General features: G+C 45.3%; 1 protein-coding gene across 1 annotated transcript; it reads right to left on the minus strand.

Annotated features, from left to right (window-relative positions):
- Positions 1-4,004: 4,004 nt before the first annotated feature.
- On the minus strand, positions 4,005-59,672 carry LOC147463987 (protein EXPORTIN 1A-like). The gene is made up of 33 exons (XM_086498011.1): positions 59,618-59,672; positions 59,186-59,247; positions 58,971-59,135; positions 58,798-58,890; positions 58,620-58,691; positions 57,810-57,917; positions 57,569-57,651; positions 57,280-57,418; positions 57,134-57,202; positions 56,587-56,664; positions 56,306-56,368; positions 56,163-56,207; positions 55,971-56,078; positions 55,776-55,871; positions 55,211-55,408; positions 55,067-55,126; positions 54,858-54,968; positions 54,529-54,626; positions 48,374-48,482; positions 48,227-48,292; positions 47,937-48,035; positions 47,718-47,798; positions 9,305-9,394; positions 9,135-9,220; positions 8,918-8,998; positions 8,654-8,836; positions 8,389-8,455; positions 8,196-8,306; positions 7,999-8,106; positions 5,665-5,802; positions 5,451-5,591; positions 5,222-5,326; positions 4,005-5,141 (listed from the first exon to the last, which is right to left on the minus strand). Exons 1-33 carry the CDS (start codon positions 59,670-59,672, stop codon positions 5,019-5,021), a joined length of 3,291 nt encoding a protein of 1,096 aa, XP_086354137.1. The 3' UTR covers positions 4,005-5,018.
- Positions 59,673-72,089: the final 12,417 nt, after the last annotated feature.

Here is a 72,089-nt window from a genome sequence, read left to right on the forward strand (position 1 = left end):
TCCTACCAACCCTCATGTCACTCTCTCGCCTCCAACGGGCTCGTTGCCCACCCTTTTCAATCTCCCTCTAGCTTTGCTTAGATCTTACTAAAAGAATCAATCCAAAATTGTATGCACATATTTTAGGTCACTCTCTTGTGACATCCCACTTAGATTCTTACTAAAAGAATCAACCCAAAATTGTATGTACATATTTCTATCATTTATTCTCTAAAGTCTTTCTTAAGCATGCCCAAATAGTGAATGTAGGATTTACAGAATAGCATTTGAAAGGCTAAGACTTTTAAAGCTCTTAGAGACACTTGTATAACAACCTTTACCCTTGGGGTGCTAAGGCCTTAAGGAGGCCAAAAATTGGAGAGGTTTCAATACTAATGGCTTCAACATAAATAGATTCACTAGTTACATAGTGCAAGGACACTCTAAAGAGCACAAATGCCAGAGAAAAATTAAGCAAAGAAAAACACAAATGTACAAATGTGCACTCCATCGTCTCATTTATATAAACACAAAAAGTCTTTTGACTTCCATCGTCTCATTTATATAAACACAAAAAGTCTTTTGACTTCCACTTCCATGAGTTTTTTTTCATTTCCTATACTCACCCTTCACTTATTCCCTTTTGATGCTTTAAAAGTTTTTATTGTTTTAAGAGATTGGGGAGACCTAATAGCACCATGTTCATAGCTCCAACATGGTTAGCGTAGTGATGTCCTGCTTGAGAGGTTGGGGGTTCAGATCCACTCCAAGCAATGGTGTTTTCAATGCCTCGCCTCGATAGTACATAAGATCACAAGGGTATCTATTGAGATTTTGTGTAATAAATTGAAGAACCTGATTTTGTTTGGGGGGGGGGGGGGGGGATCAAAAAAATTTGTGGCAAATGTAAGTAAAGACCTACTCCAAGATTGATAGAAAGTTTCTATACAAGCCAAAAAAGAAAAAATCAAAGTTTTTTTTGAGATCTACGAATGAGATCACACGGTACATGCAAGATATGCCCATTTTACAAAACATCTGATAACGCCAACATCCTTGTTTTGATGATCTAGTACCAATAAGAGGCAGAAAATAGGACCGTCATTGATGAGCAAACTATTGATTTTTGTGAAAGTAAGACAACAAGCATCATTATCAAAGCCCTATATCATAAAATTCCTCATAGGAACCTTCAAGAATTCAATCCCCCGCCCCCCCGCCCCCCCCCCCCCAAGGTAAGCTACCACCTTTATCTTGAGAAACATATTGAAGTTTATGTACGAATGTAGTCTTGTTTGATGGAAGAATATCCCCAAGGACCTAAAAAGCCACTCTTGGGTAACAATAAAAATGCAATTTTATTTTTTAGCCAAACTCACAATTGTGAGTGAATTATATTTAAACAACCCAAAAAATTACAAGGTCTCGTCATGCTCTTGTTGAGCCATGACATCATCCAACGACTATAATTACATCGGCTACTATCAGGCAGCCACCCCCTCAATACACAAGGTCCAAAAACTTGACCTTATGAAATTTTATTTTAAGACTTTGTATCACCTCATCTAAACTCAAGGAAGAGATTTTTATTTAAAATTTTTGAAAAGATAGAATGCTTTTAAGTAATAGATATTACTTGTCAATGTTTTGTCACCTTTTAAACAGATAAAGGAAATGTAGTTCAGGGCTTCTAAGAGTGGTGACTCGAGGTTTAAGCGACCAGGTTCTCATAACAATAATCCATATGTTTGTGTGGTTGGTTAAGAAATGAAAAAGAAAGACCCAACCATAACTAATGCTAATACTCTGGCTTGCAATACCATCTAAAGGAAAATTTAGATGAATCTCGTAGGGTCAACATCGGACGAAAGTACATATCCTTGAGCAAGCATTCAACTAGGAAACATTGTACATATCTCCAGGCCACAGAGATCTAGGAAGGGTCAACAATTCCCTAAGAGAGAACAACGCCCTTGATCAACTTCCAAGTGTTCAATTTATTTCAAACTTCACTAGGATCTCAATCATGGTATCACCTACATGATTGGTATCACTCTTACTAAAGTGCCATTTCACCAAAAGAGCCAAAAGAATCTGTTCATAGAAAAGAAGTCGTCAAGTATTACCGCAAATCCAAGAACAAAATAATTATTCCCTTAAAGATAGTAGATAGTTGTTCTATACAGAGGCTTTTATCTAGCTACAAAATTAAGAAGCAAAAAAAGGAAACAGAAAAAAGATAAGAGTAACATTAGTTAACCGGCTCAATTGAGATATTTGCTAATCCTAGATTCCCTAATCTCCAGTTCACTCGCTTTGGATCCTCAATAAACTTAGGCCAAAACAAGCAATTTTCAGTTTTGTATACCACTACATATTGTTTTCACAGCCTAAAGATAACCAACTCTTCCATAAATCTCTAGTTGAGTTTGGATATATTTGGGAATCAAATTCAAGAACATGTAACTTTTCAAGAAACACAACAAATGCAAAGAAAAGTCAGCTTGTAGCAATGCAAACAAATGAGCCCAACTAAACAGGCTAGAAACCAAGGCTATATAGTGAAATGTTCTATACTTTTCAATATTACAAAAACTTTTTGAACTAGTGATCAAAGGTTTAAGAGAATAGGCCAAATGATGAGCCCAACTCGATAGGTAAAAAACAAAGGCTCATACTGAGTTTCCAAACTTTTTGATACTACAATAGCTTTATGAGCATGTGTACCCAAAGATTTAAGTAAATATGCCAAACGATAAGCAAGCCAAGTGCCTATCACAATTTAAAATGTATAGAATGGCAACACACCAAGGACCGGCTAATAAAGGAGGAACAAGACGGCTCACCTTACAAACAAATTCAGTCAAATAAGGTTAGAAAAACTTTCGTCAATAATTATATAGTTGGAAAGTGGTGACATCATAGCCAAAAACCTACAAACAAATGGCACCGACAAAGCTAAGTTAATGGAGACTACAATTAATTAAGTTCGAACGTCAGACATGTCTACAATGAATCAGCAACTCGAATTATATAAAGATATTTACGACCTTCAAACATGGTGCAAGCAAGCAAGGGTAATGGTATTTGCAATCTACGTGAGAGTGGTGGGGATGTTATTAATGATTGTTGTTCAATCACATTCTGCAAGGGCACTGATTCTCTCTCTCTCTCTCTCTCTCTCTCTCTCTCTCTCTCTCTCTCTCTCCATACACACACACAAACACAGCCATTGAGTTCATCAGTTCAATTTTTTGAGAAGTCCAATGTCACTTCAAAATTATTCAAGCAATCCAACGAGGCACAGTGGTTCTCACCAATCGATTCAATTAGGCCGTTGTCCTCTATATTGTCAACGTATCAAGATGTAGGACTTATATGCAATGAGATTTTACCAACATAAAGACCAAGACCATCACATTGCCATCAACCTCCTCCATCGGTGCACATTTAGCAATAAATTAAGAAAATACAGAGGTCCCTCTGAAAAGGTGGAGGAGACTAAGCTGATAAGGAGGATAAGGACCTAGAGTTGCACACCATCATAGAGGGGAGGCTAGAAGGTGGAAGTTGAGCACAAGAAATGCGATAGATTTGATTTTTATCAGTCATAGACAGGCTTGAAAAAGACCTAACGACTAACTCAACTGGGTAGACAAATGGGTTTTTTTATATATATAATTTGGAAAATGATAGCGACTTCTCTTCTTTACAAGTTTTTTCTATTGAAATTCTTTTTTTTTAATATATAAAAAGACACATATCAAGAAACAAGCATTTAATAATGACGTTTCTGCATACTTCTATGCAAGGCACCCAATAAGAAGACCTTCATACACATTGGTAAGACTTGCACACCTTGGGCTCACGCACATTGTACAATAAAACAAACATTCTCAGCTCTAATGAAGGCATGCAAGGAAGCAAACATGGCTCCATGTAAGACCAGGGCAAAAGAATCGGATGAGGGTTTTTTGTTGATAATATCAAAGTCGGTAATTTGTTCACTTCAAAGACTACAGAAGTGAGCTTAAAAATTTTCCATATATCATGACAATCATCAATTAAAACCATACAAATGTCAAGGAGAGAAATTTCCATCTTACTAACAAAATTCCAACCTCTCCATTCAAGTTGAAGCGAAGTTACATGAGAGGGTGTGCCCCTGCAGAATGCAACTGGTTTATTTTTTAGGCCCTCCTAGAAAGAAAAAAGCAATGCTGCCAGCACAACTCCCGTTGGGAAACCTCATTTGTAAGTCACAAAATCCTGCAGCTTGCTAGATTCCTACTCAGCACCAAAAAATTTCCTATACCTGAAATGATTCCCCACTAGAAATAATATTGTACACGTCCAACCAGATGAGAGCACATGCACGTCCCACAATCGTGCATGATCATCCAACCCATAATGGCACGTCCAACTGTACATAACCTTTAATCATCACAATTGTAGTCTCCATCATTGCTGCTTGTATGCACCCTAGCCTCACTTGCTTCTACGCTTCCCACATTCACTTGGGGCGACACAAACCTTCCTGATAAATATCGGCAGTTGTTCCATCTGCTCTCAGGCACTTCGTGAACCAATATGGGAAAGCACCGATAATACAAAGAATTATAGGCCAGGAATAGACCCGGCCAGCCAAAACAGGTTTTGACGTATTGCATGGCTTCCAGTAGCCAAAGAAGATAGCCCTCTGTTTCCAGCCGTGAAAATTGATACCTCCTGTATTTCTCTTTAAGCTTTCCTAGGCCATTTAAAGTGGCAAGCTAGAGACCCAAAGTCAAAATTCATCTGACGAGGTTGTAAGAGCAATCCCTACTTCAACAACTGAAGACAGTGTAAGGCCCTCATCCAAAGGATATTTTACCAGGTTAAGAATCCTGAACCTTATCAGAAAGCTCTGTACTGTCCAGATGTATCACCAGTAGTTCAAAAAGCTCACTTGGAGAAGCCAACCATGAGGAGAAACTGAAGAGCAGGTTTGCTTCTGCAAAATTAGTACAAACCTGACCCAGTTGCAACCAAAGAAACCCTTAAGAATCACCCATTTCATCCTGTAGTTCATTTGGTGCAATTAATCCTGGGATGCTCAGCATTCTTTGCCTTTCTAGCTCTCGTTGAGCAGCAGCCTCTTCTGCATAGAGATCTTTGTTATCCTGTCAAGAAGAAGAGAAGAGGATTAGAGATCTTGGGAAGGGGAAGTAGTTGGGCCACAATCAATCAGATGATTTCTAACCTGGGCCGAAAACTCCTTTGATTGGATCAAAAAGTCCCGAATTCGAGTCTTGAAGCTACCAAGATCATGTCTTGTCTCAAATAGTCCATCAACAAAGGCTTTTACCTGCACATCCCCCGGTATTCGCATCAGCTTTCGCAATCAAGGGGTACATTGCCAGCAAAGAGCTTGCCCACGGAAAAAGAATGCCTTCACTTCAAAGCACAAAGCAAAAGCTTAACAAACAAACCTCCAAAGGTTTCAAATTAGGAAAAGAGGAGCTCAAGAGCTTAATTGTATAGTCATGCAAAAAGATTATGTTGTTCGGAAAAGCTGACAATCCTAAGGAGTTGACATCCCACAAAGGCTCTGTTAGCGCACCAGAATCGACCTGCGTAGAGACAATTTCTATTGTAAGACTCTGAGACAGCTTTGATGATGCAGGACAGTACACGAGCTGTTACCAAGCAAAACAAATGTTGCAATATAAGGACGTGCAGCTTGAACCCTGGCTTGTGGAACGTGTCGGTGAGGACCGCAAAAATTTCCTGTTCTATGGTAAGAAAATAGCTTTGATGAAATTGGTTGCAAAACTCTGAAACCTGCCAATCAAAAAGTCGAGTTTCAGAGCAATACAACAAGGGTTGGGTATACATGACGACAAATACAATAACTGGCTGCTACAAGTATGCTCTGAGCAACTGCCAAGAGCAAAAGTACTGTATAAAATTACCGATTTGAGGATCTTTTATTGGCACTGAGTATGAATGCATAGCAAACAGCTCATAAACTTTTTCAGAGTTAAATGACTAACTTGCAGTATTAGTTTTATTGTCAGACGATCGAGGGTTGGATATAAATGAAGGCAAATACAATAACTGCCTGATTACGAGGGGCAGCTCTGAGCGACTGCCAAGAGCGAAAAGTCCTTCATTAAGATTACTAATTTAAAGTCCAAATTCTTCAATTCCTATCTTTTATTCCCAGAAGTTGGCATTCAGCATGAAGGCATAGCAAAGAGCACATAAACTTGCACACCTGAAATAATGCAGGACTGCTTTTTCAGAGTCAACTGACTAACTTGCAGTATTAATTTTAATGTCAGATTATGGGTATACATGAAGACAAATACAATAACTGGCTGCTACAAGGAGTACACTCAGAGCAACTGCCAAGAAAGAAAGTACTCAACTAAGATGACTAATTTGAGGTAAAAGTTCTTCAATTCCAATTTTTTATTCCCAGAAGTCGGTGTTGAGCATGAAATCATAACAAAGAGCACAAAAACAAATAAAGGCAGGGCTGCTTTTCCAAAGTCGAATAACTAACTTGCAGTATTAATTTTATTGTTAGACGATCCATGGAAATACTCAATAGTCTAATGACTAACTTGCAGTATTCATTAATTGTCAAATGATCCACGGAAATATTAGCCAAAAGTCTCTTTATCAAGTTTATGAGCTGGAAAGAAAGTTATGATGGCAAATCCTCACAAATTAAATCAATCGTCATGGGCCACTCCACAGTCGCACCCACCAGCACTGCTCCTTCACAAGGAACTCCGTGTTCTACAATACCTTTTTCTATACCTTTAGTATACCACATTCGAGATATCCTTCATTGCTGCCACAGCTCACTTAAAAGGAAGTACATATATTATTAGCCAGAGTCAAGGTTCATGTGCGGGAAAAAAAGTTATGATGGCAGATCCACAAAATCAAATCGATTGCTGTGGGCCACTCGACAGTAACACGAAAATATCCTACCAGCACTTCTAAGTTGGCACACTCCTTCACAAGGACCTCAGTGTTCTACAATACCTTTCTTTATACCTTTCAGTATACAATGGAGATGCCCTTAGTTGCTGCAACAGCTCAGTTGAAGGAAATACATAGATTATTGCATGACAACCTTCAAGGTCTGGAAAACATAAGCCTACAAACTAGAAGATCTGCATGGACTCCACTGCTTTGCTGTATCATTGCTCATTCTTCCAAAACATTGGCCCATGACAAATCGAATGCTGTTACCAATGTGTATTTCTCTCTCTTGCTTCAGCGACCACTCAAGCCACGTTCCCCTCTCTTTCTGTGCAACCCTGAAAGAACCCCCAGGCTGTGGTCCTTACTCATGCCAGTCTCCACACAGTCACGATTCCTTTGTTAAAAAGGAGAGCATGCACAGTTTATGCTTTGGAGGATTAAGACGAGGTATCCAGAGAAATACAGTATGGCCATGCACTAGCAAGGTTATCCAAAGGGTCAAAATGGCTCTGCGCTAAAACCATTATCCATATCCATAGCATTACATTATCAAGTTCTTCTTTGATCAGAAACGGTTCTTATTGTGGATTTAAAACAACAATGAGCAGACATGTGGCTGTTGTTGAGGCTAAAAACCCAGGTAATCTAAGGAAGACCAGCCCGAGCTTAACTAGGCAGTCTCACAGGAGGTTCAGACTCTTTGAACTGCAAAGATCATCTACCTGCTCTAACATGAGTTCACACACTTGCCATTTCTAATTGCAAGCTCAGTGATAGGGCTCAAGTTCCTTCGCAAGCACCTCTTTCCCACATTGGGCTGGCCATTCACGATTTTACTGAACCACTCCAGACCGTACCTATGTGTTCTCACCGTGGCATCCAAAACATAAGAAGTCAGAAACCAATCCAAACAAATTCACTGGTTGTAGGGATAAATGAAATAAAAAGAGCATATAAATAGAACCTATACTATATGTGCCCAAAGGACAAAAGACAAAATAGCCCAAGCTGTTGCCGAGGACAATACTACTTTACCTGAAAGTTTGTCAGCATCTCAAGGAGAAGGTTCAATCCTGTCTCCGCCACATTTCGCTCCGTATGGCGAAAGGCCCAAATTATAGAGTCCATAACAAGTTTTAGTTGCTAGAATATAAAACGGAAGACTGTGAGCTTAGTTAGCTGTAGCTTCTAATCCTCTGAAATAAATAAAGCATAAAATCTGAATAGCTTACCTGACCAGAAAGTTTGAAAAGAGCTCGAAAACAGTGACTGGCTATTGCTCTCAGCAAAGAAAAAAACTTTAACCTATGTTCTGGGTAATCTTCAAAATTCTTGGTGATCATCTGTTGCAGAACAAAATAAAACTGTTCCGTTACGACGAGGAAGAGGACCAAGCTTTATCACAACCAAACATGAAGATTTTACCTCCAAAGTGCAGGCAAAAACAGCATCAAAAATGTGAGGCACATCATCAATCACTGCACTTTTAAGCCTACAATTAAGAGAAGGAAGAAAAGGGTAAAATCCATCTCTGTGATATCATCAAAAAGGGAGTTAAGACCCAAAATCACTGCAGATGCTTCATCCAAGCAATGAATTCAATCCCTTCCTAAACTCCTAAAACCATTACAGACAATACAGAAGTAAAAGATGTGTACGCACAACTGAAGCTAGAGAGCTAGATCCTTACTTATTGATGATAGTAGCATACAACGACAAAACCTCCGATTCTCTAGCATCAGAAACATTTCGTGTATAGTCTGCGAGGATAGGTTCCATCATTGCAGGTACGAACTGTTTTGCAATCAACTCTTGGTCCTCTGATTTGTCTACGAAGGTCTCAATCAGCTTCAATGTTTCTTTCTTCACTGACCTGAGTGCATTACAGAGACAACTCATATCACAAACACTGAACAAAATTCGCACTATAAAACTTATGAAAAAGAAAATCCACCTCAGTAGTTTAACAAAAGAAGTTCTCGATGCAAAAGGACCACCCGAAGCTATGTTACTTGATATAAGCTCACTGTACATTCTGCAAGAGGATGACAAAGTAGCTCCAAATTACACAATCTCAAACTGCTAAAGTTTGTTGCCCAAAAACAAAGCCTCCCTTGGATCAAATTATTTGCTTACGAAAGGAACTGAAAACACCTTGGAAAAGTGACTACCTGTACACATTAAGCATGTCAAGGTATATGAGGGAGATCTGGGAAAGGAAGGGTTGCCCAAGTGAGCTTGCAACACTAGTATTTGTCTACAAACAACAAAGAAGGGTCGACAGTAAGTCAAAACGCAAATAAACAGTAAATCTAAAATCAAGTAAACGAAGCTCCAATACCTGTAAAATATTAAGAACAGTCCTGATAACCTCATGATCTTTTAGGTAATCTACGCTCTGCCTAGCTTGTCCAATTATTTCTGTCCAACGCTGATAGGAAGTATCCAAAAAATCTCAGCCATAATGATCACCACAAAAATGTAAGTCTACAATAGTAGAGCAATTGTCCTGCCTTTTAAAAACAAGAAAATAACAAAACAATAATCAACTCAGGGATTACTAAAAATTTCAAATGAGGATACATTCCTCCAGTGTAAAAATTTTCTGCTGCTGAATCAGTTCAGCACACACCCGTAATCTCAAATTTCTTCAAAATTCTAAATAAAAATGCTCGAGAGCGACCAGTCATCACAGCAGATCTCAGATCCCATCCACACCAGAGGTACGCTGATTGATCGAGCCATTGAGCTAGGCAGATCCAGGCACCCACGACCACGGGGGCCGTACATCATCGACGGAGGTGGCAGCAGAGGATCCAGATCATCCTAGCGCAACATGTGAGACGACCAGTCAGAGTATTGACCATGGAGGATATTGATGAGATTCAGCAGTGACCGATGAGGGATCTCATATAAGCTTGACCTACCTACCTCTATCTCAATTGTATCACTAGTGATATGTATCCATCTTTGTTTTAGCTTTGTATCAGCTCACCCGTTATATCAATCATCACCCCATCAAATTGTAACTTTTTGGACTCATAGGCGACGTTAAAACTCTCTTCTTCTCGGGTGTGTGTGTGGGTTTGTGTGTGTGTGTGCTAATAAGAAGAGGAAAATGGTATAACCTTTAACCAAATGTGGTAGATTGGTTATGCCATTTCCCTCTTGAACAACAAGTCTGGAGTTCAACTCTCCTCGTCGGTTAAGGTCTCTTGGGATAGTTTCCTACGACGTTCTTCTCGGGTGTGTGTGTGTGTGTGTGTGTTGTGTGTGTGTGTGTGTGTGTGTGTGTGTATGTGTGTGTGTGACGCTAATAAAAAGAGGAAAATGGTATAACCTTTCTACCAAGTGTGGTAGATTGGTTATGCCATTCCCCTCTTGAATAACAGGCCTTGAGTTCAACTCTCCTCGTCGGAAAGATCTTTAAGGTCTCTTGGGATAGTTTCCTACGACGTTAAAACTCTCTTCTTCTCGATTGTGTGTGAATGTGTGTGTGTGCGCGCTAATAAAAAAATGAAAATGGTATAACATTTCTACCAAGTCTGGTAGATTGGTTATGTCATTTCCCTCTTGAATAACAGGTCTTGAGTTCAACTCTCCTCATCGGATAGATCTTTAAGGTCTCTTGGGATAGTTTCCTATGCCACCCCTTCCCGACCCCCCCGACCCATGCCCACACACATGTGCTTCTTTCATCGCTGAGATAGTGAAGAAGGCCATTGATAGGATGAGGACTCAGAGAGCATATGATCATGATTTTAGTGGCTGAGCATTTTATACATGCCAGGGACCTACTCGCAAAGCTTCTAGTGGCTGCGATGGTGAAGAAGGCCATTGATAGGATGAGATCTGGGAGAGCATATGATCATGATGTCTTAGTGGCTGAGCATTTTATACATGCCAAGGACCTACTCGCAAAGCCTCTAGCAGTTATGTTCAATCGTGCCATGTGTGAGGGTTTGCCTGATACTTGGAGCTTATCTACTATCGTACATATCTTCAAGTCAAGAGACACTATGGAGCTTGGAAATTATCGCGCTATCATGATTGGACACACACTTGCACGATTGTACGCATCCATTCTTGAGCAGCAGCTAGGTAGATGGGGCATGGGCAGAGAGAGGGTATACGCGCAACAGGGCAGGTAGGGTTTAGGAGGGGTTTTTCTACTCTTGACCACATCCTGACGCTCAAAGCCATTATTGAGGAGGGCAAATGTAACAGACTTGGACACTCCAAGTCAAGAATCTACCGCGACAGCACCAAATAACCACTTCAAATCAGTTCACAGTTCACAATTGATTCAACACTGGCCCGGCGGAGTTCCGTGCCTAGAGATATAGGCCCCAAAGACTGGCGCCCCTTTCGGTCTTTCTTTTTGTATTAATCTAAGTTCAAAGTACAAGAGTGCGGGCAAGCGCTCACACTCAGACTCTGCGTCCAGATGCTCTAAGTTGTGAGAGACATGCTCACATATTTAACGGTACAAGGGATGCCAAAAGCTGAAAATCAAAAGTCAGGGCTGTATATTACCAGTACAAAATAATCCTAGCGGATGCCAAAATAGCCTATCGCGTGGGGTGTACAAGCTCAATGTAAGGAGGAGAGCCACTATAGTGACTACTCGACTAGAACAATCTCATGGTGGTCGGTGTGAGGAGTGGAGGAGAAACCACTGTGGAGGGGCATAATGCCAAGTAATCTGACCACCTGTCAGTGTGAAGAAGAGTGGGGATCTTGCCCTACGCCGAAGGAAGGCAAATCGACGAGCCTCGGCTGCTCTAGATGTACCGGAGGACGAATCCCACTGCCAAATCAGGGTCTGAATGGTGTCCAGCCAAATGGCGATGAGGATATCCTGAAGGAGCTGTGGAGCCGCACTGAGAATGTGAAGACAACGAGCTCTCCAAATATTCCATAGTGTAATACTAGTGATGACTAAGAAAACTGCATCACGTGTCTGAGTATCCCCCTCCCACGCAATCTGTGGTAGCATAGCCGATAGCCAGTCGCAGACTGAGCGAGGTAAGCTGAAGGCTGGATCTGGCTGAGCCCTCGTTGAAAAGATGCGGGCCGGGCATCGGCATCAACCATGAGACAGATCCACAAGTAAGAAATCCATGTTGAACACCTGCTCTGCTGAGTAGAGAGCAAACTGCAAGCCACACTACATGGGAAGCTGAGCATGACCAAAGACAATGGGCAGGTGACTCAAGTTGGCGCAAAGGGCAGCGAGTACATAACGGATCATGACCCATAGTAGCTAGCCAGGTCCCAACTGGTAGTCCCGCATGAGCAATCATCCACATGAAAAAGGAAATACGACGAGCAACATGTAAATCCCAGATCGCGAACCAAAACTGCTGCAGATAGGCATGGGAGAGGCCTGAACGTAACCAGAAACGCATACGAGTGGGCTGTTGTGGTTGCTGCGCATCAATGCTAATCTTCCAATCCTGACAGTGTACTCAAAGAAGGATAAAGGTGCACCTGTGGGGTCTCTCTCTCTCTCTCTCTCTCTCTCTCTCTCTCTCTCTCTCTCTCTCTCTCTCTCTCTCTCTCTCTCTAAAATTAAGCAAAGAGGCTTTTCTCTCTCTCTTGCTAAAATAAAGCAAAGAGGCAAAATAAAGCAAAGAGGTCTTTTAGGGTTAGGGTTTCTGATTTTAGGGTTAGGGTTTCAACAGAATTAGGATTTCTAATTTTAGGGTTAGGGTTTCAACAAAATTAGGGTTTTTGATTTTAGAGTAGGGTTTCAACGAAATTAGGGTTTCTGATTTTAGGGTTAGGGTTTCAACAGAATTAGGGTTTCGGGCAACCACGTCATCACTTTGTGACATACCCCCCTCTTGAAAGCATTGTAATCGCCCTCGATTACGCCTGCAAAACAAACAGAGGCCATATACCGTCGTAGCAGACACTTACTGTTAGTATCTACGTACTAGGAATACACATCTAGCACATGTACCAATCGACAGTCACATCACACGACATCACTCAACATCACAAGACATCACATGACATTCAACGTTCATTCGGATCTTAGACCATGATTTATCGACAATGTAGCTAGCAATCGCATCTAGATCCATTCGGGACCTCGTAGATGCCCGATTGACTAACCCCCTATTGCAACCATGTCTATTCGAGATCATTCAAACCGTAATGCTGCACTCATTTCGTCTATCAGTTCCTGCACTTAAAAACAAGTCAAGAACAAGTCAGTTTCATATTTTCCGGAATTCCATTTCATGAAGTCATCCAGCAGAATACTGTCAGCTCTCAGTATCCCTGAAGCTCAAAGAGACATCAATGACTCTAGTATTCAGAAATCGAGGCATCTGTTGACAAAGGAGCGGAGTAACTCCCCTCTTGTGCAAACCCACTACACCAGATCTCCAGCCAAGCTGAATTCTGGGTTCCATTTGGAATACACTATGCTAAACCAAAAGCTTCAAGGTAAAGATTCACATTCCGAGGAATATCTGCTAGGTCTTCCTCCTCCATTCGCTTCGCATCCAATGCGAAGTAGGTCTTGAATTTAACCAAGAACCGTCAGTTCGATTTACCTTCTTTCTTTCTTTCTGTGCCAATTTCTGTTTTGGAACGAGTAGCTGCTCGTTTTCGTCCAATTCGGGTTGCACCTCTGGCTTCCCATCATCGGGCACATCACCTTCAAAAAGCTTCAAGAGACTCACATTAAAAAAAAAAACATTGTGAATTCTCCAAGTATTCTGGCAGCTTCAGTCCTAAGGAGATATCGTTTATCTTTTCGGAAAATCTGGAAAGGTCTACACTATCTCATGCTAAGCTTGCAAAGAAGCCGCTCCTTTCCCTTTTTTTCTTTCTCGGGCGTGCCTCCCCATAATGTAAGAGCACCCAATCATTCTTCTTGAATTTCAAATCGCGACAATGGCGATCTGCTGCCTTTTTCTGTCTTTCCTGAAATTTATGCAAAGCCTTTCGGACCAAGTCCCTCGTGAACTCGTCTGCTTCAAAGAAATATCTTTTCTTTCGCCCTAAGGATGGGTAGAACCTTCGTAGCAAATTCAAAAATCTCAAATGGCATCTTCCCCATCAAAGAGTCAAACGTGTTTCACTGAATTAGCAATCTCTGATTGCCAGTCAGTCTGCAGGTGGAACGAGAACTGCAACCGCGTGCCTATGTTCTCCCAAATAGCCGTTCAAAACAAACTCATGAACCTGGCATCCTGTCAGAATCAATCGTCTCAGGCATGCCATGTAATCTGAAGACCTAGGCAATAAACAATCGTGCCCACGCTGTGTTCTCCGGAGATGAAATCCATTGCAATACTTTCCCACGACGGGTGGGTATGGGTCAAAGGCTGTAACAATCCCTGTGCTTTATGCCTGTCAAACTTGACCTTCGGGCATACCAAGCAACTGCGCACAAACTCGTCTACGTCCTTCTTGAGTCTTGGGCAAAAGAAGTATTTCTCTACCCCTTTCAAGGTGGTAGCAATGTCGCGGTGACCCGTAAACGGTGGACACTGACATTCGGTCATAACCTTTTCCCTTAACGGTTGTGTAACGCACAACATGGTTTTCTTCATCAAGTAGCCATCCCAAATGGAATAATCTGCTACTATCTCCCCTTTCTGTATTCAATTGAATACATCTGCAAAATCTGTTTTGTGGCATACTGACCGACCATATCCTCGAAGTTCCTATGATATATCGCGGAAAATAGCCAGAACCAATGGCTTTCGGGGTAAAGTATCTGCCACCAATTACTTATGTCCCTAAACATGGACAATCCGGAAGTAAACCGTGACAAGATGTTTGCCCACCGCATCTGCTTTTTCCGATAACTGCTTCCATGACAAGTAGCGTAAACTCCCATCATTTGTAAAAACCGTAAAATCAGCTTCGAGTAGGTAATGTCGCCACTGGAAAAAAAACATGGATGACCGCCAAAAGCTCTCTCTCACATATCTATATTGTAAATTTCGGCCTTGAAAACAATAGGCTCTCATAGGCAATGACATTGGCCTTCTTGCATTAAGACCGCATCCAGACTACGACCACAAGTATCACAATATACTTCAAATGACTTCTGCAAGTCCGGCAAAGTCAAAACTGGTCCCGTAGTCAATTTCTCTTACAATGTCTGAAAGGCAGTCACCTCTGTGGGTCCCCACGAGAAAGGGACTCCTTTTGGTGTCAAGATATGCAAAGGGGAAGCAACCTCTGCAAACTTTCGAATGAACCGCCTGTAGTACGAACACAATCCCAAGAAGCTTCTAACTTCATGGACATTCTTCAAATCGGGCCAATCACGGACAGTCTCTATCTTGGCCGGATCCATTTGCACTCCTGCTGCTGACACAATGTGTCCCAAAAAGTGTATCTCTAGTAGGAAAAATTCACTTTTCTTTGCATTGATCACTAACTTGTAATCTCGTAATGCCTGAAGCAGATGATCTCTATGTTCTGCCTCAGTCTTCGAGAAAACAATGATATCATCAAAGAAAGTGCCAACAAATAGCCTATACTCTCGAAAAATCCTGTCCATCATCCGGCTAAATGTCGCAGGAGCATTGGTTAAGCCAAAAGGCATCACCAAAAACTCAAATAACCCAATTGTCGTTTGAAAGGTTGTCTTGTAGACATCTCCCGACACGATACTTATCTGATGATATCCAATCTTCAGATCAATCCTGCTAAAGCACGAGAATCCCTGTAATCTGTCAAGTATATCATCGATCCTGGGAATCAAAAATCTGTTTTTGATGGTGATTTTGTTGAGAGCTCTATAATCAATGCACATTCTCCAAGATCCGTCTTTCTTCAAAACCAACAACACGGGCGAGCAATACGGTGAAGTACTAGGCTGGACAAGACCCTTTTCCAAGAGGTCTTTCACTTGGTTCATAATCACTTCATTCTGGGCTCGGCTCACACAGTAAGGTGGCCGGTTCGGTGGTGTGCTTCCAGGTATCAGATCAATGAAATGATCTTCAGGACGAGCGGATGGTAGCTCGCCTGGCAGGCCCTCTGAAAAGCAATCCGCATGAGTGTGGAGAAAATCTTGGCATTCTTTTGTTCAGATCAAAACATATTCGACCTTCATCCATCGTTCAGTTCTCTCCCAAAAAAAAATGAGTAAAGGAACTGAAGTTCATCCAGTACAATCTCTGAGCCCTTCATTTGTCAAAGTCGCTTTCTCGGCCCGGTAGTCAACCACGGCGTTGTTGTTGTGGTACCAAGGGATTTCGAGTAGAACGTCACAACCTTCCAAGGCAAATACGTAAAATTGCTCGTGCCCTAAACACCCCTGTCATTGCAAACAAAGTTTGCCAATGCTCAGTGTAATGGCAACATCCCGTCCGGGTGCCACTCGAACTACCTCCGCCTATGGCCTCAACCTATTGGGCGTAATTCCAAATCGAGCCACCAATTCCAAGTGAAAAGAAGTTGGCCTTGGCTCCTTCAAGAGAGCTCCCTGATCTTTCACTTTCCCCTAAGAGCGGCAAAGTTTGTACTTTCATTCATTTGATTCGATTCAGGCCCCACGCAATGTGGTAACAGTTTTGCTTTTTATATGCCTTTTTTGCCACGTCTCTAAGGTGCTTTAGAACTTTCTGGCCTTTCTTCATCTTGTCCATTCGGTGCCTTGTTAGGGCAATTCGCGGAGATATGTCCAGGTTCCCCGCATCCAAAGCACTTCCCCTCCCTGATGAAGCGAGCTCTCTCCTGAGGAGTAAGCTTGGGTCGTGCATCTTTCTATTCTGAGTTGCTCTTTCTCTTTCTACTTTCAGTTGTCGAAGTCTGTTCAGCTCTTTGTGTCATGATCTCATCAATGGGGTGAGTCAGACTACCAGAGTGTATAGCAAAACCCCGTTTCGCATGACTCATCAACTCCTAAATAGAAGCTAACTTCTGTTCCAAGCAGTGATCTTGGATCTCTGTAGGAGACCCAAGGTAAACCGCTCAATCTGTTCCTTGAACGAGATCTTCTTAAATGAAGAGGTGGGTAGAAAAGAGCTCCAGAATCTCTCGCAATAAGCGTCCACTATATCTTTCTTGGTCTTCCGAAGATAGTTCCAAGCAGTTCGGATATCCCGTTCATACAACCAAGAAGAAATAAAAAGCCTCTTGAATTTCAACCATTTAACTGGCGTAGTCTTGCTTAATAGAAGCGTGAACCACCAAGTTCGAGCATTCCCCTTAAGGTAAGAGACAGCTCTCCGAATCTTACGAGTGCTCTGAGTAACGTCCTCCCGCGAAAGCGATGTCAAACTGCTGTAGAAAAGACAAAGCCTTCGAAGCATCTCTATATCCCGAAAACGTGTCAAATGTAATTGACTATCCACCTTCCTTAAACTCTCAGACTTTCTTGCTTTTGTCTTCGAGAAAGTCATACTCGTTGGCTTTGTAAAAATTCTTCTTCTTTGCATAAAAGTTGCTCTCATCAGAGTCTAAACTGTTTGTAGACGAGTCCTCTGTAGAACTGTCACTCATTAGGCGAGATTTAGACTTCTTTGCCTTTTTCTTGCCTAAAGCCATAGGTGCTGCGGAAAAAAAAATTAGGATCGGATTTCCTATAGAAGAGAAATCGGCCGTGCTCTGATACCACCGTAACAGACTTGGACACTCCAAGTCAAGAATCTACCGCGACAACACCAAATAACCACTTCAAATCAATTCACAATTCACAATTGATTCAACACTGGCTCGGCAGAGTTTCGTGCCTAGAGATATTGGCCCCAAAGACTGGCACCCCTTTCGGTTTTTCTTTTTGTATTAATCTGAGTTCAAAGTACAAGAGTGCAGGCAGGTGCTCACACTCACACTCTGCGTCCAGATGCTCACACTCAGACTCAAGACTCTGGTACAAGGGATGCCAAAAGCAGAGCCCCAAAACCTGAAATCAAAAGCTTTGTAAAAATAAAGCAGGGGTTTCTCTCTCTCGCTCTCTTGCTAAAGTAAAGCAAAGAGGCTTTTCTCTCTCTTGCTAAATTAAAGCAAAGAGGCTTTTCTCTCTCTCTTGCTAAAATAAAGCAAAGAGGCCTTTTAGGGTTAGGGTTTTTTATTTTAGGATTAGGATTTCAACAGAATTAGGGTTTCTGATGTTAGGGTTAGGGTTTTTGATTTTAGGATAGGGTTTCAACAGAATTAGGGTTTCTGATTTTAGGGTTAGGGTTTCAACAAAATTAGGGTTTTTGATTTTAAAAATGAAATCCATAACAATACTTTCACAGGGGCGGGTGGGAATGGATAAAGGTTATAACAATCAGTGTGCTTTATGCCCGTCAAACTTGACCTTTTGGCATACCAAGCAAATACGTACAAAGTCGTCCTTATCCTTCCTGAGTCTCGGCCAAAAGAAGTAACGCTCCACACCTTTCAAGGTGGTGTCAATGCCGCGGTGACCCGTAAAAGGTAGACAATGACATTCAGTTAGAACCTTTTCCCTCAATGGCTGTGTAACGCACAACATCGTTTTCTTCATCAAGTAGCCATCGCGTATAGAATATCCCGCTACTATCTCTTCATTTTGTATTCGAGTGAATACATCAAAAAAATAAGGATCTGTGACGTACTCGACCATGTCCTCGAAGCTTCTATGATGAATCGTGGAAATAGCCAAGACTAACGGCTTCTAGGACAAAGCATCTACCACCAAGTTCTTATGTCCCTGTACATGGACAATTCGGAAGTAAAACTATGACAAGATGTTAGCCCACCGCATCTTCTTTTCCGAAAGTTGCTTCTGTGACAAGAAGTAGCGTCAACATATGCAAAGGGAAAGCAACCTCTGCAAACTTTCTAATGAACCGCTTGTAATACGAACACAAGCCCAAGAAGCTTCTAACTTCATAGACATTCTTCAAATCGGGCCAATCATGGATACTCTCTATCTTGGCCGGGTCCATTTGCACTCCTACCGCTGAGACAATGTGTCCCAAAAAGTGTATCTCAAGTAGGAAAAACACACTTTTCTTCGCATTAATCATCAACTTGTGATCTCGTAATGCCTGAAAGACCTGTAGCAGATGTTCTCTATGTTCTATCTCATCCTTGGAGAAAACAATGATGTCATCAAAGAAAATGTCAACAAATAGTATGTACTCTCGAAAAATCATGTCCATCATCCGGTTAAATGTCGTTGGAGCATTGGTTAGGCCAAAAGGCATCACCAAAAACTCAAATAACCCAAAAGTCGTCTGAAAAGCTGTCTTGTGGACATCTCCAGGCGCGATTCGCATCTGATGACATCCGCTCTTCAAATCGATGCTGCTAAAACACGAGGATCCCTATAGTCAGTCAAGAATATCATCGATCCTAGGAATCAAAAATCTGTTCTTGATGGTGATTTTGTTGCGAGCTCGATAATCGATGCACATTCTCCAAGATCCGTCTTTCCTCAAAACCAACAACACAAGAGAGCAATACGGTGAAGTACTAGGCTGGACAAGACTCTTTTCCAAGAGGTCTTTCACTTGGTTCATAATTTCTTTATTCTGGGCTCGGCTCACACGGTAAGGTGGCCGATTCGGTGGCGTGCTTCCAAGTATCAAATCAATGGTATGATCCTCATGACAAGCTGGTGGTAACTCGCCTGGCAGGCCCTCTGAAAAGCAATCGGCATGAGTGTGGAGAAAATCTTGGCGTTCTTTATCAAGTTCAAACATATTTGTCCTATTCTCATCATTCAACTCTTTCAAAAAGATCGAGTAAACAAACAGATTGGATTTCATTAATTTGGAAACAATCGAAGCCGATACAATAGGGACACTCGCCCTTAAGTTTCACATCAAGTACAATAGTTTGGCCCTTCTCTGTAGTCAAAGTCGCTTTTCTCGCCCGATAGTCGACCACGGCGTTGTTCTTGTGGTACTAGAGAATTCCAAGGAGGACATCACAACCTTCCAAGGGCATTATGTAGATGTCGTCGTGCCCGAAATACCCTTGAAAATGCAACCGAAGTTTGCCAATGACAGATGTAATGGCTACGTCCCTACCGGGTGCCACTACTAGAATTGCCTCTGCTAGTGGTCTCATCCGATAGGGTTTGATCTCGAGCTGCGCCGCCAATTCAGGTGAAATGAAGTTGGCCTTGGCTCCTCCATCAAAGAAAATCAAGGCAATTCCCCAAGCTCGGCAAAGTTTTGTACTCTCATCAATCGTGCTTGGGTCAGTACCCATGCAATCTGGAACCAGTCCTGCTTTCATCTTGCCTTTTAATCGACGTTCCTCAGCTGCTTTTGAACCCTCCGGTCTGTCTTCATCTTTGTTGTTCTGTTCTTTCGATGACTTTTCAGGGCACTTCGCGGAGATGTGCCTTGTTTCCCCGCATCCAAAGCACTTTCCCTCTTTGATGTAGAGAGCTCTCTATCGAAGAGTGAGCTTGGGTCGTCCATCCTTTTCTTTCTTTTCTAGGTTGCTCTTCTTCCTACTACTTTCATTGTTCGAAGTCTCTTCGGTCCTTTGCGTCATGATTTCATATGTGGGGTAGGTCAAACTGCCTCAATGAATGGCAAAACCCCGTTTCGCATGACTCATCAGTTCCTGAATGGAATGTGACTTTTGCTCTAAGCAGTGGTCTCGGATCTCCGTAGGAAGTCCCAAGGTCAGATTCATTTCCATAATGTTTCTAGTGTTAGTTCTTTGTACTTTCCGTACTCAGACATGATATCAAATTCACCAACGGTAACTTTTTGGTCTCAAAGGTCATTTTGGCCTTTCGACCTTCCGAAGACGTTAATATAACATTTCATTTCATGCACGACGCCCGGCCAGACTACTAATCATGGAGGAGATTGATGAGATCCGCCAACGCCCAATGCTAGATATACTGTGATTTAGCTATCCCAGCTAGCTGCTTCTCTTTTGCTTAGTTCACATCAACCAATCTAGGATCCCATAGTATTTTTTTGTTTTGTTTTGTTTTGTTATATTGTTACTCTAACTTTGTATCAAATCCACCACATTGTAACTTTCTAGTCTCATAGGTCACTTTGGCCTTTTGAAGATGTTAATATAACATTTCATCTCTCTCTCTCTCTCTCTCTCTCTCTCTCTCTCTCTCTCTCTCTCCTCTCTCTCTCTCTCTCCTCTCTCTCTCTCTCTCTCTCTCTCTCTCTCTCTCTCTCTCTCTCTCTCTCTCTCTCTCTCTCCTCTCTCTCTCTCTCTCTCTCTCTCTCTCTCTCTCTCTCTCTCTCCTCTCTCTCTCTCTCTCTCTCTCTCTCTCTCTCTCTCTCCTCTCTCTCTCTCTCTCCTCTCTCTCTCTCTCTCTCTCTCTCTCTCTCTCTCTCTCTCTCTCTCTCTCTCTCTCTCTCCTCTCTCTCTCTCTCTCTCTCTCTCTCTCTCTCTCTCTCTCTCTCTCTCTCTCCTCTCTCTCTCTCTCTCTCTCTCTCTCTCTCTCTCTCTCTCTCTCTCTCCTCTCTCTCTCTCTCCCTCTCTCTCCTCTCTCTCTCTCTCTCTCTCTCTCTCTCTCTCTCTCTCTCTCTCTCTCCTCTCTCTCCTCTCTCTCTCTCTCTCTCTCTCTCTCTCTCTCTCTCTCTCCTCTCTCTCTCTCTCTCTCTCTCTCTCTCTCTCTCTCTCTCTCTCTCTCCTCTCTCTCTCTCTCTCTCTCTCTCTCTTCTCTCTCTCTCTCTCTCTCTCTCTCTCTCTCTCTCTCTCTCTCTCTCCTCTCTCTCTCTCTCTCTCTCTCTCTCTCTCTCTCTCTCTCTCTCTCTCTCTCTCTCTCTCTCTCTCTCTCTCTCTCTCTCTCTCTCTCTCTCTCTCTCTCTCTCTCTCCTCTCTCTCTCTCTCTCTCTCTCTCTCTCTCTCTCTCTCGTTGGCAGGGACATGGATTCCACTTTTGTTATATGCTGATGACATAGTGTTGATCTCCGAATCCCCAGATGGGATGCAACGTCAATTGGATGCTTTGCATACGTTTGCCCACCAAAGTGGTTTGTCTGTCAACCTGGGTAAAACCAAGGTTATGGTGTTTAATACCACCCCACAGTGGATCAGGAGGTCAGCACCTACATTCACATACGGCCAGGAGACCGTGGAGTACACAGACGCTTACACTTACCTTGGAGTGGTTTTTAGCAGACCTGCATTCTCACTCAGAAGAGCAACAGAGACCAAACTTACTAGAGCCCACGCAGCATTCGGTACATTGGAGAGGATGTGTTCGCAGGTTCAGTTTCACGAGCCCCGAACGAAGCTCTGGCTCTTTGACACCTTGGTGGCTTCAGCACTGCTCCATGGAACTGAGATATGGGGACCTTCACTGGATCACCACGGGAGGCCGGGTCGCTCAGACGGATGGGGGAACATGGAGAAACCTCTCGTCTCTATGATCTCGCGGCTCATTAGAAGCAAGGCATCAATACCACGGGCCATTATCCGAGCAAAGCTAGCGGCCCCCCACTTGTGGTGGAGGCGCTCACCAGATCAGTCTCCTTCATAAACCGCACATGGGCACTTCCTAGAGACAGATATGCTCGCATAGCACTCGAATCCTCTCGACAGCTAGCCATACAAGGAAATACAACATGCTGGTATGGGGAGATGACATCATGGTTTCAGGCACATGGGTTCAGCATAGACAGGCTGCCACCATTCCAGTACTCATTGGATACACCATCTCTCACTCTTACACAGTCAGAGATCACCAAGCTCATCCGCCAAGACCTGACGCAGCTAGACACCAGGAGGACATGGATACAACGAGCACAGGAATTGGGCACGAAGATGGCTTTCTACATAGACCACCTCCTCCAGCTGACGAAAGATGGTTTTGTGGCGAGACCCAGATACATGGATACCCACCTGTCTCATGGGATACGATGTGCTATCGGCCAATTACGCACATCTTCTCACCAATTGCGGATTGAGACTGGGAGATACAGCGGAGTACCAGCAGAGGACAGGACATGCCCCTTATGTAACATGGAACCTGAGACAGAGCTACACTATACATGCCGCTGCCCCGTCTACTACGAGATACGAGGCCGCTTCTATTGCTTGTTCAGAGAGGGTTTTGGACCGCTCTCAAGAGTCATGGGATACGAAGATCAGAGATGCCTGGGTTTGTTCTTGCTCGAGCTGCGCAGACACAGAGATAGCCTCATGAATGGCGAGGCTAGCCAGTCTCAAAGACGGATCATAGACTTCTTCAGAGCAGACACGGGACAACCGCAAGAGCCACTCACACATCAGAGCTCCCCCCCGTCTCACACCAGAGGCACACTGATTGATCGAGCGATTGAACTGGGGAAATCCAGGCGCCCGCGACTGCGAAGAACTACACAGCATCGACGAAGGCTACGACAGAAAATTCGGAGCACGCTGGCCAAACATACACGACGCCCGGTCAGACTACTTACCATGGAGGAAATTGATGAGATTCGCCAACGACCGGTGCTAGATCTCTTGTGATTTAGCTATCCCAACAAGCCGCCTATTATTCTACTCAGTTTTTGCTCGACTCACATAGACCAACTTAGGACCCCATCGTATATATCTTTGTTTTGTACTATTGTTAGGTTATTTTGTTACTCTGACTTCGTATCAGATCCACCACTTTGTTACTTTTGGGTCTCATAGGTCATTGTGGCCTTTTGAAGACGTTAATATAACATTTCATTTCATTTCTCTCTCTCTCGCATTTTTCCCATCTTTTTCTTTTTTTTCTTTTGCCTCTCTCTCTCTCTCTCTCTCTCTCTCTCTCTCTCTCTCTCTCTCTCTCTCTCTCTCTCTCTCTCTCTCTCTCTCTCTCTCTCTCTCTCTCTCTGTAATTTAATTTTTTAACTTTTTAACTTTTGGCCTATCATACTCTCTCCTTCTCAACTCTATCGTGCTGCCCTCTGTAGCCTGGTCCCGCCCCACGCGCTGCCCCCCCCCCCCCCCCCCCCCCCCCCCCCCTTCTCGCCACGCCTTTGCGCTGCCCCTCCCTTGCCATACCTCCTCGCGTTCCATAAATAGCCCAGCTACCACGCCCGCTGCTAGTGTGGATGCACACGTGCGCTTAGTGGCTCTTTTTCGGACGGCGATCAAGCATAAGGAAGCTGAACGATAAAGCCGACCCCCTAGAGGATGCCACTCAATAGCGCAAAGAGGAAATGACGGAGACCATTACCAAGATGAACCGCAATCTCTTGGGCACAATAAAAATGCTCGAAGGACGTTGCTGATCCAAGAGAGCGAGATAAATACACTGGAAGACCAAGTGACGACTAAGGATGAAGAGATTGCGTCACTCAAGAACGATCTCGCCGAAGCACGATCAAGAAACACACTAGAAGAAGGCGAACTGCAACCCTCAGTAATCGAAGAAATCAACACGATCAAGGAGCAAGGGCGGGCCATCAAAGAGGGAGAAGAGCAACACAAAGAGATGACGACTTCTTGGGTGGATGTTCTTACCAAAACTCAACAGAAGGCGGATGAAGGCGAGAAATGGATCAAGGTGGCCAAGAAAGGAAAAGGCAAGGAGATAACGCCCACGTCCACACCCACTATCATTAATCAGACACAAGAGGAGGAGCAAAGGAGACAGATGCGCATGTTACATGTGAGAATTTGCGGTCTTAGAGACAAGGGCAATGTGGACAAAGAGGTAAAAGAACTCATGGCGTTGATGGGGGTTCATGAGCCGACGCACACAAGAGCCTGGAGAGTGGGCAACATAAAGAAAAATGGAAGCAGTGGGGAAACCTCAAAAGAAAGAGCACTCATCCTCCGTTTTCCCTCCATGGAAGCGAAGAAGTCCTTCTTGAAGAAAAGACCAACTCTTAAAGAGACGGGCATCTTTCTCGGGGATGATCTCACCCTCTGGCAGATCGCTCATATGCAGGAAGTAATGCCGGAGATTAGAGCGGCAAGGGGAAAAGGCAAGATTGCCTTTTACCGAGATGGAAGAGTGGTAATACTAGAGCGACGCTCCACATGACGGTGCGAGACTTATGGGACCACACTCAAAGTGGCTGCCTGGAACTGTAATGGATCTATGCGTCTTGATGTGGGTGCTTTTGAGGATAGCTTTACTGGAAGAGACATCATCTTTTACTCTAAGACACACCAAGCCCCTGGGGAATCCATGCTTCACATCAGTGGATACAGGTGGGAGACAGCTTACAGACTGGAGACACGCTCAGAGCACAAAGGACGAGGCTCGGGGGGAGTGGCAATGTTATTTAGAGAGGATCTGCAGCCATTGATACATATAGCCCGTAGGGATGAGCAGGCTAGGTACATGTGGGTGAGATTAAAAGCAGAGACAGGCAGATATCTCTACGTTGCTATTTGCTACTTCCCCCCGAGTACATCAATATATGCATCACCCAGAGGACAGTCCCCTTTTTCTATTTTGGATGATGACATATGGGAGTTCTATACAGATGGTGACATTATCATTCTAGGGGACTTCAATGCAAGGACTGCCCATCACCAGACAAAGTTTTATGATACTTCAAAGGAGATGTTTAGAGAGCTAGATGTTGTAGAGACGGGCCTGTCCAGACTATCACACGATGTAGGTATACTAAATATGGGCGACACCTAACAGACGTGGGCACCGCACATGGATTGGCCATCTTGAATGGCCTACAGAGATTTCTTGCTGTGGGAGGTTTTACATGCTTCCCACACAGACATGGAGCCAGAACAGTGGACTATGTCATGGCACAGCCGAATCTCATCTCTAGTATCCAGGATCTCACAGTTGAGCCCAAACCGGTCGGGGTGGCAGTGGATCATGCTCTTGTGTCGATGACAATCTCCTTCCAGTTCAGTGTAGCACACAAGCCACAGGTAGCAACCCCTACTCGCTACACCTTCACACGGGATACGGATTCTGCATACATAGACGGGATCTACAGACGCCTATGCACTGAGGACCCGGGGCGACCTCTGGCGGAGCTAACTACAATACTGACACAGACATTACATGATGCAGCAACAGAGGCATACCCACACACCCAACCTGAGCAGAGATGCCGATCAGGGAGTATGCCTGAGAACAGCTGGTACGATGAGGAGTGCCGCCAGACTAGAGCTAGATTTCAGAGGAAGGTGCTTTTGGGGGACGTCACTCACAGACAGTCACAAGTTGACTTTCGACGCCTGGTGCGGCGAAAGAAGAGGGCTTTTTTGGCTCGACTCGAGCAGGATCTATACCAGCTATTCTTGAGTCACGACGCGAGAGGCGTGGCGGCTCTTTCATGAGCAGTCAACCCCCCCCCCCCCCCCCCCCCCCCCTGCTGTTACCTACACAGAGACCTGGGGTCAGTACGCATCATCTTTGTATACAGTACCTAGACAGCCGCCCCTCCCCAACCCCCCCAATCCATGCCCCCACACATGTGCTTTTTCCATCGCTGAGATGGTGAAGAAAGTCATTGACAGAATGAGGACTGGGAGAGCATATGATCATGATGGCTTAATCGCAGAGCATTTCATGCATGCCAAAGACCTACTAGCAGAGCTTCTAGCAGTTATGTTTAACCGTGGCATGTGTGAGGGCCTACCGGACACTTGGAGCCTATCTACGATTGTACCTATCTTCAAGTCAGGAGACCCCATGAAGCCCGGGAATTATCGCACTATCATGATTGGACACACACTGGCACGGTTGTATGCATCCATTCTTGAGCAACAGTTGAGTAGATGGGCAGAGAGGGAAGGAATGCGTGCAGCTGAGCAGGCGGGGTTCAGGAGCGGCTTCTCTACTCTTGACCATATCTTGACACTCAGGGTAATCATCGAGGAGGGCAGATCTCATGGGAGACGGATCTATTGTAGCTTTGTGGACTTCCGCAAAGCTTTTGACACAGTACCCAAACCTAGATTGATGCCCAGATTACAGGAAATGGGAGTACCGACAGAGCTCATTTGGCGGATCATGGCATTGTACAGATCAGTAGTAGGGCATGTACGCACCCCTAAGGGACTTTCTACACCGGTTCACTCCACTATTGGGGTGAAGCAGGGCTGCCCGCTCTCTCCTACTCTTTTCGGTATGTATGTGCATGAGGTTTCTGACTACATTGAGAGCGATGGTGATAGAGGTGAACAATTGACAGGGACATGGATTCCACTTTTGTTATATGCTGATGATATAGTGTTGATCTCAAAATCCCCAGAGGGAATGCAACGTCAATTGGATGCTTTGCATAGGTTTGCCCACGAAAGTGGTTTGTCTGTCAACCTTGGAAAACCAAGGTTATGGTGTTTAATACCACCCCACAGTGGATCATGAGCTCAGCACCTACATTCACATACGGCCAGGAGACTGTGGAGTACACAGATGCTTACACTTACCTTGAAGTGGTTTTTAGCGGACCTGCATTCTCACTCAGAAGAGCAACAGAGACCAGACTGACTAGAGCCCACGCAGCATTGGGTAGATTGGAGAAGATGTGTTCGTAGGTTCAGTTTTAGGAGCCCCGGACGAAGCTCTAGCTCTTTGACACTTTGGTGGCTTCAGCATTGCTCTATGGAGCTGAGATATGGGAACCTTCATTGGATCACCACGGGAGGCCGGGTCGCACAGATGGATGGGGGAACATGGAGAAACCTCTCGTCTCTATGATCTCGCGGCTCATTAGAGCCAAGGCATCAGTACCACGGGCCATTACCCGAGCAGAGCTAGCGGCCCCCCCACTAGTGGTTGAGGCGCTCACCAGATCAGTCTCCTTCATAAACCGCACATGGGAACTTCCTAGAGACAGATATGCTCGCATTGCACTTGAGTCCTCTCTACACTTATCCATGCAAGGAGATACTGTAACCGGCCTGTTAACTTCAAAAAGAACGGTAGACTTTACTTCAAACCTTGATTTAGCTTTCACCATTATTAGTCGTCTATTCTACCTGTGCTATAATGACACAAGAGAGGGGAATGGGATACAAATGCTAGAATGCATCTGTATGCAAGTCAGACACTAGACTCGCCCCTAAATTAGGCGCCCCTTTCGGTATTTCTTTATTCTTTAACAAAGGGAATAAAAGGTGTGGTTCCCTACAAGCTGCCCCGCACAATCTTGGCTGAATTTCAACTGTTCTCGCCTGATTTCGACAACATAACTGTACTAGGACCCTTCACAATCAATATTCCCACGCATTGGATGACTTTCCCGACGCATACGGACACTTTGCAAAACCTGGCGAGAATCTGCAGCACGCTGAATTCTCTGTTTTCTGCCCCGAAAATGCGCCAGATCACCTGTACAGCGGTCCCCTTGCGCCCCCAAACCGCCTGGGGGTATTAGGGTCCGTTTAGGGCCAAAACCCTAAACCTGCAAAAATACACAGCAGGCTGTAATTCACTGTTTCGGGCTCCGTTTCGTGTTCCGGTCGCATTCGTAGCAAGACCTCAAGCTCCCGTGCCTGTAGGGCTACTTGCCCTTTGAATCGGACGAGATTTCGCACGTGAAACCTCTCCAAATCACCTGTACCTGCAGGGGATTAGCCGCTAGCTAATCCAGTACCTCTGCAAGAGGCTCTTGCCTCGGCAATCGCGCATGAACCCACACAACTGTACATGGTCAATCTGATGAGCCCACTAGAGGGGCATAACCATAAAGAATAGGGGAGAGAAAGAGAGCAATGAGAGGTGTGTTGGTCATGACATCCTGCACCTCATTGTACATAGAGGGTAAGCCAGCACTCCATTGAAGCTCTCCCACCTGTGACAGCACTCAAAAACGAGCTCACATCTGAAAATCACGTTTTTGCCTTCTCTTTAAGTAGTAAACTGGCCTCAGAGTGCCAAGTGTCACTCATTTGTGCATTTTCCCGCTTTAGACCCTCGGGTCTAAAAATATCACCTGCAGCCTCTGTTGACTTGGCCACAGAGTAACAAAATGATCCCCATGTCAAACTGCACGTAATGACGCGAAGACATTTTGCCGTCCAAAAATAGCAATCCCTAAAATTTAGGAGTTTCTGCCATTACATTCTTCTAGGTCATCTGACCCTCTTTGTCACAAAGTGATGACGTGGCGGACAGCAAAAACCCTAATTTTTGCCAGAAATCCTAAAATTCCTGCAAACCCTAATTTTTGCCAGAAACCCTAAATTCCGAAAATCGCGGAGGCGGATTATTATTATTAAAAAAAAAAAATTGGAAAATGATGAGCAACGCGAATTTTGCTTTTGCTTTTTTTTTATTAAAAAAAAAAGAAAAGACTCTCTAAGAGAGAGAGAGAACTGATGCTTTTAATTTTAAAAGCTTTTGGGGCTCTGCTTTTGGGCATCCCTTGTAACCTTTAAACTAGTGGTGAGGGCCTCACTTCTCAGGGCATCTGGACGCAAAGTCTGAGAGTGAAACCCTAACCGCTCTCTTGTACTTTGATGATTGATTAATACAAAAAGAAATACCGAAAGGGACGCCAGTCTTTGGGGCCAATATCTCTAGGCACGGAACTCCGCCGGGCAAGTGCAAATCTATTGTGATCTGTGAATTGTTTTGAAGTGGTTATTTGGTGCTGTCGCGGTTGATTCTTGACTTGGAGTGTCCAAGTTTGTTACAGTGGTATCAGAGCACGGCCGATTTCTCTTCTACGGGAAATCCGATCCCCGAATTTTTTTTCCACGGCAGCTATGGCTTCAGGCAATGACCAGTCGACTCCCTCTGCATCTGGAGATACGGGCTGGGATCACAACGAAGATTCAGGCAGAGAGTATGGCCCGCCTTGGCCTACTTAGGCGGAGCGGCGAGAGATAGAGCGTCGCCAGTTGATCAGCGATGCAACAAAGATGATGCTCAATTTTGCCAAGGACACGAAGATGGCAAAATATATGAACCAGACCTCTTTGAAAGAGGTACAGATGGAGTGGCAGAGAACCACAACACCACTCCCGAAACCCGCTCTCAAGAAACCTTCTGCCTCCAAGAAAATATACGGAGCAGGAACTGGAGAACGTGGTTGATGCACGGATTGCTCAGCTTTTCGACGTGCAAAAGAAAGACAAAAAGCACGGCAAAAAGCAGAAGAAAGGCACTGACTTCCCGAGATATTTGGGTCGTCGGTTGACATTTGACAAGGCAAAGAAACGGAAGAAGCGTGTTCGATTTGAAGGAGTACCCAGTTCTTCTTCTTCTTCTTCTAACAGTTCTTCTAGCTCCTCGGATTCGAGCAAAGAAGACAGAAAAGGTAAAAAGCGAAGCAAGAAGCAACGCTTTGGAAAGGGCAAGGCAAAGAAGGCTAAATCTCGCCCAGAGACTGACAGTTCTACTGAGGACTCGTCTACAGACAGCTCAGATTCCGATGACGGAAAGTTTTATGCGAACAAGAAGAATTTTTACAAAGCCAACCAGTATGACTTTCTCGAAGATAAAAGCAAGAAAGTCCGAGAGTTTAAGGAAGGTGGCCACTCGATCAAGTTTGATACTTTTCAGGAGACTCAGATGCTTCGAAGGCTGTGTCTTTGACATCGCTTTCGCGGGAGGACGCTATTCAGAGCACTCCAAGATTCGGAGAGCTGCCTCTTACTTTAAGGGGAATGCTCGTACTTGGTGGTCCACGCTTCTATTAAGCAGGACTGTGCCAGTTACATGGCTGAAATTCAAGAGGCTTTTTATTTCTTCTTGGTTGACTCAAGAGTTTGAGCGAGATATACGAGCTGCTTGGAACCATCTCTGGATGACCAAGAAAGATACAATGAATGCTTATTGTGAAAGATTCTGGAGCTCTTTTCTACCTGCCTCTTCATACAAGAAGATCTCGTTCAGAGAACAGATTGAGCGGTTTACCTTGGGTCTACCTACAGAGATCCGAGATCACTACTTGGAACAGAAGTCAGCTTCTATTCAGGAGTTGATGAGTCATGCGAAGCAGGGCTTTGCCATTCACTCTGGCAGTTTGACCTACCAAACAGATAAGGCCATGACACAACGAGCCGAACAGACTTCTGGGAATGAAAGTAGAATGAAAAAGAGCAACCTAGAGAAAAAAAAGGATACACGACCCAAGCTTACTCCTGAGGAGAGAGCTCGCTTCATCAGAGAGGGGAAGTGCTTTGGATGCGGGGAACATGGACATATCTCCGCAGAGTGCCTTGATAAGGCACAGAAAGAACAGAATGATAAAGACGACGACAGGCCTAAGAGTTTGAGAGCAGCTGAGGAATGTGGCAAAAAAAAGGCAGATAGAAAAGTAGAACTGGTACCACATGGCGTGGGACTTGCACCGAATCAAATGAATGAAAGTACAAAGTTTGCCGCTTTTTTTTGGGGCAAAGTGAAGGATCAGGAAGCTCTTTTGAAGGAGCCAAGGCCAACTTCTTTTCACTTGGAATTGGCGGCTCGATTTGGAACTACGCCCGACAGACTGACGCCACAGGCGGAGGTAGTTCGGCTGGTACCCGGATGGGATGTTGCCATTACACCGAGCATTGGCAAACTTCGTTTACAATGACAGGGGTGTTCAGGGCACGTGAGTGACGTTCTACTCGGGATCCCTTGGTACCACAAGAACTACGCCGTGGTTGACTACCGGGCCGAGAAAGCGACTTTGATAAATGAAGGGCTTAGAGATTGTACTTGATGAACTTCAGTTTTCTTACTCGTTCTTTTGGGAGAACTGAACGATGGATAAAGGTTGAATATGTTTTGACCTGAACAAAAGAACGCCAAGATTTTTTTTCTCCACGCTCATGCCGATTGCTTTTGAGAGGGCCTGAAGATCATACCATTGATCTGATATCTGGAAGCACGCCACCGAATCGGCCACCTTATCGTGTGAGCCGAGTACAGAATGAAAAGATTATGAGCTCAGTGAAAGACCTCTTGGAAAAGGGTCTTGTCCAGCCTAGTACTTCACCGTATTGCTCTCCAGTGTTGTTGGTTTTGAAGAAAGACGGATCTTGGAGAATGTGCATCGATTATAGCACTCTCAACGAAATCACCATCATGAACAGATTTCCGATTCCTAGGATCGATGATATACTCGACAAGTTACAGGGATCCTCGTGCTTTAGCAGGATTAACTTGAAGAGTGGATATCATCAGATCAAGATAGCACCAGGAGATGTCTACAAGACAGCTTTTCGGACGACTTTTGGGTTATTTGAGTTTTTGGTGATGCCTTTTGGCTTAACCAATGCTCCTGCGACATTTAACCGGATGATGGACAGGATTTTTCGAGAGTACAGGCTATTTGTTGGCACTTTCTTTGACGACATCATTGTTTTCTCCAAGAATGAGGCAGAACACAGACATCATCTGCTTCAAGTCTTTCAGGCATTACGAGATCACACATTAGTGATTAATGCTAAGAAAAGTGAATTTTTCCTACCAAAGATTAGTGTCAACAGCACAGCAGGAGTTCAAATGGACCCGGCCAAGATAGAGACTATCCGTGATTGGCCCGATTTGAGGAATGTCCATGAAGTTAGAAGCTTCTTGGGACTGTGTTCGTACTACAGGCGGTTCATACGAAAGTTTGTAGAGGTTGCTTCCCCTTTGCATACCTTGACACAAAAAGGAGTACCCGTCACAAAGTGATGACATGGCGGACAGCAGAAACCCTAAAATTCCTGCAAACCCTAATTTTTGCCAAAAACCCTAATTTCCGGAAATCGCGAAGGCGGATTATTTTTATTTTATTTTATTTTATTTTATTTTATTTTGGAAAATGATGAGCGACGCGAATTTTGCTTTTGCTTTTTTTTTATAAAAAAAAAAGAAAAGACTCTCTAAGAGAGAGAGAGAACTGATGCTTTTGATTTTAAAAGCTTGCTTTTGGGCATCCCTTGTAACCTTTAAATTAGTGGTGAGGGCCTCACTTCTCAGAGCATCTGGACGCAGAGTCTGAGAGTGAAACCCTAACCGCTCTCTTGTACTTTGATGATTGATTAATACAAAAAGAAATACCGAAAGGGGCGCCAGTCTTTGGGGCCAATATCTCTAGGCACGGAACTCCGCCGGGCCAGTGCAAATCTATTGTGATCTGTGAATTGTTTTGAAGTGGTTATTTGGTGCTGTCGCGGTTGATTCTTGACTTGGAGTGTCCAAGTTTGTTACACTTTGTACACTGTAGCCACACCCAGAACTGATACGTAGCCTATGTAGCAAAGGATTCCGCTTTGGCTGGCCAATGACCCCACTTTGGCTAACCATAGTCCTTGTCCAACCTTAGTGCTCTTTAGCTCTCAGGCCTGGACTCTCTCTGAACAGTTCCACACTGGCTATGCAATGCAGGGCAGTTAGATTTCCAAAGGGGTGTTTCCAAAAGGTAAAACAAACGAAATTCCCCAAAGCAAGAGAAAATAAACAAAAATGGAATTGCCACTGGCTTGTGACATACCCCTCTTCTGAAATCTCAAACGTCCTCGTTTGCACCTATGTTGTACATGGTCACAGTCAACCCTGGTGTATTCAACACGTCGTTGACACATGTATTGCCTACGTGTGAACCCTGTCCCAATGACATAGTGGTAGCTTCGCACTCTGCCATTGCTCTGAGTCATTAACTTTCCAATGACAAAATGGTAGCTACGCATTTTGCCACTGTCTTTTAGTACGCGTTGGATCCAATAACACTTTCGAGCATACCAAAACCGACAGTTTAAGAATGCAGTTACACATGTACCCTTTAATAGAAGCAATTGATGTACCCTTGACAAACTGAAAAGAAATACTCACTTCTATAGCACTAAACAAACTGTTGGACATTCCATAAGAGCAATTGACAAACTGACAATCTGTATAGCTCTAACATTCATGTAACATGCACTTCATTTGAGCTGACTGTAAGTAACATGTACACCATTTCTTTCAGAAGCCATTGTCACACTGACAATCCATGTAGCTCTGAATCTCAAGGGATCAAGGTAGGTTGCAAACCAAGGTTTTAAGTTCCCATACTTTTAGTGACTCTGCAAGTTCACTTTTTTCTATCCACTTGACATCCAGAGGTGAATAGCTTTTGAACTTTACCAAACAGCACCTTGCAACTTTGCCTTTTCTTTTCTTTCTTTATGTGCCAAAATCTGTTCTGGGACCAAGATCTCGTCAAGTTCCTCGACTTTCGGCTGATCTTCACCTGGCATATCTTCTGGCACATCACCCACATAGGGTCTGAGAAGACTCATGTGAAACGCATTGTGAATCTTCCAACTCTCAAGCAATTTCAGCCTTTATGGAATATCACCGATTTGCACACTGAGCATCGAAAACAATCTTTCTTTGCTCTTCATCTTGATCTTTGGAGATTAACCTGTGATCTACCCTTATGCTGTCACTTTTATTGGATTGAGAATTCTCTTTTTGACCCAATTTTGGCAGCATATCTGTAGTAGAAACCTTCACAACCAAAAATCCACATATCCAAGTGATTATCCACGCATAATAGAGCACTTTTGCAAACCTGTCCTGGAAATTCAGCACGCTGAATTCTCTGTTTTTAGCTCCTAAAATGCTCCAGATCACTTGTATTATTGTCCTCTAACTTCCCCGAAGCTCTTGGGACAAAAAGGCATCAAATAGGGTCAAAACCCTAAATCTGCAAAAAAATACAGCAAGCTGTATTTTCTTCTTTCGTGCTCTGTTTTGCGTGCCAATCGCACCAATTCGTAACCTTTGATCTTCTGCATCAATAGGACTACTTGCCCTTTGATTTACATGAGATTTCTCGCAAGAAATCTTGTTAAATCATCCTGTACCTGTTTTGAATTAGCCTTTAGCTAATTCGGTACCTGTATGAAATCATTCCAAGTGGAAGGAGTCTGTCCTTGTAACAGCAGTGTATTCCACCACTGACTTGCATTTTTATTTTTATTTTTCAAAAAAGTGGCAGCTTTCCTGACTTTAAATACTCCTTTCAACAAATGCTTTGTCAAATTGTTCGAGGAAAGAGAAAACCTTTGTCCTCTCATCAAAGCCATTGAATGTGTCAATGGACTCACTGATCATCTTCTTTGTATGGCTTTAGCTTATCCATTGACTCCAAATTGTCAAAAGAGACAGTTTGCATAATGGGTACACCTGTGGGAGCCATCTGTACTCCCTGGCCAGTAACATGTTGATGTGCAGGTGTCATATTCACTGATGGGATTGAAAAACAAGCCATACCCAAGTTGCCTTGTGACACCCCAAACTGACCTTGTGTGCCCTGAAATCTTGGATGCAAACCAATGTTTGCATACATGGGGTTGGGCACCATGCCTTGCATACCCCTAAACACTGTTCCTGGCATGCCAAAACTGCCTTGAACTTGATGTGCTATTGATGAAGATCGTATGAACTCCATAAATCTTGGATTCTCCATCAATTGCTTGAAAATGGTCACAGCAGTAACAACTTGCAAAGCTTTCTCTGCTTGGCCTTAACTCTCGCCAATTTCATGTGCAGTTGGAATAGGCTGTCTATCCTGTGAAGAGGAACCCTCTTCCTTGTTGCCATCCATCCTGTATCCAAAGAAAGACTCGTAGCCTTTCTCACCTGTATCCAAAGAAAGACTCTCGTAGCCTTTCTCACCTGTAAATCCAAAGAAAGACTCGTAGCCTTTCTCACATGTATCCAAAGAAAGACTCTCGTAGCCTTTCTCACCTGTAAATCCACTCGATCTACTTTCAAACTCTCTGTGTTTTCAAGGTCATCCCAAACTCTCTCTGTGTCTTTAACCCAAACTGACCAAGGCTCACTTTTTGAGGAAAAAGTGATTTAATCCCGTCGATGGAACCATGTAACCGGCCTGTTAACTTCAAAAAGGGCGGTAAACTTTACTTCAAACCTTGATTTAGCTTTAACCCATTATTAGTGGTCTATTCTACCTGTGCTATAATGACACAAGAGAGGGGAATGGGATACAAATGCTAGAATGCATCTGTATGCGAGTCAGACACTAGACTCGCCCCTAAATTAGGCGCCCCTTTCAATATTTCTTTATTCTTTAACAGAGGGAATAAAAGGTGTGGTTCCCTACAAGCTGCCCCGCACAATCTTGGCTGAATTTCAACTGTTCTGGCCTGATTTCGGCAACATAACTGTACTAGGACCCTTCACAGTCAGTATTCCCACGCATTGGATGACTTTCCCGACGCATACGGACACTTTGCAAAACCTGGCGAGAATCTGCAGCACGCTGAATTCTTGGTTTTCTGCCCCGAAAATGAGCCAGATCACCTGTACAGCGGTCCCCTTGCGTCCCGAACCTCCTGGGGGTATTAGGGTCCGTTTAGGGCCAAAACCCTAAACCTGCAAAAATACACAGCAGGCTGTAATTCACTGTTTCGGGCTCCGTTTCGCGTGCCGGTCGCATCCGTAGCAAGTCCTCGAGCTCCCGCACCTATAGGGCTACTTGCCCTTTGAATCAGACAAGATTTCGCACGTGAAACCTCTCCGAATCACCTGTACCTGCGGAGGATTAGCCGCTAGCTAATCCAGTACCTCTGCAAGAGGCTCTTGCCTCGGCAATCGCGCATGAACCCACACAATTGTACATGGTCAATCTGATGAGCCCACTAGAGGGGCATAACCATAAAGAATAGGGGAGAGAGAGAGCAGTGAGAGGTGTATTGGTCATGACATGCTCCACCTCACTGTACATAGAGGGTAAGCTAGCACTCCATTGAAGCTCTCCCACTTGTGAGAGCACTCAAAAACGAGCTCACATCTGAAAATCACGTTTTTGCCTTCTCTTTAAGTAGTAAACTGGCCTCAGAGTGCCAAGTGTCACTCATTTGTGCATTTTCCCGCTTTAGACCCTCGAGTCTAAAAATATCTCACTTGCAGCCTCTGTTGACTTGGCCACAGAGTAACAAAATGATCCCCATGTCAAACTGCACGTAATGACGCAAAGACATTTTGCCGTCCAAAAATAGCAATCCCTAAAATTAAAATTTAGGAGTTTCTGCCATTACATTCTTCTAGGTCATCTGACCCTCTTTGTACACTGCAGCCACACCTAGAACTGAAATGTAGCCTATGTAGCAAAGGATTCCGCTTTGGCTGGCCAATGACCCCACTTTGGCTAACCATAGTCCTTGTCCAACCTTAGTGCTCTTTAGCCCTCAGGCATGGACTCTCTCTGAACAATTCCACATTGGCTATGCAACGCAGGGCAATTAGATTTCCAGAGGGGTGTTTCCAAAAGGTAAAACAAACGAAATTCCCCAAAGAAAGAGAAAATAAACAAAAATGGAATTGCCACTGGCTGGTGACAGATACAACATGCTGGTATGGGGAGATGGCGTCATGGTTTCAGGCGCATGGGTTCAGCATAGACAGGCTGCCACCATTCCAGTATTCATTGGAAGCACCATCTCTCACTCTTACACAGTCAGAGATCACCAAGCTCATCCGCCAAGACCTGACCCAACTAGACACAAGGAGGACATGGATACAGCCAGCACAGGAATTGGGCACGAAGATGGCTTTCTACAAAGACCATCTTCTCTAGCTTACGGAGGATGGTTTTGTGACGAGTCCATACATGGACACCCTCTTGTCTCATGGGATACGATGTGCTATTGGCCAGTTACGCACATCTTCTCACCAACTGCGGATTGAGACTGGGAGATACAGCGGAGTACCAGCAGAGGCAAGGACATACCCCTTGTGTTACATGGAGCCTAAGACAGAGTTGCACTACACATGCCGCTGCCCCGTCTCCTACAAGATACGAGGCCACTTCCATTGCTTGTCCAGAGAGGGTTTTGGACCACTCTCAAGAGTCATGGGATACGAGGATCAAAGAAGCCTGGGTTTGTTCTTGCTCGAGCTGCGCAGACACAGAGATAGCCTGATGAGTTGCGAGGTTAGCCAGTCTCAAAGACGGATCACAGACTTCTTCACAGCAAACACGGGACAGCCGCAAGAGCCACTCCCACAGCAGAGCTCCCCCTCATCTCACACTAGAGGCACACTGATCGACCGAGCGACTAAACTGGGGAAATAAAGGCGCCCACAACTACGGAGGACCACACAGCATCGATGGAGGCTACGTCAGAAGATTCGGAGCACTCTAGCCAGGCATGCACGACGCCCGGTCAAACTACTAACCATGGAGGAGATTGATGAGATCCGCCAACGACCGATGCTAGATCTCCTATGATTCAGCTATCCCAGCAAGCCGTCCATTTTTGCTTAGTTCACATCGACCAATCTAGATATATATCTTTGTTTTGTACTGTTGTTACTTTGTTACTCTAACTTTGTATCAGATCCACCACCATAGGTCACTTTGGCCTTTTGAACACGTTAATATAACATTTCATTTCATTTCATTTCATCTCTCTCTCTCTCTCTCTCTCTCTCTCTCTCTCTCTCTCTCTCTCTCTCTCTCTCTCTCTCTCTCTCTCTCTCTCTCTCTCTCTCTCTCTCTCTCTCTCTCTCTCTCTCTCTCTCTCTCTCTCTCTCTCTCTCTCTCTCTCTCTCTCTCTCTCTCTCTCTCTCTCTCTCTCTCTCTCTCTCTCTCTCTCTCTCTCTCTCTCTCTCTCTCTCTCTCTCTCTCTCTCTCTCTCTCTCTCTCATGATCTCACCCTGGCAGATCGCTCATGCACGAAGTAATGCCGGAGATTAGAGCAACAAGAGGAAAAGGCAAGATCGCTTTTTACCGAGACGGAAAAGTAGTAATACTAGAGCGACGGTCCACATGACGGTGCGAGACTTATGGAACCACACTCAAAGTAGCTGCCTGGAATTGCAATCGATCTATGCGTCTCGATCTGGGTGCTTTTGAGGATAGCTTTACTGGAAGAGACATCACCTTTTACTCTGAGACACACCAAGCCCCTGGGCAATCCATGCCCCACATCAGTGGATAGAGGTGGGAGACAGCCTACAGACAGGAGACACGCTAAGAGCACAGAGGACGGGGCTCGGGAGGAGTGGCAGTGTTATTTAGAGAGGATCTGCAGCCACTGATACATATAGCCCGCAGGGACGATCAGGCTAGGTACATGTGGGTGAGACTGAAAGCAGAGACAGGCAGATACCTCTATCTAGCTATTTGCTACTTTCCCCCGAGTACATCAATTTATGCATCACCCAGAGGACAGTCCCCTTTCTCTATTTTGGATGATGACATATGGGAGTTCTCTAGGGATGGTGACATTATCATCCTAGGGGACTTCAATGCTAGGACTGCCCATCACCAGGCAGTGTTTTATGATACTTCAGAGGAGATGCTAAGAGAGCTAGATGTTGTAGAGACGGGCCTTTTCAAGACTATCACACGATGTGGAATATACTGAGTATGGGCGACACTTGATAGCCTACAGAGATTTTCTGCTGCGGGAGGTTTTACATGCTTCCCACACAGACATGGAGCCAGCACAGTGGACTATGTCATGGCACAGTCGAATCTCATCTCTAGTATCCAAGATCTCACAGTTGGGCCTAGACCGTTCGGGGTGGCAGTGGATCATGCTTTGGTGTAGATGACCATCTCCTTCGAGTTCAGTGTAGCACACAGGCCACGAGTAGCAGCCCCTACTCGCTACACATTCACACAGGAGACGGACTCTATATACATGGACGGAATCTATAGACGCCTATGCACTGAGGACCCGAGGCGGAGCTAACTACTATACTGACACAGACATTACATGAGGCAGCAGCAAAAGCATCCCAACACACCCAGCCTGAGCAGAGCCGCCGATCAGGGAGCATGCCTCAGAACAGCTGGTACGATGAGGAGTGCCGCCAGACTAGAGCCAGACTTCAGAGGGAGGTGTTGTTGGGGGACGTCGCTCACAGACAGTCACAGATTGACTTCCAACGCCTAGTGCGGCGGAAGAAGAGGGCTTTTTTGGCTCGACTCGAGCAAGATCTATATCAGCTATTCTTGAGTGAGGACTCGCGTGAGGCGTGTCGAATCTTTCATCAGCAGTTCCCCCCCCCCCCCCCCCCCCCCCCCCCCCCGCTATTTCCTCCACAGAGACCTGGGGTCAGTACGCCTCATCTTTGTACACGGTACCTGGACAGCCGCCCCTTCCCAACCCCCCCGATCCATGCTCACACGCATGTGTCTTTTTCACCGCTGAGATGGTGAAGAAAGCTATTGACAGGATGAAGACTAGGAGAGCATATGATCACGATGGCCTAGTCGCTGAGCATTTCATGCATGCCAAAGACCTACTAGCAGAGCTTCTAGCAGTTATGTTTACCCGTGCCATGTGTGAGGGCCTACCGGACACTTGGGAACCTATCTACGATCGTACCTATCTTCAAATCAGGAGACCCCATGGAGCCTAGGAATTATCGCTATATTATGATTGGGCACACACTGGCACGGTTGTATGCATCCATTCTTGAGCAACAGCTGAGTAGATGGGCAGAGAGGAAAGGAATACGTGCAACTGGGCAGGCAGGATTCAGGAGAGGCTTCTCTACTCTTGACCATATCCTAACACTCAGGGCCATCATCGAGGAAGGCAGATCTCATGGGAGACGGATCTATTGTAGCTTTGTGGACTTCCGCAAAGCTTTCGACACGGTACCCAGAGCTAGACTGATGCGCAGATTACAAGCAATGGGAGTACCCACAGAACTCATTTGGGGGATCATGGCATTGTACGGATCAGTAGTAGGGCATGTACGCACCCCGGAGGGACTTTCTACACCGGTTCACTCCACTATTGGGGTGAAGCAGGGCTGCCCGCTCTCTCCTACTCTTTTCGGTATGTATGTGGATGAGGTTTCTGACTACATTGACAGCGATGGGGATAAAGGTGCTCAGTTGGCAAGGACATCGATTCCACTTTTGTTATATGCTGATGACATAGTGTTGATCTCTGAATCCCCAGAGGGAATGCAACGTCAATTGGATGCTTTGCATACGTTTGCCCACGAAAGTGGTTTGTCTGTCAACCTGGGTAAAACCAAGGTTATGGTGTTTAATACCACCCCACAGTGGATCAGGAGGTCAGCACCTACATTCACATACGGCCAGGAGACTGTGGAGTACGCAAACGCTTACACTTACCTTAGAGTGGTTTTTAGCAGACCTGCATTCTCACTCAGAAGAGCAGCAAAGACCAGACTTAATAGAGCCCACGCAGCATTGGGTAGATTGGAGAGGATGTGTTCACACGTTCAGTTTCAGGAGCCCCGGACGAAGCTTTGGCTCTTTGACACCTTGGTGGCTTCAGCATTGCTCTATGGAACCGAGATATGGGGACCTTCATTGGATCACCACGAGAGGCCAGGTCGCTCAAACGGATGGGGGAACATGGAGAAACCTCTCGTCTCTATGATCTTGCGGCTCATTAGAGCCAAGGCATCAGTACCACGGGCCATTATCCAAGCAGAGCTAGCGACCCCCCCACTTGTGTTGGAGGCGCTCACCAGATCAGTCTCCTTCATAAACCGCACATGGGAACTTCCTAGAGACAGATCTGCTTAGCACTTGAATCCTCTCGACAGTTAGCCATACAAGGAGATACAACATGCTGGTATGGGGAGATGACATCATGGTTGCAGGCACATGGGTTCAGCATAGACAGGCTGCCACCATTCCATTACTCATTGGATGCACCATCTCTCACTCTTACACAGTCAAAGATCACCAAACTCATCCGCCAAGACCTGACCCAGCTAGACACCAGGAGGACATGGATACAACCAGCACAGGAATTGGGCATGAAGATGGCTTTCTATAGAGACCACCTTCTCCAACTTACGGAAGATGGTTTTGTGGCGAGACTGAGATACATGGATACCCACTTGTCGCATGGGATACGATGTGCTATTGGCCAGTTACGCACATCTTCTCTCCAGTTGCGGATTGAGACTGGGAGATACAACAGAGTACCAACACAGGACATGACATGCCCCTTGTGTAACATGGAACCTGAGACAGAGCTACATTGTACATGTCGCTGCCCAGTCTACTTCGAGATACGAGGCCGCTTCCATTGCTTGTTCAGAGAGGGTTTTGGACCATTCTCAAGAATCATGGGATACGAAGATCAGAGATGTCTCGGTTTGTTCTTAGCTCGAGCTGCACAGACACAGAGATAGCCTGATGAATGGCGACGCTAGCCTAGCCAGTCTCAAAGACGGATCACAGACTTCTTCACAGCAGACACGGGACAGCCACAAGATCCACTCCCACAGCAGAGCTCCCCCTCGTCTCACACCAGAGGCACACTGATTGACCGAGCAATTGAACTGGGGAGCGCCACACAGCATCGACAGAGGCTAGAACAAAAAATTCGGAGCACGCTGGCCAGGCATGCACGACGCCTAGTCAGACTACTAACCATGGAGGAAATTGATGAGATTCGCCAACGACTGATGCTAGATCTCTTGTGATTCAGCATCCCAACAAGCCGTTGTTGCTAAATTGGCTTTATCTAACAAAAAAATAATTCTAAATGAATTATTGGATTTATAAGTGAGAGGGTTTTCTCGCTTGTAACAACAGGAAAAATAATTCTAAATGAATATTGGAATTTTAAGTGAGAGGGTTTTTCTCACTGGAGACATCCCAGTACAGAGTATTCTTGGTGCGTCATTCAAAGTAATGACAGGAGCACTGTGAACGGGAATATCTATAAGGCCATCAAGAACGGGTACTTCTGATGGGTCACATCCGATGGGTGACAGGGAGCATCGGGAAGAAGTATCCGACCATCCGGGAACGGACATCTCTGATGCGTCATAGGATGGGTGACATAGAGCATCGTGAAGGGGATTGTACCGTAAGTTCGGTAGGAAAGGACTAGGTGATTGGTATTCCTGATGCCTCACAAGGTGGGTGACGGGTGCATCAGAAAGGGTAGTCGAGAGGAAATCCGAACTGGAAAGAGGAATACGCGTAAAGACGTAAGCATAAGAATAAAGATGGGTTCTAAGAAGCTTTTCTTAAAAAGCGGAATATTTTAACGAGTTTTTCGGAAAGAGCAGACGCTTTCCCGCGAGGAATCTATGGTTGCATTGCATTCGTGCATGTGGTTGCATCCAAGGACGCCTGGGAAGTGCTTTGAAAGCATTATTTTTAACTTATAAGGTTTTATTGAGTTTTTGGGGAGGTTCAGACCAATTTTAAAAATATGCCGACCGTCCACTTAATAAGTGGGCAGCCACTTAGAAATAAAGCAACAAAACCAGCCAGCGAATTCTCTCTCCCTATTTCGGGTAGAACCAAAAACAAAAAAATGAAAAAAAAATTGAAAAAAAAAAAAGAGGCCTCGATCTCTCCGCGAGCAGCTATTTTGTGTCGTGGTGAAGGAGCTCTAAAAGCACCACATGCCCTCACTGAAGGGAGGTAGCGCCAGCAAGAGAAGACTCTGCCGCCAAAAGACGCGAGAGATCGCGAGACTACGAAGCACGGAAGTCGCTTTTCTCGCGCAAGAGCAACAGGTACCTATTGTGGATTCGCCATACGAATTGTTGTCGTGTGTTTGCGTGTGTGTTTGCAGGTACTTCATCGCGAAGGAGAAGCGAGAAGGCTTCGGCCTACGCTTGGGAATTCCGGAAACGGAATTCGGAAATTGTCCCCTGCGGAGTCTCAACTCCGAGTACAGACGGAAAAAGGATTGAGAGCTTGTCTCTCGGATTTCCCTTACGGGAAGGAACGACCATCTAGTCAGAGATTTAGAACGGAGGGGTTTTCTTCGGTTCTTGTGCTTGTAAAAAGATTCTCCCTAATAAAGAATACTCTTTAAGGGGGGGGGGGGGGGACGAGCCCATCTTCTTGTCCCCAGTATTGTGTCGATCTTCTCTCTCTCTCTCTCTCTCTCTCTCTCTCTCTCTCTCTCATGCTGGTATGGGGAGATGGCATCATGGTTTCGGGCACATGGGTTCAGCATAGACAGGCTACCACCATTCCATTACTCACTGGATGCACCATCTCTCACTCTTACACAGTCAGAGATCACCAAGCTCATCCGCCAAGACCTACCCCAGCTAGACACCAGGAGGACATGGATACAACCAGCACAGGAGTTGGGCACGAAGATGGCTTTTTACAGAGACCACCTTCTCCAGCTTACGGAAGATGGTTTTGTGGCGAGACCCAGATACATGGATACCCACTTGTCTCATGGGATACGATGTGCTATTGGCCAGTTACGCACATCTTCTCACCAGTTGCGGATTGAGACTGGGAGGTACAGCGGAGTACCAGCAGAGGACAGGACATGCCCCTTGTGTAACACGGAACCTGAGACAGAGCTACACTATACATGCCGCTGCCCCGTCTACTTCGAGATACGAGGTCGCTTCCACTGCCTGTTCAGAGAGGGTTTTGGACCACTCTCAAGAGTCATGGGATACGAAGATCAGAGATGTCTGGGTTTGTTCTTACTCGAGCTGCGCAGACACATAGATAGCCTGATGAATGGCGAGGCTAGCCAATCTCAAAGACGGATCACAGACTTCTTCAAAGCAAGCACGGAACGGCCGCAAGAGCCACTCCCACAACAGAGCTCCCCCTCGTCTCACACGAGAGGCACACTGATTGACCGAGCGATTGAACTAGGGAAATCCAAGCGCCCACGATTGCGAAGAACGATTGCGAAAAAATTCGGAGCACGCTGGCCAGGCATGCACGACGCCCAGTCAGACTACTAACCATGGAGGAAATTGATGAGATTCGCCAACGACCGATGCTAGATCTCTTGTGATTCAACCATCCCAACAAGCCACCCAAATTTTCCCGCTTAATCTTATGCTTGGCCCCCATAGTAGATATCTTTGTTTTGTACTGTTATTAGGCTATTTTGTTTTGTTTTTTGTTACTCTGACTTTGTATAAGATCCACCACTTTGTAACTTTCGGGTCTCATAGGTCATTATGGCCTTTTGAAGACGTTATTATAACATCTCTCTCTCTCTCTCTCTCTCTCTCTCTCTCTCTCTCTCTCTCTCTCTCTCTCTCTCTCTCTCTCTCTCTCTCTCTCTCTCTCTCTCTCTCCAAACCTAAGCCTTACTTTAAAATAAAATAAGCCATGTTCTCTTGGCCGAGTATCCACCATGGACACTCGGGCCACATCTCGAGGGAAGCCCACGTTTGCCAGCATCCTGGCAACACCCCCAAAGGTGGACAGTATGGCCCACCTGCAAAACGAAGTCGACAGACTTTGCAAGGAAAATAGAGCTTTGAAGGAAAGACTCGCAGCCATCGAGTCCCGACTCACCACAATGGAGAACTCTAATGAGGGAGAGATGGAAGAGAAGGAAATCAAGCCCAATACGGAGGTAGACATCACCTTCATAGAGAAGGTCAAGACTCAAGTGCAGGATGCCATCTTCCGCAAAGTTGAAGTTCGTGTGGCGTCCACGCTACGCGAACAACAGCGACAAGATGCTCTTGCTCTCAATGTTCGCATCGGCGAGCTCCCGAGTGATTGGCAAGGAAAGGAGGACCCCAAGTTCCATGAGTCCTTCGATCGCATCCAAACAACAACCCCCATGATACAATGGGATCCAGCAACAATCACCACCCTTGCTCACGAGCATCACACCAACCATGCAATTCTTACCTTCAAGACCAAAGCAGATCAAGTCAAGCTCCTTGAGCAATCAAAGCTTCTCAAGGACACAAAAATTTGGTTTGCTGAAGATCTTACACCCACCCAACTCAAACAGAAGAAGGCTGAACTCCAAAAGATGCGAGAAGCGCCCATAGCAGGGAAATGGGCAGTGTATCGAGGAGGTAAAGCCATCATCCAGGAGTTCCGAACTCCCAAATCTGCTCCCTCCTCCTCACCTACCTCATCTTAGGTTTTGTTTTGTTCATCCCACCTTATCTTTTTCACTCTCCACCCTTCCATAGACCCTCAGTCCTTAACTGATATGTATCAGATGGAATCCTTTGTACCGTTTTGCTTCTGGTCCCATAGGTCATATATGACCTCCGTGGACGATAATTCTCTCTCTCTCTCTCTCTCTCTCTCTCTCTCTCTCTCTCTCTCTCTCTCTCTCTCTCTCACACACACACACACACACACACACACACAAGTTGTGTTGAAGTGCTAGCCAGACTTTGTGGCCCATGCATCTGGAATGGAACTCCACCACTTCGTGTCTCGACTAGAGTTTGTTTTGAAGTTCAAGTGTTTTCAGTTTTCAGTTCTATTGTCTGCTGGTGGATTCACCGGCTTGTCAGTGGCTTGTCAGTTACACGAACCTTGCAGGCAAAAGTTAGACCAACGACAAAAAAAACTCATCTGTTGGTCCTACAATATCTTTTCTAAATCTTGGGAATTATTCTGGTTCCTAAATGTGATCTTGCTCTTTGGATGTTTGGTAGCCTTTTGTGTGCAAACTCAAGTGATTCTGTCAGAATGCAATTGAAACAACACAAAAACAGGCAACTTTCTTGATTGCTAATAGCCAGGACATTTGTCTAAACTTTCAACACCTTTCCAGGTTTTGCATAAGCATAGGTCCTTCATTTCCCCATGCACTCTGATGTACAAGGTGGTAATATTCTTCCAGAAATGGACTTTTTCATTCACGCTTTGGATCATTGCATCAGAGCATCAGCTTCAAGTGTCTTGGGCTCTTTTTACTTGAGCTTAGGCATCATGGTGAGACAGTCTCCAGAGATAGGATAGAATTTGGTCCTATGTCCCGAGCCCTCGCAGACTTTTTCTGAGCCAGTGTGCAGCTGAAACAGCCTTTACTTCCCCCCCACTATTCCAGCCGTGCAGTAGATGCCTAGAGCATGATGTCTTCACAACCAAGAGGACCTAGCTTCTAGATTCCTTGGCATCAGAGATTCGAGCCATGGTCGCCCATCGCCATAAGAGCAATGTACGACTCCTCAACAGTCTCTCCCTCTCAAGGCGCCAGCTGTGCTGAGCAGAGATTCCTCTGACGACACGCAAGCTGTACACTAAGTATGATAAAGGTATACCTTCATAAGGTCAGAATAGTCTGCACTTACGAATTATAAGTGGGAAAACACTAAAGCAAGGGACACAAGAAACCAAAAAATAAAAACAGAATATTTTTTTATTTTATTTTTTCTAAAAAACCCTATGACTTTATTTGCTACTAAACAAAACAAACCATTTTATCACTTAAAAATGTTTTTAGAAAAGGCATAAATTAAAGCAGCTTACTTGACTAAAACTTGAAACAAGTACTCAACTTTAAACTAAGTATGATAAAGAGTGTAGCGTACAGCTCCACAGTCACTCCAGAGTTTCTTTTCCTGCTAGGAATTACTTAGTATGATGCTTCACAGTTGTGACACTTAAAATGATGAGAGAGAGTATCAGTTGTGCCAGGTTTAGGTCTCGCCGCTCAAGATGGGCTATGCCTTACGCTGCAATTGCACGCTCAGATCAATAGTGGTGTCTGTAGTTCAGAGCAAGGCACTCTATTGTACACATCCTGTTGCTACGCATAACAATAAAGAAATATCTGCCTGTTGGAGCGCTAACAGTGGCAGTTCAGGGCCATTAATCTATCTCAATGCAGCAGAACCTTAACTGCCTGTGATTGATTCTCTCTACCCTGCGTTTTTTAAGCTTTTCCAACTAATTTCAGTTGTAAATATAGTACATTCATTCCTTCTGCAGAGGCACAATTCATTCCTTCTGCAGAGGCACAAGTTAGATGGATCCCCAATATTTACTCATCACTCAAAAGAACTGATCTCAGCACCATCGGAAACCCAGGCTGATGCATACTAAAACTATGCCCCTTCTCCCATCACAAAGGGAGTTCAGAAAAAGGCTGGTAACATACTAAAGGGAACAGGCTGTGTATAAAACAAAAGTGAACCTACATCTCAAAAAGCAAACACTAAAAATTTCAACAACGTATGTGACGCTTCTGTTCTGGAAACCTTACGACCTTGCTTTAAAATACCATTTGACTACCTGATTTGGAAGCTCCATAAGCTTCTGCAGGTACTCATCTCGCTTGTGAGGATCTCCTTCAGCTTGAATCATGAAGCCAACCTGCCAGAAGTACAGTTCAAGCATGCTTAGGCTGAGTTTAATAGAAGACTCAAGTGAAAGATAAGAAACTATCACACTGGTGGATTGCATTGCACAGCAAGAACCGCCGGTAGACCTGAAAAAGAATACTTCACTTACTGCTTCATAAAAAGAATGTATCTGGTGATTTTCCAAATCCATTATGGTCGATGAGATGCCCTTTAAAAGCTCCATTACAAACGGTTCTGTTTCACCAACCTGTACAATGGACCAAAAATAGCACCATCAACGAGCAAGCATAAAAAGCATACAAACTCAAGGACAAAACAAAATATCTATATATATGTGTCCGACTCATGTGTTTACAACACCACCACAACAGTTTTAAATGAGTACATAAAACCAGTTGGGCCTGAAGTCACTCACATACATGATAGGAAATTACAGACCTGAAGTATCACAAATTTTCTTTTGCACTTTTGCACAATTTTCAGGAATGTATCGCATGCCATGTCCTGAAACATGGGGACAAAACCTCTTTAAAAATTGGTGCATCGTGAGAAATGGCCGCCAATTTCAATATGACAGCTGTATACCTGCACTCCTGGGTGTGTCTCGTGCATGAACTCAAACAGCTTATTGACAACTGTCTTCAGAAACTTCCAGTGCGCTCTCAAAAACCTTGGATATTGTCCGACGACGTACCTACAGCACCCTCAAGACAACACTGAGCACTCATTCCACGTTAATGTGGTTAAACACAGAGTACAAAAGAAATAGTGGCCAGAGGAGGGAAAAAAGGTTTCTTTTTTTGGCTTGAAGGTTGGGGCAAGGAGAAAACAAGAGAGGTATTAAAATCTGCAAAATGTACACCTTGTATGTATGTAATGTATGTAATGTATGTATGTCATGTATGTATGTAATGTATGTATGTATGTATGTATGTATGTAAGAGAGAGAGAGAGAGAGAGAGAGAGAGAGAGAGAGAGAGAGAGAACAAAAAAACACAAGAAAGAGTATATTGACGTTTGTAGACGTCTCTAATAAGAGAAATGAAATGAAATGAAATGAAATGAAATGAAATGAAATGTTATATTAACGTCTTCAAAAGGCCGACGTGACCTATGAGACCAGAAAGTTACAAGGTGGTGGATCTGATACAAAGTCAGAAATGTTAAATTAACGTCTTCAATAGGCCATAGTGACCTATGAGACCAGAAAGTTACAAGGTGGTGGATCTGATACAAAGTCAGAGTAACAAAATAACCTAATCAACAGTACAAAACAAAGATATATATTATGGGATTCTAGATTGGTCGATGTGAGCTAAGCCGAAAACTAAGCAAAAAATGGGCGGCTAGTTGGGATAGCTGAATCACAAAAGATCTAGCATCGGTCGTTGGCAAATCTCATCAATTTCCTCCATGGTTAGTAGTCTGACCGGGCGTCGTGCATGCCTGGCCAACGTGCTCTGAATCTTTTGACGTAGCCTCCGTCGATGCTGTGTAGTCCTGCGCAATCGTGGGCGCCTGGATTTTCCCAGTTCAATCGCTCGGTCAATCAATGTGCCTCTGTTGTGAGACGGGGGGGGAGCTCTGCTGTGGGAGTGGCTCTTGCGGATGTCCCGTGTCTGCTCTGAAGAAGTCTGTAATCCGTCTTTGAGACTGGTCAGCCTCGCCATTCATCAGGCTCTCTCTGTGTCTGCACAACTCGAGCAAGAACAAACCCAGGCATCTTTGATCTTTGTATCCCATTACTCTTGAGAGTGGTCCAAAACCCTCTCTGAACAAGCAATGGAAGCGGCCTCGTATCTCGTAGTAGACGGGGCAGCGGCATGTATAATGCAGCTCTCTCTCAGGTTCCATGTCACACAAGGGGCATGTCCTAGCCTCTGTTGCTACTCCGCTGTATCTCCCGGTTTCAATCCGCAGCTGGTGAGACGATGTGCGTAACTGGCCAATAGCACACCGTATCCCATGAGACAGGTGGGTATCCATGTATCTGGGTCTCATCACAAAACCATCTTCCGTAAGCTGGAGAAGGTGGTCTCTGTAGAAAGCCATCTTTGTGCCCAATTCTTGTGCTGGTTGTACCCATGTCCTCCTGGTGTCTAGCTGGGTCAGGTCTTGGCGGATGAGCTTGGTGATCTCTGACTGTGTAAGAATGAGAGATGGTGCATCCAATGAGTAATGGAATGGTGGCAGCCTGTCTATGCTGAACCCATGCGCCTGAAACCATGATGTCATCTCCCCATACCAGCATGTTGTATCTCCTTGTATGGCTAACTGTCAGGAGGACTCAAGTGCTATGCGAGCATATCTCTCTCTGGGAAGTTCCCATGTGCGGTTTATGAAGGAGACTGATCTGGTGAGCGCCTCTACCACTAGTGGGGGGGCCGCCAGCTCTGCTCAGCTAATGGCCCGTGGTACTCATGCCTTGGCTCTAATGAGCCGCGAGATCATAGAGACGAGAGGCTTCTCCATGTTCCCCCATCCGTCTGTGCGACCCGCTCTCCCGTGGTGATCCAATGAAGGTCCCCATATCTCAGCCCCATAGAGCAATGTTGAGGCCACCAAGGTGTCAAAGAGCCAAAGCTTCATCCGGGGTTCCTGAAACTGAACCTGCGAACACATCCTCTCCAATCTACCCAATGCTGCGTGGGCTCTAGTCAGTCTGGTCTCTGCTGCTCTTCTGAGTGAGAATGTGGGTCCAGTAAAAACCACTCCAAGGTAAGTGTAAGCGTCTGTGTACTCCACGGTCTCCTGGCCGTATGTGAATGTAGGTATTGATCTCTTGATCCACTGTGGGGTGGTATTAAACACCATAACCTTGGTTTTACCAAGGTTGACAGACAAACCACTTTCGTGGGCAAACGTATGCAAAGCATCCAATTGGCGTTGCATTCCCTCTGGGGATTCGGAGATCAACACAATATCGTTCGCATATAACAAAAGTGGAATCCATGTCCCTGCCAACTGTGCACCTTTATCCCCGTCCCTGTCAATGTAGTCAGAAATCTCATCCACATACATACCGAAAAGAGTAGGAGAGAGCGGGCAGCCCTGCTTCACCCCAATAGTGGAGTGAACCGATATTGAGAGTCCCTCCGGGATGCGTACATGCCCTACTACTGATCTGTATAATGCCATGATCCCCCAAATGAGCTCTGTGGGTACTCCCATTTCCTGTAATCTGTGCATCAATCTAGCTCTGGGTACCGTGTCGAAAGCTTTGCGGAAGTCCACAAAGCTACAATAGATCCGTCTCCCATGAGATCAGCCTTGCTCGATGATGGCCCTGAGTGTTAGGATATGGTCAAGAGTAGAGAAGCCTCTCCTGAATCCTGCCTGCCCAGTTGCACGCATTCCTTCCCTCTCTGCGCATCTACTCAGCTGTTGCTCAAGAATGGATGCATACAACCGTGCCAGTGTGTGCCCAATCATAATAGTGCGATAATTCCCAGGCTCCATGGGGTCTCCTGATTTGAAGATAGGTTCGATCATAGATAGGCTCCAAGTGTCCGGTAGGCCCTCACACATGGCACGGTTAAACATAACTACCAGAAGCTCTGCTAGTAGGTCTTTGGCATGCATGAAAAGCTCAGCTACTAGGCCCTCATGATCATATGCTCTCCCAGTCTTCATCCTGTCAATAGCTTTCTTCACCATCTCAGCGGTGAAAAAGACACATGTATGTGGGCATGGGTCGAGGGGGTTGGGGAGGGGCAGCTGTTCAGGTATTGTGTACAAAGATGATGCGTACTGACCCCAAGTCTCTGTGGAGGAAATAGCAGGGGGGGGGAGACTGCTCATGAAAGAGCCGCCGCGCCTCACGCGAGTCTTGACTCAAGAATAGCTGATATAGATCCTGCTCGAGTCGAGCCAAAAAAGCCCTCTTCTTCCGCCGCACCAAGCGTCGAAAGCCCATCTGTGACTATTTGTGAGTGACGTCCCCCAAAAGCACCTCCCTCTGAAGTCTAGCTCTAGTCTGGCGGCATTCCTCATCGTACCAGCTGTTCTGAGGCATGCTCCGAGAACGGCGGCTCTGCTCAGGCTGGGTGTGTGGGTATGCTTCTGCTGTTGCCTCATGTAATGTCTGTGTCAATATAGTAGTTAGCTCCTCCAGAGGTCGCCCCGGGTCCTCAGTGCATAGGCGTCTGTAGATTCTGCCCATGTATACAGAGTCCGTCTCCCTTGTGAATGTGTAGCGAGTAGGGGCTGCTACTCGTGGCCTGTGTGCTACACTGAATTGGAAAGAGATGGTCATTGACACTAGAGCATGATCCACTGCCACCCCGATCGGTCTGGGCCCAACTGTGAGATCCTGGATACTAGAGATGAGATTCGGTTGTGCCATGACATAGTCCACCGTGCTGGCTCCATGTCTATGTGGGAAGCATGTAAAACCCCCCCGCAGCAGGAAATCTCTGTAGGCCGTTCAAGATGGCCAATCCATGTGCAGTGCCCATGTCTATCAGGTGTCGCCCATACTCAATATATTCCATATCGTGTGATAGTCTGGAAAAGGCCCGTATCTGCCACATCTATCTCTCTTAGCATCTCCTCTGAAGTATCATAAAACACTGCCTGGTGATGGGCAGTCCTAGCATTGAAGTCCCCGAGGATGATAATGTCACCGTCCCTAGAGAACTCCCATATGTCATCATCCAAAATAGAGAAAGGGGATTGTCCCATGGGTGGTGCATAAACTGATGTACTCGAGGGAAAGTAACAAATAGCTAGATAGAGGTATCTGCCTGTCTCTGCTTTCAGTCTCACCCACATGTACCTGGCCTGCTCATCCCTGCGGGCTATATGTATCAGTGGCTACAGATCCTCTCTAAATAACACTGCCACTCCTCCCGAGCCCCGCCCCCTGTGCTCTGAGCGTGTCTCCTGTCTGTAGGCTGTCTCCCACCTATATCCACTGATGTGAGGCATGGATTGCCCCGGGGCCTGGTGTGTCTCAGAGTAGAAGATGATGTCTCTTCCAGTAAAGCTATCCTCAAAAGCACCCACATCAAGGCGCATAGATCCATTGCAATTCCAGGCAGCTACTTTGAGTGTGGTCCCATTAGTCTCGCACCGTCATGTGGAGCGTCGCTCCAGTATTACTACTTTTCCGTCTCGGTAAAAAGCGATCTTGCCTTTTCCCCTTGCCGCTCTAATCTCTGGCATTACTTCCTGCATATGAGCGATCTGCGAGAGGGTGAGATCGTCCCCGAGAAAGATGCAAGTCTCTTTAAGAGTTGGTGTTTTCTTCAAGAATGACTTCTTTGCTTCCATGGAGGGAAAATGGAGAATGAATGCTCTTTCTTTTGAGGTTTCTCCACTGCCTCCATTTTTCTTTATGTTGCCCACTCTCCATGCCCTTGTGTGTGTCGGCTCATGAATCCCCATCAAGGCTATGAGTTCTTTTACTTCTTCGTCCACATTGCCTTTGTCTTTAAGACCGCAAATTCTCACATGTAGAGCGCGCACCCTTCTCCTCTGCTCCTCCTCTAGTGTCTGGTTAATGATGTTGTTGGGTGTGGACGTGGGCGTTATCTCCTTGTCTTTTCCTTTCTTGGCCACCTTGATCCATTTCTCGGCTTCGTTCGCCTTCTGTTGGGTTTTGGTAAGAACATCCACCCAAGAAGTCGTCAGTTCTTTGTGCTATTCTTCTCCCTCTTTGATGGCCCGTACTTGTTCCTTGATCGTGTTGATTTCTTCAATCACTGAGGGTTGCAGTTCGCCCCCTTCCAGTGTGTTTCTTGATCAGGCTTCGGCGAGTTCTTTCTTGAGTGACGCGATCTCTTCCTCTTGGGTCGTCACTCGGTCTTCCACCGTGCTTATCTTGCTCTCTTGGATCAGCACACGTCCTTCGAGAATGTTTATTGTGCCCCAGAGATTGCGGTTCAACTTGGTGATGGTCTCCGTCATTTCCTCTTTGCATTTTTGAATGGCATCCTCTAGGGGGTCGGCTTTATTGTTTGTCTTCCTCATGCTTGATCGTTGTCCGCAAGGGGGGGGTTAGATGCACGTGTGCACCCACACTAGCAGCGGTCTTGGCGAGTGGAGGAGCGCGAGGTGGTACGGCCCGGGGGTGAAAACGGTAGTTACGAGAGAGAGGGGGGGGGAGATAAGTATGGTAGATAGAGTGGGGGGAAGGGGGGCGGAAAAAAAAATAAAAATAAAAAATAAAATAAAATTCTCCCTACGTGTAGAGGATGGACGCCCTACGCGTGAAAGAAAAAAGGGGGAGTGGGGGGGGGGAAGACATACTACGCGTAGGAAAGGGGGGGGAGACATGCTACGCGTAGAGGTTGGGGGGCTAGGGCAGCGTGCAGCGGGCGCGTGGTGCAGCGGGCGCACAGGGCAGGGCGGCGGGGGTGCAGGGCGACGGGCGCGAGGGGCAGAGGCGGGGGAGCAGGCAGCAGCACAGCGCGGCAGCGAGCAGCGCGCGCGAGCAGCACAGAGAGAGAGAGAGAGAGAGAGAGAGAGAGAGAGAGAGAGAGAGAGAGGGGGGGGAATGCAGAGCGCGTGAGCAGGGGGCAGCGGGAGCAGGAGAGAGAGAGAGAGAGAGAGAGAGAGAGAGAGAGAGAGAGAGAGAGAGAGAGATTCACATTATATTGCTTGCTATAACAGCTTTGTTGTCCTTTCCTTTTGTAATCTCACACAAGTTCAGGAGGTCACGTATGACTGAGACGAGAAATCGATTTTCCTCAGAGAGAGAGAGAGAGAGAGAGAGAGAGAGAGAGAGAGAGATTCACATTATATTGCTTGCTATAACAGCTTTGTTGTCCTTTCCTTTTGTAATCTCACACAAGTTCAGGAGGTCACGTATGACTGAGACGAGAAATCGATTTTCCTGGACAAAAACATGTAAAACTTAAAAGATTCTCAACTGAAATTGAAAATGGCAATCTAAGACATTCATCCTTTGCCATCAAAGCAGCACAATTATTTGCTTGAATTTTGATCACTGTATTTTTAATTAACATTTGCATGAGAACCTGATCTTCAGCCATAAATCTTTAATTTAACAGTTATTTGCTTGAATTTTGATCAATGTATCTTTGATTAATATTTGCATGAGAACCTGATCTTCAGCCATAGATCCTGAGATAGAACCAATTGCCCAGCAAAGTGTGTTTAAATTGTTCCAAGACCACTCTTCCCCATTCAGCTGCTTACTCAATTTCTTCAACATCTACACACAGATTATGTCAATGAATTATGGGATCTTTGATACAATTAGAGAGTGAAAAGGATTTAGAAAAACCGCCACAGTACAAGCTGTGTAGCTACCTGCTGTTCTGTATCCTCATGGTCCAGATGGGACAAGTATATAAGAGTCTCCCTCATTATCTAGGAGACAAAGGTATGCAGTAAGAAACAAGAAGCTAACAAACTGTACCTACAAGAACAACTGGATAACTTACAAAAACAAACCTTATATTGTACAAGCACATCATTATCTTTCATTGTCTCGCGTACTATGTTACCATTTTCATCTTCTACAATCAGGACTTCCTCAGGTTTAGCCATACGGCTTATCATTAGTAGCCTTAATTTGGACAAAGGCATAACATAAAGCTGCTTGCGCTGAGACATAGCCAATCCATCAACCAAACCAGCCGGCATGGGCACCTGCACAATTCCACACAAAAAATTAGCCAGAAAATAACTATCTGGCCTGCTCTGGCGGAGGCACAAGTTCCTAGCAACCACAAAAAATATAAACCGAGAAACAATGAACATGTTCAAAAGCATCCTATGCATAAGCCTCTCACAACAATCTTAGCATATACATTCAGATCAGTTTAGTCTGATTTAAACTTGCATCCTGAGCAAAAAACAAGGGTGTGACGTTTCATACACCAACGGGAGGGACCTGTCTTTATTCAATAAGAATACTTCCTACTTGAAAACACAAAGTAGTAACATCTCCAATGCCGAATATAAGCCCCTTCATTACTCACTAAACATAACTCTTACTTGAAAAAGTTTTTCTGACCTGAAGACCCATTGCAGCCGCAGCTGTGGGATTCTCAACATTGCATTCCGTCTGATACAGGTCACAGACAAGTGAATTCCAATAGTCCAGACAGACCTTTCGAGCAGAACCAAGGGACAAAGAGGTCAATCACACACCTAACAGAACTAACACAGGTTAAGATCAATAAATCTGAGGAGATAAAAGAGCCAGTACCTTGAAAACTTCTGTGTCATCTACATAGGAAATGCCAATCAAGTATTCCAGCCCGAGTAACAAAGCAGTCTGATTCTCATGTGTCCGTTCCAAAACTCCAATGTGCGCCTGCTTAAGGTTCCTTAGGCTCAAACAAAAGAGCATGCATGAAAAAAGAAAGCAATATTGATAAGGAGCCTGCAAAAAACAAACCTTGAAAAAGGAGGTAAAGAAGAGGGCCAAATTTTGAATAAACGCCTGCACAAAATGAAGATAAACAAGTACATAATACACCAGGACCTCAAACATGATTCCCCAGAGAAATTCACAGCACGGGGTTTATAAGGTTACAAAACCTGATCATTGTCAGATCCGTTTGCATATGCTTCTGGTATGTTAGTTCCAGGCACAAGTATCAGCTGGTATTTCAAACAGATAGTAAATAGCAGCAAGAAAACTGTACAAAAAGACTCCCTTACTTCAAAGCTACACTACCTTCTTAACTCAATTTTGTCACTAGGAATTATAGCAACATTCAAGAGTATCAAAATTTTGAAAAATAACACCCTTAGAACACCCTTCTAGGGCAGCCCTCAAACTTTCATGTTACAACATACATAAGGCATAATATAAGCACCTGCAATTGGAGCATGAAAACATTGTACAACTTAACAAATTGTGGATCATATGTTTCTCCAAAACTGAGGACTGCAACCTGCCAGAAAAAAACAAAGATAGTGTTACTCAACCATTATATATACCTTCATAAGTTCAGAATAGTCTGAACTCACGAATTATAAGAGGGGATAAAACACTCACAAAACGACAAAAGCAAGGGACACAAGAAAACAAAGGTTTTTTTTTTAAATCACTTTATTTGCTACTAAACAAAACTAGATTAAAAAAACCATTATTCACTTAAAAATGTTTTTAGAAAAAGCATACACATAATTAGTTGAAGCAGCTTACGTGGCATTAACTAAAGACAAAACTTTCCACACAGGCAATGAGTTTTAAGAACATACAGATAAAAAAGAAAAAAACTACTGAGCACAACCTTATTATTTCAGAGGTACCAAACCAGACTACATTAACACTTCAACGACTGACCACATATTTCTCACTAATAATAAACACATAGTAGACAGATGGATAACACCCTTAAAGTTTGCCTACATACGCACCTCAGTTAGACATTGCAAGGCAAGGTTCCGGTAAGGCACCATGGGAAAAAGCTTCAACAGTGTCTCGAGCTGAGAACGTAGAGTGCCATGTTAATATAAGGGTCTAGGAAGAGCAAAATAGAACACGATAACAACCTTGCACTTACCAAAACAGACTCGAAGATATAGCCCAAGGGTATCCAAGACAAAAAAGCATGTAGAGTTCCTAGAGTGGCCCTGATGAGTTCTTGATGTTGCGAGAAAGATAAAACAAAGAGACAAAGCTCATGAATAAGCTGGAATTCGCTGCATACCACCATTTAAGAATTATCAACAGAGCATCAACTCTTGCTTCATTGAACAGCTCTAAAAAGAACACATACCGACAAGAACTCATGCCATCTACCTATGCATATACTACAGTAGTAAACATTAAGAGAAAAAGACCACGCAAACCTGTTTAATGACTCTTTCAACTCTTTGATTTTGCTGTGTGTCAATTCTCCCCTTGAAAAATCAAAGACCTCCTCACTAAGCAGCTGGCATGAGAGGAATCAAGTCCATATATCAGTTACTGCAATCCTTCGCACCCCAAGAGGCCAACTTTGGAAGATTGTTGATTGAATGAACATGTGTTTTCTGGTCTGACTTTCGATGTGGGTTTTAGGGTTCACGAGCAACTAACAAAATTACGAACCTTCAATATAATCATGCAATTTTCACAGAGTGTTTCATTGCTCTTCGCAGCAGAAACAATGTCTGGGATGAAACTGGGCCATTTGGCTGGCCAATCATGTTTTAAAACCTGTAAAAAGGAGAAACGAATAAAATTACTTCTGTTACATGGTGATAGAACTCCATAAAAAGTTAAAACATGACTACATTCTTTTATAAACATAGCTTCAACTTTTACTTTAATCTTGACATCTTTAATATGGAATTCTACAGCCCATATGGCAAATATACTCCACAAAGATAAGCCTCAAAGCACTGTACCAATGTATCTCCAACACCTAATATGCCACATACACGCTTCATATGGGCTCTTGCAAAGAAAAATTGCCTCATACAAACATCAACCAGACAAAAGTACACCAGTCCATAAAAAGTTAAAACATGACTACATTCTTTTATAAATATAGCTTCGACTTTTGCTTTAATCTTGACAACTTAGTATGGAATTCTACAGCCCATGTGGCAAATGTACTCCAAAGATAAGCCTCAAAGCACTGTACCGATGTATCTCCAACACCTATTATGCCACATACACGCTTCATAAGGGCTCTTGCAAACAAAAATTGCCTCATACAAGCATCAACCAGACAAAAGTATACCAGTCCTCCAATAGCTCTATTGATCAAATGAAACTTCCTACGGTTTTTGTTGATTCCAAGTTGTCCCTGCCTCAGGGTTTTGAAAACCCTAGACTAGAACCACCTTTTCAAAATAGTCCACGACATTTCCAAGCAAATCATATTTCTACTGCCAATAAGATAATTTTACTTACTTGCACAAGAATCACATTCAGCTTATTGACATACAGCCGTTCTCTCCGAAATGTTCCATCATTACTTGAAAGCTGAAGGACCAGACAAAAAATAATCATATTTTTCAACAGTGCATATAAAATTTGTATCAAGCAGGCAGCTCTATACACATTCAACACTTGAAACACAATTAGTGACCTGTATAATCAGATCGGAAATGTAGTTTCTTATTCCTTGACATTGTTCGACAGGCAGAGCATTCCACCGATATTTAATCACACCCTCTAATACCTTCACAATAGAGACATTCAATTCTTAGCAAATGTTTTGACTAAGGAAAAAACAAGTAACTGGCCTTATGCAACCATTACTTGTAGGGCATAAAATTTCGTGTTTATATTCTGTGAATTTTGCAGGATTGCAACAACTCGTGTCCATGTCTCCGGGTGTTCTTGTAACTGCCGTAAGATCCTTTCTGCAGCAGCTCTCTGGCAAAAATATGAGCAAGTACTGAAATTCACATCAGGAGAGCCAACCTATCTCACAAGACTACAGCATCTTCACACTAACTTCAGCACAAACCCACCTTCACCATTGAAAACAGAGACTCGGTCCATAAGCTGATGCATACACAACGTGTAAAGAAGGCTATAAACACAACACTGCATGAAGCTAAACATAATGATAACCCAAGGTCCCAAGGGACTCTCCTTACTGAAGTAAGGTAACAGAGCCTCATTTAGGTTTCATTTCAGTAATAATGTCTTAAGCTTCAAACAAAAGCAGCCTCATCCATGTTGACCTTGATGAGCAACAGAGACAAATGTGTTATCATCCAAGCAGCACCACCGCGAAACATGTCAATGTCACGGAAGCATCCAAGCGAAGAGTTCATTGACAGATTTTGGAAGGTTTCAACACTTTCAGAGTTTGAGATGTATGGTAAATTTTTTTTAGCAAAACAACGCTTGTTTCAGGCAGAGTGTTTTCATGCTTGAAAACATTTCACCCTCCAAACCTGCTGAAGCGCATTTCACGGTCACCATGTGTACAAGCCTTCTGAGATCCTTCATGTATCTAAATACCCACTGTTATCCACACTCACTTCTCTTTACTATTGCAATTAATCCAACATTTGTAATTAACTCAAAACGGGGTTATAATAACATAGTAATCCCCAATAATAGGTTCTCATGAAATCCACAACTATTACACTGTCATAGATGAGGTAGAAGTTTCTGCAGCACTTTCGTGATCTCTCAGGGTAAACGCTGGAAAGAGCAATTGCAGGGGCTAATAACCCCACATAGGATTAAGGACTCGATGGCATTATCATAATGCCCACCTTAGAAACCAAGTAAATGTATCATCACGGAATCATCACCATAACTGAACAGTAGCATGACGAAAATGACCATACATGGTTTTGAAAAATCAAGATTGGGAGTGCTACATCATGGAAGCTACATCATCGATGTAATGAATCATGGGACTTTGTCAATGCATACTTTTATCTTGACTATTTCCCGGAAGCTTTAAACACCATCAAGAAAGTGATCTCAAGCACAACACATTCGAGCAAAAGGAATTGAAGAAACTCAAAAAAACAAATCCTGAAGTTCAACCTTAAAATTATTATTTCCTCTAGCTGAGGTGGGTTCCCAAATTTTGCATCATGAAATGAATTCTTTTGCAGAAGATGCTCATAAGTAAATATACATGCTGCCATACCTAGTCATGCAATACACTACCCTCAAGCGCATATACCTTGTGCAAGTGTTCATTCGTACATACGTGTTTGCAAGTAACAAGCTGTGTATTGCATCTCGTCTAAACAAACTCACTCCCCCATCCCAAACAAACAGCCAGCTTGTCAGTTGCCCTCGCTGGAATTTTCTGCTCGTTGGCCAAAATAGTCCAATTGCAATCCAGGGACGTCAGGACTGACACTGAGCAAAATTAGAAGGGCAATACCAGGTGCCCTCCGTATAATGCAACTGATGCACACAGCACCACACTATCCACACGTTACAATCTTTTTCTAGCAAGAACTTTTCCAGAACTCTTATGCTATCTTTGCACATATAGCCACAGAATGCTTCATCAACAAAATAAGTTTTACCAGGTCATATTAACGGCTCGTTGCAAACTCTAGAGCAGTGGTCACCAGCTGGTTCAAACTTCAACTCATTAAGAAAGAAGTTAACCCAGGACACAGGTACCTACTAGGAGTTGAAGGCATGCAGATTGTCGGGGGGTGGGGGGGGGGGGGGGGGGGGGGGGGGGGGGGGGGGGGGGGGGGGGGGGGGGGGGGGGGGGGGGGGGGGGGGGGGGGGGGGGGGGGGGGGGGGGGGGGGGGGGGGGGGGGGGGGGGGGGGGGGGGGGGGGGGGGGGGGGGGGGGGTGGGGGGGGGGGGGGGGGGGGGGGGGGGGGGGGGGGGGGGGGGGGGGGGGGGGGGGGGGGGGGGGGGGGGGGGGGGGGGGGGGGGGGGGGGGGGGGGGGGGGGGGGGGGGGGGGGGGGGGGGGGGGGGGGGGGGGGGGGGGGGGGGGGGGGGGGGGGGGGGGGGGGGGGGGGGGGGGGGGGGGGGGGGGGGGGGGGGGGGGGGGGGTGGGGGGGGGGGGGGGGGGGGGGGGGGGGGGGGGGGGGGGGGGGGGGGGGGGGGGGGGGGGGGGGGGGGGGGGGGGGGGGGGGGGGGGGGGGGGGGGGGGGGGGGGGGGGGGGGGGGGGGGGGGGGGGGGGGGGGGGGGGGGGGGGGGGGGGGGGGGGGGGGGGGGGGGGGGGGGGGGGGGGGGGGGGGGGGGGGGGGGGGGGGGGGGGGGGGGGGGGGGGGGGGGGGGGGGGGGGGGGGGGGGGGGGGGGGGGGGGGGGGGGGGGGGGGGGGGGGGGGGGGGGGGGGGGGGGGGGGGGGGGGGGGGGGGGGGGGGGGGGGGGGGGGGGGGGGGGGGGGGGGGGGGGGGGGGGGGGGGGGGGGGGGGGGGGGGGGGGGGGGGGGGGGGGGGGGGGGGGGGGGGGGGGGGGGGGGGGGGGGGGGGGGGGGGGGGGGGGGGGGGGGGGGGGGGGGGGGGGGGGGGGGGGGGGGGGGGGGGGGGGGGGGGGGGGGGGGGGGGGGGGGGGGGGGGGGGGGGGGGGGGGGGGGGGGGGGGGGGGGGGGGGGGGGGGGGGGGGGGGGGGGGGGGGGGGGGGGGGGGGGGGGGGGGGGGGGGGGGGGGGGGGGGGGGGGGGGGGGGGGGGGGGGGGGGGGGGGGGGGGGGGGGGGGGGGGGGGGGGGGGGGGGGGGGGGGGGGGGGGGGGGGGGGGGGGGGGGGGGGGGGGGGGGGGGGGGGGGGGGGGGGGGGGGGGGGGGGGGGGGGGGTGGGGGGGGGGGGGGGGGGGGGGGGGGGGGGGGGGGGGGGGGGGGGGGGGGGGGGGGGGGGGGGGGGGGGGGGGGGGGGGGGGGGGGGGGGGGGGGGGGGGGGGGGGGGGGGGGGGGGGGGGGGGGGGGGGGGGGGGGGGGGGGGGGGGGGGGGGGGGGGGGGGGGGGGGGGGGGGGGGGGGGGGGGGGGGGGGGGGGGGGGGGGGGGGGGGGTGGGGGGGGGGGGGGGGGGGGGGGGGGGGGGGGGGGGGGGGGGGGGGGGGGGGGGGGGTGGGGGGGGGGGGGGGGGGGGGGGGGGGGGGGGGGGGGGGGGGGGGGGGGGGGGGGGGGGGGGGGGGGGGGGGGGGGGGGGGGGGGGGGGGGGGGGGGGGGGGGGGGGGGGGGGGGGGGGGGGGGGGGGGGGGGGGGGGGGGGGGGGGGGGGGGGGGGGGGGGGGGGGGGGGGGGGGGGGGGGGGGGGGGGGGGGGGGGGGGGGGGGGGGGGGGGGGGGGGGGGGGGGGGGGGGGGGGGGGGGGGGGGGGGGGGGGGGGGGGGGGGGGGGGGGGGGGGGGGGGGGGGGGGGGGGGGGGGGGGGGGGGTGGGGGGGGGGGGGGGGGGGGGGGCATGAGAAAGACACAACCACAAACACACAAATGTTATTTATTGTGCACGCATATTTTTTGAATTTTGAAGTGGAAAACATCTAGGTAATTGTGTTGTCTTACTAAAACATCCACAAAATTTGTGTTGTCTTACAAAAAAGGCTTTTGTAGCATTCATAGTCAATTGTGCACATGTATGTATATATAAATGCACACATTATTACATGTATATGTATGTGTATACATTGATGATGGATTAGACCATGAGAAATTGACACCCTCCACACACTCACACAAAAGTTTGTGTTTTGTGCAATTAGAGATGTAGATTTGTAGAGAAAGCCATTTGGGTAGCCACAAAGCATGTAGATAGACAAGTACATAATTGAGTGTGGATAAAATGTCACGTGAAGATCAAAATTTCTTAGAAAAAATTTATAAAGGCTCTTTATGTTGATGATAGTGTTTGATCTTGGTTTTTTCCACCACATCACATGCCTCCTTCATTTCTCCTTAAATCTTGGTAATTTTTTAATCACACCTTAGGTGGTAATTATTGGCGGGTTGCTCAAAGGGCCTTGAAAGCAAATATAGGCAGTGGAAAGTGTAGAAGATGTGATGGACAGGAGGATCTCCAACATATCTTTATTAATTGCTCTGCCAACTCTAGTAAACTTCTTGTTATGAGTCTCTGCTGTGCTGCAAGGAGTTACATCCCTCCCAATTTTCAACTCATGAACTTCTTATTGGGGATTGTCTCATAATGGACATCCCACTGTGGAACTTGTGGAGGCTTTTCTATTTGTGGTCATGTTGGTCCCAAAGAAATGAAGCAATTTTTCAGTCCAAGCTTGTGGATAACACCGCCCCTTTTGTTCTCCAATTGAAAAAGATTGATGATGCCTGCCTTGGCCAGATTCAAGAAGCTCTTTCCTTTCCCTTGTATGAGATTCAGAGAGCTCACAGATGGCAATCTTGGAGGGAGGTCATGTTAAAGTGCTACTCTAGAGAAAGGCTCATCATGATCAATGCTTGTCTTGCTCTGTAACTTTTCCTTTTATTTTCCTTATGGGATGCCTCCCTCCCTACCTGTGAGGCAAAGTTGTAATTTTCTTTCACCCTTTTGATTTGTTCCAGTTTTCTTCACACAAAAAAAAAATGTTGGCAGGTTGCCTAACCTCACCATATCAATGGTAGCAAAGCTAGAACCACATACACTAATATGTCAATTCGTGGGACATAGCTGACACAACTAGGGCATGGAGGCTACGAGAGGTTGTCAAACCCTCCCAAAACCCAGTCATAACTTACTACTCTCGAGTGTTAGTCAACAAAAGTTAGTCTTCGATGAGCAAGCACATATGCGTGTTTCACTATGCTAAAGTGCTTCAAATGGAACCAAACTTGTTAGATGGTAGACAAGACCATTTAGAACCTCTCTATGGTCTCAAATCTTTGATTCAACACTCGAAAAAAAAAGCACTCCTATTTTCAAGGGTCTATTCTTAGCAGGTCAATTTCGATGCTTAATACACTCAATAGCTTCGTCTAAGAGAGCTTTGTGCTCTCCTACACTCAGAATTCCAAACGGAAGCATAAAGCAAGCAAATCGAGCCAAAATAGGAAGAAGATGGCCACAAAAAAAAACACACAAAAACTTCGTGAGAGACTTACGTTGAATTGAAGAGCTTTCACCTACGATCGCAGTGCCAGTCGTCTCGCAGATTCTCCATAGCACTTCACACGAGGGAGATATGAGCACGAGAAGCAAGAGGGTAGACAAAATACTAAGAACAATAGAGAAGTCACTTTGATTATCAAAAAACTTAGGTTCAATTTGCAAAAAATGGTCTTTATACTTTGCCAGTGGTCAAAATTTGGTCCTCTTGAAAATATGACTCATAAAATTGACAAACCAAGTGCCTTGGGTAATCAAATTGCAAGCTCAAAGCCATCGGCCCCAATCTAATCAATAAAGGCTCACATATACAATTATAAAAATAAGATTTGTAGTTGTAGGTCCCACTTTGATCGTATGTGGTTCTGCTTTCAATGGTATGTGTGTAGCCTATTGGCTGCTAACATTTCCCTCCACCTAGCTTCTATCATCCCGTGACATGACCAAATATACGCTGGTCTTCGAGCCAATTGTATGTGGGTGAGGAGCTTCAAAACTCGTTTGAAGTTGATATGATGTAAGGCTTGATATTCTATGTTTTAGTAATTTCTTTCTTTGCGTGTTCTTGATGGTCCGCAATATTGAACAATCTTGCCCAGTTTCACTAATAGGTGTCAGACACATCCCTAGGGTGTATAGAACACATTCCTACAATCACAAGCAAATTTGAAAGTTGAAAATTGCCCCTTGGTAACAGTTTTGATGTGAAATCTTTGAAATGCCAATTGTTAGCTTTGCATGATGCTCCCATCTCCATTTTGACCCAAAAGTGACACGAATGGACCTGACTCATCTTGTAGAAGCATCTGGTGATACAATCTCCTAATTTTTTAGGAGAGTTTAGTAGTGCAATACTGAAGAAGTTGGTCAAAACTGAATTTTTCTAGCTTGGACTTGTTCTTTGAGCTATTTGGAGCCTATCAATAGTCCTTATGAGAACTTTGGAGTTGTTGATTTCCTGTAGGAAATGAACTCCTTAGCCTTTGACTTGACTTTATTGGATTCTTCATCTGCTTCCCATTCTCCTTGATGGAATATTGTTGATGACCTAGAAGCTTAAATAGACTCTTGGCAAAGCATAGCCAAAAGAAATATGCACCAAATTGATATAGTTTCCATTGAGCACTTGTAGTAAGTTTCCTTATTTGTGTTGTACTAATGAGAAGTAATATGTACAAGAGGATAATGGTGAGAGCTTTTATACTAGGGTCTAAAACTTGGATGACCAAAGGGAAAAAACTTGGTAAGAAAAAAGTGTCTTTAGTATAAAATCTTATTTAACTTGAGGACATTTAAGTATCTGTCCATGCAAGGTGAGTACCTAGGAGAAACAAAAGAAGAGTGCATAATGCAAGTGCCAAATTATGGGACACTCTATATGCAACAAGAGAATTTTGAAGAAAAGCATGCGTTGCAACAATAGAGTTGATGGGTGCTTCAAAGAACAAATGTAGCACATGCGACATCAAAAGATGTCTCAATAGCTTCCATTGTTCCAGAAGGGCTTTTGATGTAGAAGCTTCTTCACTCGTATTTCATAGTGATAAGTGCATGAGTGTCTTTTGGACTCTTCTCCTTCAATTTCTCGGATTTACAATACATAAACTTTGACTTTGAAGCTCACATATACTAGCATGAGTGACACGACTTAGATATTCTCAACTCTGCAAGCTTGAGTAGTACCTAGTATATCTAAGACTCTTAGACCGCATTAAATATGACTTGAAGCTTAAGGACTAATGTCTTGCTCAGTTATTGGCTTATCTGCTCGACTCTGACTATGCCAAAGTATGTTTCTTGTATCCAAAGCTTCAAGTCATAAAATATGACTTGAAGCTTTGGGACTACGCCTTGCTCATTTGTTGGCTTATCTGCTCGGCTCTAACTATGCCAAAGTATGTTTCTTGCATCCTAGTGACTGACTTGAGATTCTTGAGATGTTCTCAATAATAGGTGAGTTTGTATCTTCAAAAGAAGGAAGATGAGAGACCGATTTGGACTTTTGTTATTTTTCCATACCCTTTTGGTTGTTATTGGTTTCTCTTTCTCAAGTTTGTTGTCATGGTACTTGATTGAATTTTGATGACGTTTCCTTCTCTTTGACTCTCCGTTTGTATTTATGTTTGGACATGCTTGACTTTGTTGTTGGAGGTGTTCGTATCTGTTGAGGTGGTTAAGCTTGGGTAGCCAAATATGTGTGTTGCCCTTATAGAACTCTTGTGCTTAAAGTGGCTTTGTTGAGACCATGCATTGTTGTCTTTAAACACCATTACACCCGTTTGTTATACCCCTTACTGGAAGATTCATTTCCATCTTTGTTACTACCACCTCAGACTTTGGAACCCAAATCGGCTTATTATTTTGTTGTTGGTGATGGTGAATAGCATCATTCTTCTTGGAGTTCATGTTTGCTTTTTATTTCCTCTTTTGGGTTTTTGCTTTCATGCTAAATCCTTGAGGCATTTGACCGGATGATAGGTAGTATCCCTTTGTTGCTTTTGTGAAAATCCATATGTCCATATTTCCTTGGAAGTATCCTTGTGCTTGCAATGATTGCCTTGACATGATCCGTACTATGGGTCTATCATCATGATGACGTGGACTGGCTAGTATCCAAACTGGATTTGCAACTTGAATATCATCCAAGGGGACCAACACTTGGTTCTTCTTTTTCTTGTCTAATGCTTCGAATGATGGGTATTTTGGTTGATATAATTGCTTTTTGCCCGGTACTTGTGGAGTGAACAAAGACGAGGTTGAGCTTGTTCTCTGTGCTAGATTTGGTTGTGCAAATCAGTAAAGAAGCTTCTGCCAATGTTCATGTCTCCCCTTGGATCTCTCTTACTATGGAAACTACAAGTGAAGGTGTTGAATCAACTTCTTCTCTTGATGGAAAGAACTCTTCATAAATGTTTCCTTGTTTGTCACCAATTACATCTTCTCTACTTTCCAAGTCCTTATTAAAGGTCTGTCGTACCCCTCTTGAAAAGTACTCTTGTAAAGTAAAGGTGATCCAATAGTATCTATTGTGTTGTCCTAGATAGGCTTCATTTGGCATTTGAAGATGATTGATCTGTGTAGCCATGATCTTCTTAATGGAGCTATGCTCACTATGGACACCTTCAAGTCATGACTATAGCCTTTTGGTCTCTCGGGATTTTCAAAAGAACTGAAAATATCTTCTCTTGTACCTATGAGCCTTGGGAATGAAGAACTTGTAGCCAGTGGATGAAGTTGCAGACCACCAACCTCAATCTGGGTTGTTGCAACTTTGATTTTCCCTTCTCCTTGAAGTTTAGGAGTTTGATGTCGAGGCATTTGAATTGAAAACGATTCCACATTGTTGCTCGATTCTCCTCTGCTCAAAGCCATGGGAGGCACCACTAGATATTCTTGAATAGAATGTATATGTTCAAGTTCTTGCAATCTCTTCAATATTCGAAGGGGTTGTTCAATGATGATCTTAGGTGTAGCTCCCTCCTTACTAGAGGGTTGTAAAGGTTCATCAATTGGAAGCATTTCGTAGATGTATCCACCATCTATGTGCACTCTCAAATGTCATTGCAAGCTATCACAACTTACGTGATGGAGAAGGGTTTCCACATATCTTGATAAATTATTGTCCAACCTCATCCTCATAGATGATTTTGTTATTTATCCAAAGTGCTACCAATCAAAAACAAGTTTGAAGTGAACCCTACCAATGGGTCTATATAGAGGGTAGCTTTTGATGATCCTACTTTAGTAGTCTTCAAGCCAAATATCATTTGTTTTGCTCTTGTTTTGGAATCCCTTACTCCCCTTGTATTTTTTTTTATAAATGGAATGAAAAGAGTTTCACAACCTTGTTGGATGTGTACTCCTTGTATAAACCAGTTCACATGGATCCTTGCTCCCCTTATACTTAAGTGTTGCATGGATCACTTGTTGCGGTTAAGCCCCCCATCTAGTTAGCTAAAGAAAATTATGGGATGTGCATGGACTATCACACATTAAACAAGGTGCCTATCAAAGAATATGTATCTCATTTCTCATATAGATGATTTGTTTGATAAATTCAAGGAAGCTAGTATTTGCAATGAGACTAACTTAAAATTAGGTTATCATCAAATGAGGATGCATACATCTGACATTTGTAAGGCCTTGTGTGCACTTAAAGTGATCACTATGAATTTCTTGTCATGCCTTTGGTCTCACAATTGCACCTATCACTTTTAATTGTATGGTAAAAAGAATCGTGATTAATCATCAAGATTGCATGACTCACTTCTTTGATCATATTCTAGTTTTTATTCAAACGCACGAAGAAGATAAAAAGGATTTTCATATCGTCTTCAACAAAATTCAAGAGAGTGATTTGTATGCAAACCTTGGTAAAAAATCAAAATGAAATTGAATGCCTTTACTACATAGGCTCTCTCTAGGGAAAAGTCAATCCTAAAAAGGTTTCTACTATTAAACATTGGTCTACTCCTCAAAATGTTGAGAAAATTTACCATTTCTTAGGTCTTGCTAGTTCGTATTGGGAATTTGTAAGATATTTCTCATTGATTGCACTTTTTCTCAAGATTCTTTTGGAAAAGAGAGCAACTTTTCATTGGGGTGAAACCCAACAAAAGGCTTTTGACAAGCTTAAACATAGACTTATGTGCATGTGTCCTTGTAGTGGAAATGGCCTATGAACTTTGAGAGTAGCAGAATTAGGAAATTAGGTGAAGCACTTTTGTGAGATTACTTTGTGAGCATAGTGGGTGAACTTAATTGATGGTAGCAACATAAATATGGTACTTAGTTAACTTGGCATGAACAATAATTTTGCAAGAGAGAGACTTTAGAGAACATGACAATAGGTGAGGACCGGATTCATACGGAGCCGGTCCCCCTTCCAATAGGCATTTGTATTATAGTTTCTCCCATCGAGAGAGACTAGGTACAGTACAATCTTTGTGTTCCTTGTGACCTAGGTGATGCAATGAAGATGGAAAGCTTCATGCATCACAAACATAACATAAATTTTGTAGAAAGCATTAACTATCCCAAGCCTCGGTCCCAAGGCCTCAAACACCTTCGAAGGTGGAGAGAGCAAGCGGGGAACGAGGGTAGGGAAGAGGAAGAAGAAACATTCCATAAGAGAAAGAAATAGTTTCTCACTTATGATCACTCTTCTTGCTAGCATACATAATAGCATAGTAATGAAGATGGAGAAGATGGTAAGCTTAAGCATTGAAGCATGACTCTTGGTTGGATTTGCATTGCATAGCCAAGAGTGTTGGTGTAGGCTCTCACTTCTCACAAGCTTGGAGAAGGAGGTGGAGTTCCTCAACTTTCACCAAGCGAGAATGAATCCACAAAATGAGTGTGTGTGTGTGTGTGTGTGTGTGGTGTATATCCCCCCAGCACCCCCCTTGCTTGCTTGGGGTGATTTGTAGCTTTTACACATGTTTCAAGCTCATTGGACCCCTCTCCCCCCTAGCTAATCACATGCAACATGCATTCAAGTACATGGTTAGTCTTTGGACAAGTGTCCTCCTTACCCCTTAGAGAGAGAGAGCTTGAAAATATCTAGAAATTTGTTGGATGGAGCTAGAAGCTCATTGGACCCCTCTTTAGCCCAACCAATAGCATTCAAGCACACCACGTGGTTAAGCATAGGGGGAGTCTGACATGTGTCCCATGTGCCCTTTGGGTGAGTGGAAAGTTAAGTCAAAGATTCCCCTAACTTTGGGACTTTCATGCATAGGAAGCTTCTCAAGCACCTTCCTCCTTAAGTTTGTAGGGTCTCTTTTTTACTCAAGCACCTTACCCCCCATGTATGGGAAGCTTCTCAAGCACCTTCCTCATTAAGTTTGTAGGGTCTCTTTTTGACTCAAGCACCTTAACCCCCCATTAAGTATGACAAGCACATCAAGTACCTTAGTAATCAAGCATGAAAAGCACCTCAAGAACCTTAGTCATCAAGCACGACAAGCACCTCAAGCTTAGGTCGCGTCGAATTCCCACCTCAAGCTCAGTCCTAGCTTGCCTAAGGTCAAAGGACTTTTAACAGTAACCATTGGAGGTCTTTAATGAAGCTAACCCTATTGTTTTTTAAGCTCCATTAGATGCACATTGCTCTTTGATAGACTACCTCCTTTTGGACCCTTATTGAGATGTAACCATCTCTCCTCTTAGTCCTCTGCTGAGGTAAGTCTAGAAGCACTTATGTTGGGGTATAAAGCCCAATGTGGTCGCCGAGGTAAGTGGGCGGGCCGCCAGGTATGTACACATATTCTTTTGTTAAAACCTAATAAGAACTCACGATGCTCTACACATTACAGTAGAGCGAGTTCACCATATTGTCGTGCTCTTCTTCTCGCACTCTCTCTCCCGTTGCACTTCTGCTCATACTCCTTCAACTGGTATCAGAGCTCAGATCGAGGCTCGGGGCAGCATATGCAGGTAGCCAAAGTCACCTGCTCAGATTGGAGTGAGATTTGACAGGCGAAGACACGGCCCCAAATCCTGTGGGACAGCTCGAAGGGCTAGGTGTTCTCAGAATTTCATTTTGAGGTCATCTCGACCACCGTTCGGCTTCGACAAAGTTCTGCGCATGCCATTTTCAACTACGTGGTCTCGGCGGGTGCAGATCCGACTCTGCAAATTTGGGGTTTCGGCCTACAACTGCAAGTGATGAGGATATCTGCACTTCCAGAATGCTGATTTGTGGCTGTCTACACAACAAAGGACGGCTCACAGTTCTTGGAGGCGTGTCACATACGACACGAGCGCACCTACACACAGACTGTAGGCGACATCCACTAGTTCATCAGGTAGCTTGTGTTTGCTGCTTGATATTCCAGATTTCATCCTGACATTGCAGGTACTTCCACATGGGATGTATTGTCATAGATGATGTATGTCTATTGAGGGTTTGCTGGCTGTGAGTCACACAGCAAACAACCGCCAAAGCGGTTACAACATACAGTGGGAAATTTGTGGATGTATGACTTTGTGGGAAGTCTATGTACTGTCATATTTATTGCAGCCTTTATTGAGGGTCGAGTGAGGTTTTATTGAGCTGGGGGATTCTCGAATGTCGAGATCCTTTCGGTGATACAGGTCTTGGAGCGATCCCTCGAGCACCCTTAGATAGGCAGCTAGGATGTATTGACTGTGAGTTAGACAGTTGGGATTGCATCTTTGCTTTACTGCCGTTGAGGCATTGTCGCAGTCTATGCTTACAGGACAGTGACAGGATAGTGAGAGACAGTACAGGTGCAGGACAGGTTTACCCACAGCTTACAGTGTTAGAGAGACAGTGGTTTTTTGAGCTCTTTTTGGTTTGTTTTTTGAGTACACTAGAGCCATTTTACAAAGGAGACTCTGCCGAAATTTCTGCAGAATCTGAAGCTTTCTTGGTTCATTTGACAGGTTGATATTGGTTTAGAGGTCAGTTTATGTTGGAACGAGGGCTAGCTATGGTGGATGCCATCTCATGCAAGCCATGGCGGGAGAGTAAGCTGCAGCAAGAGAGTATACGAGAAGGAGAGAGCAGATCGACACAAAGCTCAAAAGCCACAAAAATACTATTGTATTAGATTAACTTTTGAATTCTTTACATATAGAAGTTGCTTGCCATGCAAACTGAATGCTAACTGAACCATGCAACTACATGCGACAAAAGATCTTTCTACTGCATGCCTATAAGAGGCTTTCCCACGGGCTGGTCAACAAGGGCTTGGACCCAACAATCCCCCCCTCAAGCCCGAACTGGACAGACCCTCTCATGATACCTCGAGTTTTTGGTATACTCGGCAACCGGGAGTTTTAGGTTCTCTCACAACCAAGGAGTTTTGGTTTATCCATAACCTGGTGCTAGATCAGTAACCCCCCCTTGAA

This window comes from Adiantum capillus-veneris, chromosome 2 (genome assembly GCF_014529385.1).
Source record: "Adiantum capillus-veneris isolate H3 chromosome 2, ASM1452938v2, whole genome shotgun sequence".
In the NCBI taxonomy this organism is placed as follows: domain Eukaryota; kingdom Viridiplantae; phylum Streptophyta; class Polypodiopsida; order Polypodiales; family Pteridaceae; genus Adiantum; species Adiantum capillus-veneris.

Coding starts and splice junctions, on each gene's coding strand:
- LOC147463987 (XM_086498011.1), bottom strand. CDS start 59,672: ATGAAGGATCTCAGAAGGCTTGTACACATGGTGACCGTGAAATGCGCT. Junction 57,419..57,568: donor TTGAAAGAGTCATTAAACAG/GTTTGCGTGGTC, acceptor GGTGGTATGCAG/CGAATTCCAGCTTATTCATG. Junction 8,837..8,917: donor TCTTTTGTTAAACTACTGAG/GTGGATTTTCTT, acceptor TAATGCACTCAG/GTCAGTGAAGAAAGAAACAT.